We start from the raw sequence: 72,089 nt of genomic DNA, 5'->3' as shown, positions 1-72,089 counted from the left end.
AAAATAAGGCTTATTTTTTAGAAATAGATTGTGCCTCTACCTAAACAGCAGGAAGCAGATTGTATAGTCAACTTTCTTTCCAGTTCTTGACTATGGTGACACATTTTAATTTGTTGTATTGTTGTCCTCAGGCCACCATTGTTTTTTTTTTGTTTAAAAAAAAAAAATGTAACCTTTAAAAGAGGAAAGTCACCGGCCAAACCGGGGCGACGCTGGGCCAATTGGGCGCCGCCCTATGGGACTCCCAATCACAGCTGGTTGTGTTACAGCCTGGATTGTAAATTAGATCCTGGTCTCAATGGGTTCCCCTTAATAAATAACATTTTAATAAATCAAAATTAAGACTGTCTACAACATTCCACTATCCCTCCCTGACTGACATGATCTTTTTTTGATTGTGCTTATAAGTGCTGCACTTCAGCTGTCAACATCCCTCCTTGTCCTTCTTCCAAGGAGAGAGCTCATTCTCATCCACCAAACTGATGCCGTCTAGGTGGTGTGTCAGTCAGACAGCGACACATGCTAGGCAGTCACACAACAAAGCCATCCCCTGTGGTACTCAGACTGTTAAATAGACTAATTCAGTGGGAAGACACCTGAAACAGAAAAGCATGACAGGAAAGAGAGTGACCACCAACCAAGGGTAACAGTATTGGCCAAAGACACCAATGGGCTTCACATGGTTCTGCTTCCACATTCTCAAGTAATGACATCCTGTATTGGTCTGCAGAAGTAGAACACACAGGTTGTCATGAGACGGAAAAGTCCAGACAGATGTCCACCAGCTTACACTTACGCACACACACATGCCTGCACACACGCACACACACACCAGCAGACCAATACCTAAATATATCAACCACTACCTAAATATATGAAGACCACTACCTAAATATATTAAGACCACTAAATTCATATATTAAGACTATAACCTAAATATATCAAGATCACTGCATTCATATATCAAGATCACTGCATTCATATATTAAGACTATTACCTAAATATATCAAGACCACTACCTAAATACATCAAGACCACTACCTAAATATATCAAGACCACTACCTAAATATATCAAGACCACTAAATTCATATATTAAGACTATAACCTAAATATATCAAGATCACTGCATTCATATATCAAGATCACTGCATTCATATATTAAGACTATTACCTAAATATATCAAGACCACTACATAAATACATCATGACCACTACCTAAATATATCAAGACCACTACCTAAATATATCAAGTTCACTACATTCATATATTAAGATCATTACCTAAATTTATCAAGACCACTACTTAAAATAACAATTCATAGAATAGCATGTTCATAGAATAGCAACAATTCATAGAATAGCAATTAATCAAACTAAAGTTTCATCTGATTAATGATTCATGATTCATTTGTGAAAATCTAGTACTTTGAGAAGTTTGACGCATCATGCTCCTGTTGTTCTCTTTTGCTTAGAATGTAATTGAGATTTTTTTGGTACCAATTTCTATGGTTGAAAACCCATCTCAAGACTGTCAAGAGGGCAGATTGCTACAGATGTAGAGACAAGAATACAAACAAATAGAGCCAGTGGGAAGAAACACGGATTACCCCCAGTGACAAATACTAATGTCTTCATCTTCGCTATCACTAAACTACTTTTCTTTCTCCTCCAACTGGATGGCGAGCAGTAAACGGGCATCAACGCTAACAGAAGCACCAGAGCTGTCCCCTGATAAGATGTTTGAGGCTAAACAACATTGAAGTGTCTTATTTTTCTCCAGTTTCTCTCGTAGTCACCTGTTGTCATAAAAGACAGTGTAGAAACAGATCTGAGCGGAAAACAAAAACACTTTCAGGACCTAACTAAAGAACTTTGAAACCAGACACACACACACACACACACCACAATGGAAGTATTGTTTAAAATTAAATCCCATTACGTACAGTACGTACATATCCCAACCAGAAGCCATGGATTACAGGCAACATCCGCACTGAGCTAAAGGCTAGAGCTGCCACTTTCAAGGAGCGGGACACTGATCCGGACGCGTATAAGAAATCCTGCTATAGCCTCAAACGAACCATCAAGCGGGCAAAGTGTCAATACAGGACGAAGATTTAATCCTACTACACCGGCTCTGATGCTTGTCGGATGTGGCGGGGCTTGCAAACTATTACGGACTACAAAGGGAAACCCAGCTGCGAGCTGCCCAGTGATGTCAGCCTACCAGAAGAGCGAAATGTATTTTATGCTCGCATCGAGGCAAACAACAGTGAAGCATGCATGAGAGGACCAGCTGTTCCAGAAAACACTTTCAGGACCAAACTGGAGATTACTGAAACCAGACACACACGCACCACAGGAGGTTGGTGGCACCTTAATTGGGGAGGTCGTGCTTGTGGTCCATGTCTGAAGCGGAATAGGTGGAATGATAACAAATATATCAAACATATGGTTTCCAGGTGTTTAATGCCATTCCATCTGTTCCATTCCAGTTATTATTATGAGCTGTCCTCCTTTCAGCAGCCTCCCATGGCGCACACGACAATGGAAGTGTATTTCAGTGCAAATGGTATTTCACATCAAATCCCATTAACATCCCTGCCCGACAGTCTTATAGCCTTAGAGGAATATACCACCAGCCTAGCAATCAAATGATCATTTAGATGAAAGTGACATCTTGAGGTGTCAGAGTTCAGGCAGAAACAATCATGTACCCTACAGAGTCCAGGGTCCATAGGAGCCTAGACACACAGGAAATATCCTCAGTTTCATTACAGACCAATAATTCAATTACTGACATGTGCCTTTCAACTCTTATCTTGTGGGGAGGAGTCGGGGTGTCTGTGGAAGATCTCCACCAATACGCTCCTGGATTTCCTCTGAGGTTTTGAGATGGAAGCCAGAAGAGAGGGAGCAAGGAATTTTGAGCTCCACATCAGACATCCACTGATTGTATTTATTTCTGGCTTCCATGTGTCGCTGTTGGCTGAAGAGAACAGGGGGGTACAGAGAGCGTGGGTCTGTGTTTCCCTAAGTCTGGGTGGTGTGAGCTCACACGTAGTAGTCTGACACCTTCTTCAGACTAACACACACAGGCATACAAAAAAATCAAATAAATTGTTCTTTGCCACATGCTTCTATCATGACGTTGCCCTCTTTGGGTACAGCAAGTACCATCCCCCTCTCCCTGCTCCTTTAACCATATTGTGTCCTCATGGACACAATATGAGAAGGTATAAAAGATCGGTGAAGAATCCAGCTACGAACTGGTCCGTTTGTAACAACTTGGGGAAGCTCATGGGAGACGGTGCGGCCACATTACCATAACGCTGTTTATATAATAGCCTCAGACATGAGGTTTACATCCAATTGTTGTATAAGATGAATGAGTGAGGATGATACTGTTTGTAAAATTGTGATTTTGGACTGTTTAATGAAGGAAACTCCAATTCCCTCGAGTTGAACTAAATCAGAGGAACGCCCAAGAGCCCAGTTAGGGTCAGGCATCCTGGGGCAGCCATTGTTCTGCAATTCCGAATGTTACCCAACTTTGAGAAATTCTAAGTAGACCATGTTTCTCTCAATCACGGGAGGACAAAGGCTGCAGACCATTGCTGAATCTTTTAACCATACCACGTGGTTAAACTCTTAGACTATCGATACCGACAGAATAAGAACAAGTCTTCGATATTAATTACTAGTCTGCAGCTAGGAGTTCGGTATCATTGAAGGCGAAGAACGACAACTGCCGAAACATCCATTCTACAACAACATGAATGAATGTCACTCTGAACTATCCACTATAACCACGACAGAGAGAGACAGACAATTCTACAAAAGAAACAAACTTTTCAACAGCGATCAAGACTACACACTGAGTGTGAATATATATATTGATTGCAATTGTTCCCGAATGAGTGAGCGTTCATGTGTAAACGATTTGCATTTAAATTGTTATAATTATTAACTCTGTAGTGACTTCTTAGTCGACCCCCACTTCCCTTTTGTCTAACAAGCCGCCATGCCAGTTTAGCCCACTAGGGCAAATTCTCCTATCATATCTTGTAACCATATTTACTTTTTTTTTTTATGCATTTCTGTTCATTACTTAGTTAGTAATAAATAAATGATTTAAGACAATTGATGTATGGATGACTCATAGTGAAGCCTGGGTTCGTGCAGATAACCAACAATTTACGACGTTTGGAATGAGACTAACGTGAGGAAAAGTAAATCATTAATTAGAAGACTATTGATCAGATATGAAAATATCTGAAAGGTTATATTGGGAAATTATAACTTTGTAATCTGAATATTTTCCTTGGTGCCCCGACTTCCTAGTTTAATTACAGTTACATGATTAATCAGTTTGATCGCGTAATACTAATTACAGAGAATCTTTGATAAAAACTAAGTCTTCAATTTACTGATAGTAAAGACACGACACTTCATAAACAGGTGTAGACTAACAGTGGAATGCTTAGTTACGAGCCCTTCCCAACAATGTAGAGAGAGAAAAAAGAAATAATAGAAAAATAATAACACAAGGAATAAATCCACATTGAGTAACGATAACGTGGCTATATATACAGAGTTCCAGTACCGAGTTGATGTGCAGTGGTACGAGGTAGATACTTTACAACAGGATAGATAACAAACAGTACCAGCAGCATATGTGGTGTGTGTGTGTGTGTGTGTGTGTGTGTGTGTGTGTGTGTGTGTATACACATTATTTAGCAGTCTTGTTTAGCAGTCTTATGGCTTGTGGGTGAAAGACTTGGTGTACTGGTACTGCTTGCCATGCGGTAGCAGAGAGAACAGTCTATGGCTTGGGTGTTTGGCAATTTTTTGGGACTTTCTCTGACACCTCCTGGTAAAGAGATCCTGGATGGCAGGGAGCTTGGCCCCAGTGTTGTACTTACGGTCTGCTGCCATGCTGTAACGATCGTCGTAGGTGGAAGAAGAGAGGACCAAGGTGCAGTGTGGTACGTGTTCATGATCTTTTAATTACACTGAACACTAGAACAAAAATAACCAAATGGAACAAACGAAACAGTCCTGTCTGGTACAGAGACAGAAAACAACTACCCACAACTTAAGGGCGAAACCAGGCTGCCTAAGTATGGTTCTCAATCAGAGACTACGATTGACAGCTGCCTCTGTTTGGGAACGATACCAGGCCAAACACATAGAAATATAAACATAGAACAAAACATAGAATACCCACTCACATCACACCGTGACCAAACTAAAAATAGAAACATACAAAGCAATCTACGGTCAAGACGTGACACATGCAGTTGCTGTACCAAGCAGTGATGAAGCCAGACATTGTAAATAAGAATTTGTTCTTAACTGACTAGTTAAATAAAGGCAAAATAAAAAAATGTATAAAAAAGTGAAGATCTTGACCTTCTCCACTACAGCCCCATCGATGTGGATGGGGGGATGCTCACCCCTCCGTTTCCTGTAGTCCAAGATCGGCTCCTTTGACTTGCATAAGCAGATATACACACAACATCTGCCCCTGGGACTCATTGACACTGGATTATCAGCTGTCTCCTGTCCTAGCCTGTTTACAGATATATTTGTTTTTACACCCACAAGCTCTACTCAGCAACTTCATCCTCTCTCTCTCTCGCTCTCTCTCTATTTCTCTCTCCCTTCTCTTGTCCTTCCATACCTGCGAAATCATATTACAGCTCTCTAATGACATCAACCCTCTATTCAACTCCTCTCAACTCTTTTGACGACATGAAACTTAAAAGCCTGTCCAAATGGAAGATGAGAAAGGCAGGCTACCAGGGTATTATATCCTGTCTGTGTCTGTGGTTTCTTCACCATTCAAGGGTCATATTAATATGTTGCAGCTCCTCTGCTGTCTTTCATTGGTGTTCTACAGTACATCTACTCAACTTATTTCACCCACCGGGAGATGGACGTAATAGATTTCATTTTCTGAGTCACAGTAAACACTCTTCATGAACTAGCTTACTTGAGACATGTTCTTCTCCTACTGTATAACAAGAGTGTAAACTGCCAACTCCACGGCGAAATAGACTTCTTTTGACAAATGGATAGTGCATCATCGGTCAGTAGAGTATGCGGTCATCCCAATAAACAAACAAAAATACATCTGTTACTTAGGGTAGAGCAGGTGAACAAAAGTGCAGACTCAGATGAGGAGACAGGGATAAGGTAACCAAGGTATTTACTGAAAAGCAGAGGGAGATGGGGTGCAGGCCAGGGGTAGCTGGGGCGTGTAGCAGGGAACCAGGAACTGAGGCTGGGGCAAGGGGAGTATGGGCAGGGTAAGCAGGTCCGGAGCAGAATCCAAGGAAGCAGTAGAGCAGGGGTCCAGGGCAAACGGCTTGTAATGCAGATGGACTGAGCAGAGGCTACGATCTGGCAGCGTGGAAGTGGCAGGGCTGAGTACTTGTAGAGGTCTTGATTATGGAACAGATTGCAGCTGGTGGGGATCTGCTCTGACTCCAGCACACCTGTCTCCACTCACACAATCAGATACACCCACACAGAGAGCGGGAGAGAGCACTGGGGGAGTGGCGGCACGTTAGGGAGACACAGGAGGAGAAGTAGAGAGCGTGGCAGGGGAAGATGTAACACCCAGTTTAAACCACCCATTTTATACCTCCAGGTTTTGTGGTTTACGGCCAATATACCAAAGCTAAGGGCTGTATCCAGGCACTCTGTGTTGCGTCGTGCGTAAGAACAGCCCTTATCCATGGTATCCTGGCCATATACCACACCCCCTCGGTCCTTATTGCTTAATAAATAAACTTGGTGGTTCGAGCCCTGATTGCTCCATGGCTGAAATCCGTGGTATATCAGACCGGGTATGACAAAACATTTATTTTTACTGTTCTAATTACAGTTTATAATAGCAAAAAGGCACCTTGGGGGATTGTGGCTGTGTCCAGAGACTCTGCATTGCGTCGTGCCTAAGAACATCCCTTAGCAGTGGTATATCGGCCATATACCACACCCCCTTGGGCCTTACTGTTTAAATATACCATGCTTAAGGGCTGTTCCTATGCACGACACAAAGCGGAGCGCCTGGATACAGCCCTTGGAAGTGGTATGTTGGCCATATACTGTACCAAACTCCTTAGTTTAAAACGGTTACCAACATAAATACAGTGCCTTCGGAAAGTAAAGACCCCTTGACTTTTTCCACATTTTGTTACGTTACAGCCTTATTCTAAAATGTATTCAATTGTTTTTTCCCCTTATTAATCTACCAACAATACCCCATAATGAGAAAAACAGGTTTTTAGAAATATCACATTTACGTAAGTATTCAGACACTTAGTACTTTGTTGAAGCAGCTTTGGCAGCGATTACAGCATCAAGTAGTCTTGGTTATGATGCTACAAGCTTGGCACATCTGTATTTGGGGTGTTTCACCCATTATTCTCTGCAGATCCTCTCAAGCTCTGGCAGGTTGTATGGGGAATGTTGCTGCACAGCTATTTTCAGGTCTCGCCAGAGATGTTCAATTGAGTTCAAGTCTGGGCTCTGGCAGGGCCACTCAACGACATTCAAAGACTTGTCCCGAAGCCACTCCTGCGTTGTCTTGGCTGTGTGCTTAGTGTCATTGTCCTGTTGGAGGTGAACCTTCATCCCAGTCTGATGTCCTGAGCGCTCTGGAGCAGAATTTCTTCAAGGATATCTCTGTACTTTGCTCCCCTTTATCTTTCCCTCGATCCTGACTAGTCTCCCAGTCCAAGCCGCTGAAAAACATCCCCACTGCATGATGCTGCTACCACCATGCTTCACCGTAGGGATGGTGCCAGGTTTCCTCCAGACATGACACTTGGCATTTTAGCCAAAGAGTTCAAACTTGAATTCATCAGAGAGTCTTTAGGTGGGCTGTCATGTGCATTTTACTGAGGAGTGGCTTCTGTCTGGCCACTCTACCATAAAGACCTGATTGGTGGAGTGCTGCAGAGATAGTTGTCCATCTGGAAGGTTCTCCCATCTCCACAGAGGAACTCTAGAGACCTGTCAGAGTTACCTCCCTAACCAAGGCCCATCTCCCCTGATTGCTCAGTTTGGCTGGGCGACCAGCTATAGGAAGAGTCTTGATGATTCCAAATTTCTTCCATTTAAGAATGATGGAGGCAAACTGTGTTCTTGGGGACCTTCAATGCTGCAGACATGTTTTGGTACCCTTTCCCAGATCTGTGCCTCGACACAATCCTGTTTTGGAGGTCTACAGACAATTCCTTCGACCTCATGGCTTGTTTTTTTAAATCTGACATGCACTGTCAACTGTGGGACCTTATATAGACAGGTGTGTGCCTTTCCAAATCATATCCAATCAATTCAATTTACCACAGGTGGGCTCCAATCAAGTTGTAGAAACATCTCAAGAATGATCAATGGAAACAGGATGCATGCAACGGCCGTTGGTGGAAGAAGGTGAGGACAAAGGTGCTGCGTGGTACGTGTTCATATTATTTATTCGAAACTGAACACTAAAATGCAAAACAACAAAGAGAACAACCAAAACTGTTCTGTCTGGTGCAGACACAAAAACAGAAAGCAACTACCCAGAAAACTCAGGTGGGAAAAGGCTACCTAAGTATGGTTCTCAATCAGAGACAACGATAGACAGCTGCCTCTGATTGAGAACCACACCTGGCCAAACAACAAAGAAATCCAAAACATAGAAAATTGACATAGAATGCCCACCCTAGTCACACCCTGGCCTAACCAAAATAGAGAATAAAAGCCTCTCTATGGCCAGGGCGTGACAATGCACTTGAGCTCAATTTCAGCCAATCAGCATTAAGGTCCTAAACTATCAGGTTTCTAAATAACAATAATTGTCAAGAGACTGGATGTGGTTGAGGATTGAACAAACTGAGTCAGAGACTCTGATCCCCAGTGACACCTCATGACCAGACTCAAGGAAGTCCAACTTACTTTGATCTCAACTTCACAAAAAGACACACACAAAAAGACAAACAATACAATACAACGCCCAGACAGACACCAATACATCGCCCAGACAGACACCAATACAACGCCCAGACAGATGCCAATACAACGCCCAGACAGATGCCAATACAACACCCAGACAGACACCAATACATCGCCCAGACAGACACCAATACAACGCCCAGACAGATGCCAATACAACGCCCAGACAGACACCACTACATCGCCCAGACAGACACCAATACAACGCCCAGACAGATGCCAATACAACGCCCAGACAGATGCCAATACAACGCCCAGACAGACACCAATACAACGCCCAGACAGATGCCAATACAACGCCCAGACAGACGCCAATACAACGCCGACAGACACCAATACAACGCCCAGACAGACACCAATACATTGCCCAGACAGACACCAATACAACGCCCAGACAGATGCCAATACAACGCCCAGACAGATGCCAATACAACGCCCAGACAGACACCAATACAACGCCCAGACAGATGCCAATACAACGCCCAGACAGACGCCAATACAACGCCCAGACAGACACCAATACAACGCCCAGACAGACACCAATACAACGCCCAGACAGATGCCAATACATCGCCCACACAGATGCCAATACAACGCCCAGACAGACACCAATACAACGCCCAGACAGATGCCAATACAACGCCCAGACAGACGCCAATACAACGCCGACAGACACCAATACAACGCCCAGACAGACACCAATACATTGCCCAGACAGACACCAATACAACGCCCAGACAGATGCCAATACAACGCCCAGACAGATGCCAATACAACGCCCAGACAGACACCAATACAACGCCCAGACAGATGCCAATACAACGCCCAGACAGACGCCAATACAACGCCGACAGACACCAATACAACGCCCAGACAGACACCAATACATTGCCCAGACAGACACCAATACAACGCCCAGACAGATGCCAATACAACGCCCAGACAGATGCCAATACAACGCCCACACAGATGCCAATACAATGCCCAGACAGACACCAATACAACGCCCAGACAGACACCAATACAACGCCCAGACAGACACCAATACAACGCCCAGACAGACACCAATACAACGCCCAGACAGATGCCAATACATCGCCCACACAGATGCCAATACAACGCCCAGACAGACACCAATACATCGCCCAGACAGACACCAATACAACGCCCAGACAGACACCAATACAACGCCCAGACAGATACCAATACAACGCCTAGACAGACGCCAATACAACGCCCAGACAGACACCAATACAACGCCCAGACAGATGCCAATACAACGCCCAGACAGACGCCAATACAACGCCCAGACAGATGCCAATACAACGCCCAGACAGACACCAATACAACGCCCAGACAGATGCCAATACAACGCCCAGACAGACGCCAATACAACGCCCAGACAGACGCCAATACAACGCCCAGACAGACACCAATACAACGCCCAGACAGACACCAATACAACGCCCAGACAGACACCAATACAACGCCCACACAGATGCCAATACAACGCCCAGACAGACGCCAATACAACGCCCAGACAGACACCAATACAACGCCCAGACAGACACCAATACAACGCCCACACAGATGCCAATACAACGCCCAGACAGACACCAATACAACGCCCAGACAGACACCAATACAACGCCCAGACAGACGCCAATACAACGCCCAGACAGACACCAATACAACGCCCAGACAGACGCCAATACAACGCCCAGACAGACACCAATACAACGCCCACACAGATGCCAATACAACGCCCAGACAGACGCCAATACAACGCCCAGACAGACACCAATACAACGCCCAGACAGACACCAATACAACGCCCACACAGATGCCAATACAACGCCCAGACAGACGCCAATACAACAAAAATATATTTTTGTATTTCTGAATTGGCACGTTTTCACAAGTCAATTTAAATGTATTGCCAAGAAGCACTTGCATGAGTTGCTTCCATCAACTTAAATAATAAACTGTGAAACATTGTTCACGATTCAGTATAACTGGACTATAATGACACAGGTTCACGCTCTATAAGATGTGATAACTGGCTGCTGCAGATACATACAGCTTCGGTGCAGTATTATTTCAAGGAGAACAGGCTGGTTTAAAACCATAGAATGAGAATGTTGCTTCATTACAATTCCATGTTCCTAACCCAGGGTAGCAGAACATCAGCAAATCAAATCAATATCTGCCAAGAAAATGGCACACCTGCAGCTAACTGTCATACTTTTACAGAAAAAAACGTCATGCTTCTATAGAAACGCCCACAGCCAGGTCACAGAGAGCAAACGTGCCCAACGCCTGTACATGTTCAAGTGGTCGTCATGGTTGTCACAACATTCAACATGGTTCAACATAAACATTTGTCAACACTGAAATTAGGACAAGTGGTTCTGTACAAATTCCTTTTAAGTTTATGTCAATGTCATAAACATCAGTGTCATAAATGCCAATGTCATGAATCACCTCGTTTTACAGTTGACCCAATGTCATTGAATCACTTGAAAAATGATCATGTATTATGGTAAAGATCCAAGTGATCTGTTGGTAACAGGGAAAGGAGATGATTGTAGACTACAGGAAAAGGAGGTCGCCCCCAATTTCATTGACGGAGATGTAGTGGTGCAGGTTGAGAGTCTCAAGTTCCTTGTTGTCCACATCACCAACAAACTATCATGGTCCAAACACACAAAGACAGTCGTGAAGAGGGCACGACAAAGCCTATTCCCCCTCATGAGACTGAAAATATTTGGCATGGTTAATAATGTCATGTCCTCAGATCCTCAAAAAGTTATACAGCTGCACCATTGAGAGCATCCTGACTGGTTGCATCACTGCCTGGTATGGCAACTGCTCAGCCTTCGACTGCATGGCACCACAGAGGGTAGTGTGAACGGCACAGTACACCACTGGGGCCAAGCTTCCTGCCATCCAGGCCCTCTATACAGGCGGTGTCAGAGGAAAGTCCTAAAAATTGTCACAGACTCCAACCACCCAAGTCATAGACTGTTCTCTCTGCTACAGCACGGCAAGCGGTACCGGAGCGCCAACTCTAGGTCCAAAAGGCTTCTTAACATCTTCTACCACCAAGCCATAATAGGTTATCAAACGGCTTCCCAGACTATTTGCATTTCCCCACCCCCCTTTAATACGGCTGCTAGTCTCTGTTATTTATCTATGCATAGTCACTTTAACTCTACCTACATGTACATATTACCTCAATTACCTCAACTAACCTGTGCCCCTGCACATTGACTCTGTACCGGTACCCCCTGTATAATAGCCTCACTTTTGTTATTTTACTGCTGCTCTTTAATTATTTGTTAGTTTTATTTTTTACTTGCCTATTTTTTTTACTTAACACTTATTCTTCTTAAAACTGTATTGTTGGTTAAGGGCTTGTAACTAAGCATTTCACTGTAGGGTCTACCTGTTGTATTCGGCGCATGTGACAAATACAATTTGATTTGATTTGACTGGGCCTGTCTATATTGTTTTCTGCAAAATGATCACTATTTGACAAACAACGGGGGCTTCAAGGGGAAAAAATGGTCCGGTGTAGGGGCCTCGAGGAAATAAATTGTCTGGTATGATAGCAACTGGGCCGATTTCTGGTCCCTGTCCTCAAGGGAATAAATTGTCTGGTATGATAGCAATAGGGCTGATTTCTGGTCCCTGTCCTCAAGGGAATAAATTGTCTGGTATGATAGCAACTGGGATGATTTCTGGTCCCTGTCCTCAAGGGAATAAATTGTCTGGTATGATAGCAATAGGGCTGATTTCTGGTCCCTGTCCTCAAGGGAATAAATTGTCTGGTATGATAGCAACTGGGATGATTTCTGGTCCCTGTCCTCAAGGGAATAAATTGTCTGGTATGATAGCAACTTGGCCGATTTCTGGTCCAAGTTCATCCCTGGTTGGTAATGAGTTAAAAAATACCTGCAGTGTGACCCTTTGACAACCTTTTTTAGGAATTTACACAGAGCACTGCACCATTTTATTTATTTTATTTTATTTCATCTTTATTTAACCAGGTAGGCAAGTTGAGAACAAGTTCTCATTTACAATTGCGACCTGGCCAAGATAAAACAAAGCAGTTCGACACATACAACACAGCGTTACACATGGAGTAAAACAAACATACAGTCAATAATACAGTAGAAAAATAAGTCTATATACAATGTGAGCAAGTGAGGTGAGATAAGGCAAAACAAGGCCATGGTGGTGAGAAAATATAATATAGCAAGTAAAACACTGGAATGGTTGATTTGCAGTGAAATAATGTGCAAAGTAGAGATAGAAATAATGGGGTGCAAAGGAGCAAAATAAATAAATAAATACAGTAGGGAAAGAGGTAGTTGTTTGGGCTAAATTATAGATGGCCTATGTACAGGTGCAGTAATCTGTGAGCTGCTCTGACAGCTGGTGCTTAAAGCTAGTGAGGGAGATAAGTGTTTCCAGTTTCAGAGATTTTTGTAGTTCGTTCCAGTCATTGGCAGCAGAGAACTGGAAGGAGAGGCGGCCAAAGGAAGAATTGGTTTTGGGGGTGACCAGAGAGATATACCTGCTGGAGCGCGTGCTACAGGTGGGTGCTGCTATGGTGACCAGCGAGCTGAGATAAGGGGGGACTTTACCTAGCAGGGTCTTGTAGATGACCTGGAGCCAGTGGGTTTGGCGACGAGTATGAAGCGAGGGCCAGCCAACAAGAATGTGCAGGTCGCAGTGGTGGGTAGTATATGGGGCTTTGGTGACAAAACTGATAGCACTGTGATAGACTGCATCCAATTTATTGAGTAGGGTATTGGAGGCTATTTTATAAATGACATCGCCAAAGTCGAGGATTGGTAGGATGGTCAGTTTTACAAGGGTATGTTTGGCAGTATGAGTGAAGGATGCTTTGTTTCGAAATAGGAAGCCAATTCTAGATTTAACTTTGGATTGGAGATGTTTGATGTGAGTCTGGAAGGAGAGTTTACAGTCTAACCAGACACCTAGGTATTTGTTGATGTCAACATATTCTAAGTCAGAGCCGTCCAGAGTAGTAATGTTGGACAGGCGGGCAGGTGCAGGCAGCGGTCAGTTGAAGAGCATGCATTTAGTTTTACTTGTATTTAAGAGCAATTGGAGGCCATGGAAGGAGAGTTGTATGGCATTGAAGCTCGCCTGGAGGGTTGTTAACACAGTGTCCATGTCACGTTCTGACCTTAGTTCCTTTGTTTTTGTCTTTGTTTTAGTATGGTCAGGGTGTGAGTTGGGGTGGGCAGTCTATGTTTGTTTTTCTATGTTGGTTTTTGAATTCGGCCTAGTATGGTTCTCAATCAGAGGCAGCTGTCAATTGTTGTCCCTGATTGAGAATCATACTTAGGTAGCCTGGGTTTCACTTTTGGTTTGTGGGTGTTTGTTTCCGTGTGAGTGTTTGGGCCACACGGTACTGTTTCGGATTTCTAAATTCTCGTTGTCATTTATTGTTTAGTGTTCTGAGTTTTAATTAAACATCATCATGAACACTTACCACGCTGCGCTTTGGTCCTCCTCTCTTTCTCCCAAAGACGATCGTTACAGTCCAAAGAAGGGCCAGAAGTATCCAGAATGGTGTTGTCTGTGTAGAGGTGGATCAGAGACTCACCAGCAGCAAGAGCGACATCATTGATGTATACAGAGAAGAGAGTAGGTCCAAGAATTGAACCCTGTGGCACCCCCATAGAGACTGCCAGAGGCCCGGACAACAGACCCTCCGATTTGACACACTGAACTCTATCAAAGAAGTAGTTGGTGAACCAGGCGAGGCAATCATTTGAGAAACCAAGGCTGTCGAGTCTGCCGATGAGGATGTGGTGATTGACCGAGTCGAAAGCCTTGGCCAGGTCAATGAATACGGCTGCACAGTATTGTTTCTTATCGATGACGGTTAAGATATCATTTAGGACCTTGAGCGTGGCTGAGGTGCACCCATGACCAGCTCTGAAACCAGATTGCATAGCGGAGAAGGTATGGTGGGATTCGAAATGGTCAGTAATCTGTTTGTTGACTTGGCTTTCGAAGACCTTAGAAAGGCAGGGTAGGATAGATATAGGTCTGTAGCAGTTTGGGTCAAGAGTGTGTCCCCCTTTGAAGAGGGGGATGACTGCAGCTGCTTTCCAATCTTTGGGAATCTCAGACGACACGAAAGAGAGGTTGAACAGGCTAGTAATAGGGGTGGCAACAATTTTGGCAGATAATTTTAGAAAGAAAGGGTCAAGATTGTCTAGCCCAGGTGATTTGTAGGGGTCTAGATTTTGCAGCTCTTTCAGAACATCAGCTGACCGGATTTGGGAGAAGGAGAAATGGGGAAGGCTTGGGCGAGTTGCGGTGGGGGGTACAGTGCTGTTGACCGGGGTAGGGGAAGCCAGGTGGAAAGCATGGCCAGCCGTAGAAAAATGCTTATTGAAATTCTCAATTATAGTGAATTTATCGGTGGTGACAGTGTTTCCTATCTTCAGTGCAGTGGGAAGCTGGGAGGAGGTGTTATTATTCTCCATGGACTTTACAGTGTCCCAGAACATTTTTGAGTTTGTGTTGCAGGAACCAAATTTCTGTTTGAAAAAGCTAGCCTTGGCTTTTCTCACTGCCTGTGTATATTGGTTTCTAGCTTCCCTGAAAAGTTGCATGTCACGGGGCTGTTCGATGCTAATGCAGAACGCCATAGGTTGTGTTGGTTAAGGGCAGTCAGGTCTGGAGAGAACCACGGGCTATATCTGTTCCTGGTTCTAAATTTCTTGAATGGGGCATGCTTATTTAAGATGGTGAGGCAGGCGTTTAAAAAAATGCCTGGTTATTTAAAAAAAAAAACAGGCATCCTCTACTGACGGGGTGAGATCAATATCCTTCCAGGATACCCCGGCCAGGTCGATTAGAAAGGCCTGCTCGTTGAAGTGTTTCAGAGAGCGTTTGACAGTGATGAGTGGAGGTTGTTTGACCGCTGATCCATTGCGGATGCAGGCAATGAGGCAGTGATCGCTGAGATCTTGGTTGAAAACAGCAGAGGTGTATTTAGAGGGCAAGTTGGTTAGGATGACATCTATGAGGGTGCCCATGTTTACGGCTTTGGGGTGGTACCTGGTAGGTTCATTGATCATTTGTGTGAGATTGAGGGCATCAAGCTTAGATTGTAGGATGGCTGGGGTGTTAAGCATGTTCCAGTTTAGGTTGCCTAGCAGCACGAGCTCTGAAGATAGATGGGGGCAATCAGTTCACATGTGGTGTCCAGAGCACAGCTGGGGGCAGAGGGTGGTCTATAGCAGGCGGCAATGGTGAGAGACTTGTTTTTAGAGAGGTGGATTTTTAAAAGTAGAAGTTCAAATTGTTTGGGTACAGACCTGGATAGTAGGACAGAACTCTGCAGGCTATCTTTGCAGTAGATTGCAACACCACCCCCTTTGGCCGTTCTATCTTGTCGGAAAATGTTGTAGTTAGGGATGAAAATGTCAGAATTTTTGGTGGTCTTCCTAAGCCAGGATTCAGACACGGCTAGAACATCCGGGTTGGCAGAGTGTGATAAAGCAGTGAATAAAACAAACTTAGGGAGGAGGCTTCTAATGTTAACATGCATGAAACCAAGGCTATTACGGTTACAGAAGTCATCAAAAGAGAGCGCCTGGGGAATAGGAGTGGAGCTAGGCACTGCAGGGCCTGGATTCATCTCTAACTCACCAGAGGAACAGAGGAGGAGTAGGATAAGGGTATGGCTAAAGGCTATGAGAATTGGTCGTCTAGAACGTCTTGGACAGAGAGTAAAAGGAGGTTAATGGGGTCGATAAAATAGCTTCAAGGTATAATGTACAGACAAAGGTATGGTAGGATGTGAATACAGTGGAGGTAAACCTAGGTATTGAGTGATGATGAGAGAGATATTGTCTCTAGAAACATCATTGAAACCAGGTGATGTCATCGCATGTGTGGGTGGTGGGACTGAAAGGTTGGATAAGGTATAATGAGCAGGGCTAGAGGCTCTACAGTGAAATAAGCCAATAAACACTAACCAGAACAGCAATGGACAAGCCATATTGACATTAAGGAGAGGCATGCTTAGTCGAGTGATCCTAAGGGTCCAGTGAGTAGTGAGGTTGGTTGGGGTCACGGCGATTCAGACAGCTAGCCGGGCCATCGGCAGCAAGCTAGCATAGGATGGAGGTCTGTTTTTAGCCACCTCATGCATTTCAGTCGGTAGATTAGTGGGGTTCCGTGTGGTAGAGGGGATCAATCCAATTGGCAAAATAGATATAGTTATAGTGACCCAAGAAAAATTGTCCGATAGACCTATTCAGATAGCAGCCGATAAGACAGCTAACGATTACCACTCCTCCACCCTACCTCACCCCACACCCCCACCCTAACCATACCTCACCCCCAGACCATGAGGAAGAAGGGGATGGGGATGGGAAGAGGAATAGAAGAGAGGAAAGAGGGGAGTGAGATGTGGAAGAGGGAGATGGGAGTGGGTTCAGGGCCATATACCAGCAGGTAAACATCCCATCTGGCACCATACAGCGCCATGCAGCACCATGTAGCCTGCTGCAGCACCATGCAACCCGCTGCAGCCCAATGCTGAACCATGCAACTCTATGCAGAACCATGCATCCCCATGGAGCCCGCTGCAGTCCCTACTTCTGTCAGATCTCTCCACCCCCAACCTTACCCTCCCGCACACCAGCCTGGTCAACACATACACCAATAACCACACACCCTCCATCCCCAACCTCGACCCCTGCCCTCAAAACCCCCACTCTCTGCCTTATTTGTGGATCTACAAAACACAAGAACTAAGAAATATGGCCTGGAGTTCCTTATTAAAACCTGACACTTTTAACCTTTTGTAATATGCAACATTTGAACATTTGGATCCCTACTGGTCCTTTGTTGTTCCATGCATGTATTCCATCGTTTATCTAATCACAGTCCCTAGGGACTGAAGTCGTTGCATCTATTATATCCCCCACGGCCATAGTCCCTAGGCTGCTATGATCTGAAAGTTTATATAAATGAAAAATGCATGGCTCGTACAGATGCGTTATGGTATGATTCATAAACCGTCCATTGAAGTTTAATCTGATTGCCAGAGTAGGATTTAATTGTGACACAAAAATTGTGACACAGCTTACTGCTGATAAAAACTGTTTTGAGTTGCTTTCAAGTTTTGGTTAATTCAATTGTATTTTCATTGTTTGATAATAATGTTTTATTTCAGAATAATAATTCAGTTGCATATGAAGTAAATAATAAACTACCAAAACTCAATGTATTGTATTACCATTGTCCAGAAAACGAATGCTTCAACGCAGTAGCAGATTTAGGTATGGGCAACATATGCAGCCGCCCAGGGCTGCATTTTGCTGGGGGCACAGGCGGCACAGGTGCCCACACAAAAAAATTAGAATGGTGACATTTGCGCGATCGGTTTTCTATCGCTCATTTGCATGTCAAGTCAATGATATCATGTCACCGTGTGGGACTGTGGTTCAATGAACCTTGTCGGAGTGGGCGCCCTGATTCTAGTTTGTGAGCTAGGCAGACTACTGCCTGGGAAGGTCTCCCACTCAGAAGTATGAGATGAGGAGGGGGGCGGGTGTAGGTTGACCTCAGGTCTCCCCACTGGAAGCCCGGGGTAGGGGGAGCGGGGGTAGGTTGACCTCAGGTCTCCCCACTGGAAGCCCATGGTAGGGAAAGCGGTGGAATCTATCAACTAGCACACCTCTAACTTTGTACAGTACTAATGCAATTAGTAAAATCAGTCACACAACGAAATGCTACCAAATAAACCAGAATTCCTTCATAATACTGTGAATATATAGTTTCACAGGCATATGTTGCAATTTTTTCTGGTTTATGCGAAAACCAGTCTGCAAACCACCAAGGTGAATTGGTTTAGTCTTGACTCTTGGTTGACAGTGTTGGGGGATGGGTAATGTATTGATGCTCGAGTGCCAAATCAACACAAATGGATAAGAAAAGGTCTAAGCCATCAGGTGCCCAGTTTAGGAAAAAGAGGAAAGAAGAAGAGGAGAAACGCACCAAAGATCAAGGTATGCAGCTACGTCATCTCTTTACGAGTATGATATTATGCATGTCATGAAATAGGTTAGTATAACACTTACAGTTCCTTGCAAAAGTATTCACCCCCCTTGGCATTTCTCCTATTTTGTTGCATTACAGCCTGTAATTGAAATGGATTTTTATTTGGATTTCATGTAATGGACATACACAAAAGAGTCCAAATTGGTGAAGTGAAATGAAAAAAATAACTTGTTTCAAAAGATTCAAAAAAATAAAAAACGGTAAAGTGGTGAGTGCATATGTATTCACCCCCTTTGTTATGAAGGCCCTAAATAAGGGGCCATCCATATGTATTCACCCCCTTTGTTATGAAGGCCCTAAATAAGGGGCCATCCATATGTATTCACCCCCTTTGTTATGAAGGCCCTAAATAAGGGGCCATCCATATGTATTCACCCCCTTTGTTATGAAGCCCCTAAATAAGGGGCCATCCATATGTATTCACCCCCTTTGTTATGAAGCCCCTAAATAAGGGGCCATCCATATGTATTCACCCCCTTTGTTATGAAGGCCCTAAATAAGGGGCGATCCATATGTATTCACCCCCTTTGTTATGAAGCCCCTAAATAAGGGGCCATCCATATGTATTCACCCCCTTTGTTATGAAGCCCCTAAATAAGGGGCCATCCATATGTATTCACCCCCTTTGTTATGAAGCCCCTAAATAAGGGGCCATCCATATGTATTCACTCCCTTTGTTATGAAGCCCCTAAATAAGGGGCCATCCATATGTATTCACCCCCTTTGTTATGAAGCCCCTAAATAAGGGGCCATCCATATGTATTCACCCCCTTTGTTATGAAGCCCCTAAATAAGGGGCCATCCATATGTATTCACCCCCTTTGTTATGAAGCCCCTAAATAAGGGGCCATCCATATGTATTCACCCCCTTTGTTATGAAGCCCCTAAATAAGGGGCCATCCATATGTATTCACCCCCTTTGTTATGAAGCCCCTAAATAAGGGGCCATACATATGTATTCACCCCCTTTGTTATGAAGGCCCTAAATAAGGGGCCATCCATATGTATTCACCCCCTTTGTTATGAAGCCCCTAAATAAGGGGCCATCCATATGTATTCACCCCCTTTGTTATGAAGCCCCTAAATAAGGGGCCATCCATATGTATTCACCCCCTTTGTTATGAAGGCCCTAAATAAGGGGCCATCCATATGTATTCACCCCTTTACTATGAAGCCCCTAAATAAGATCTGGTGCAACCTATTACCTTCAGAAGTCACATAATTAGTTAAATAAAGTCCACCTGTGTGCAATCTAAGTGTCACATGATCTCAGTATATATACACCTGTTCTGAAAGGCCCCAGAGTCTGCAACACCACTAAGCAAGGGGCACCACCAAGCAAGCGGCACCATGAAGATCAAGGAGCTCTCCAAACAGGTCAGGGACAAAGTTGTGGAGAAGTACAGATCAGGGTTGGGTTATAAAAAAATATCAGAAACTTTGAACATCCCACGGAGCACCATTAAAGAATATGGCACCACAACAAACCTGCCAAGAGAGGGCCGCCCACCAAAACTCACGGACCAGGCGAGGAGGGCATTAATCAGAGAGTCAACAAAGTGACCAAAGAGAACACTGAAGGAGCTGCAAAGCTCCACAGCGGAGATTGGAGTATCTGTCCATAGGACCACTTTAAGCCGTAGACTCCACAGAGCTGGGCTTTACGGAAGAGTGGCCAGAAAAAAGCCATTGCTGAAAGAAAAAATAAGCAAACAAGTTTGGTGTTCACCAAAAGGCATGTGAGAGACCCCCAAACATATGGAAGAAGGTACTCTGGTCAGATGAGACTAAAATGTAGCTTTTGGCCATCAAGGAAAATGCTATGTCTGGCACAAACCCAACACCTCTCATCACCCCAAGAATACCATCCCCACAATGAAGCATGGTGGTGGAAGCATCATGCTGTGGGGATGTTTTTCATCGGCAGGGACTGGGAAACTGGTCAGAATTGAAGGAATTATGGATGGTGCTAAATACAGGGAAATGATTTCTTCTTTCTTTCAATCTTCCAGAGATTTGAGACTGGGACGGAGGTTCACCTTCCAGCAGGACAATGACCCTACGCGTACTGCTAAAGCAACACTCAAGTGGTTTAATAGGAAACATTTAAATGTCTTGGAATGGCCTAGTCAAAGCCCAGACCTCAATCCAATTGAGAATCTGTGGTATGACTTAAAGATTGCTGTACACCAGCGGAACCCATCCAACTTGAAGGAGCTGGAGAAGTTTTGCCTTGAAGAATGGCTAAAAATCCTAGTGGCTAGAGGTGCCAAGCTTATAGAGACATATCCCAAGAGAATTGCAGCTGTAATTGCTGCAGAAGGTGGCTCTACAGAGTATTGGCTTTGGGGAGGTGAATAGTTAGACACGCTCAAGTTTTCAGTTTTTTTGTCTTATTTCTTGTTTGTTTCACAAGAAAAAATATTTTGCATCTTCAAAGTGGTAGGCATGTTGTGTAAATCAAATGATACAAACCCCCCAAAAATCTACTTTAATTCCAGGTTGTAAGGCAACAAAATAGGAAAAATACCAAGGGGGGTGAATACTTTCGCAAGGACTGTATGTTTGTTAGCCTATGTTGCTTGCTATGCTATTACACATAGGGCGACAATATTCAGTTTTCTGTCCAACTAGCTTACATGACATTGGATACAATTTCACAGTTTCATCATGATAGTTTGTGTAGCCTGTAGCAAAGCGATTACAACCTAACTAGTGCATTATTGATTTTGTTAACTTTCATTGAGGTGACATCATAAACGTTTTCTGTGATTGTACTGACTAGGTCCTGAGCTCAGTAAGGGGAATTTCCAATGCTGTAGGCTAACTTAAAAGATGCCTGTCTATATTATGCTGATATTTTGTATCGTTTGTGATATATTGAGTCTTTTGGTGTCTTATGCCTAGAATTACCCAAGGCGGTTGTATGGTTCATTTGGTTCCTATTCTGAAAGTTTGATAAATTGTGCATAATGACATGTATATTTAATTGTGCAACACATGTATTTAGGGTGTCAGACTCATATATTGTATTTCAATGTAGATTCAGGGGCACCTCTGAAATATTTTGGAGCATCCTCTGGCACTGGCCAGGATCAGGAGCCATCTACCTCCTCAGCCACACAGGCCTCTTCAGAAATTATCTTGGCGCCTTGGGATGAGGGGCCTTCCACCTCCTCAGCCACACAGGTGTCTTCACAAATGTTGTCTGAGCCTGAGGACCCATTTGCTTCCACTTCTCCACAGCAGGATTCTTCAGGTGTGTTTGTGTAGCACGTGGACATACATGTGTGTGTGTGGGTACACTCATGTGTTTATGTGTGCATCACTGCATAACATAAACAAAATAAATAATTTCCATTTTGCAAAGTTTTAAGTTTCCATTTTCGAGGTAACAATGATGATTTTATTATTACTGGGTTTGTATGTGGGATGTTCCACCACTATAAATGCTGTGAGTAAGGAATGCTCATGTGCTCTCCATCTCTCATATGAGTGTGTTATTCTTTTTGTGTATTTGTGTGATTTAGTGCAATTTAGTTTTATTTGTGTGTTTCTTGTTAGCAGTAGGATAATTATGTAACAATTTGATTCTCTTATTTATTTGTATTTATATACTACAATTTGTTTCTATTTGTCTTTGTTACTTCTTTTTTATATTTATGAGTCTTATTTCTGTATATATTTATATAGTTTTAAATGTTATGATTATTTATTTGTGTTTTTCAAAATGTCTGATAAAACGTAGTTAGTGCAAAATTGTGCTTTTTATTGTTGAGGGGGCGCTGAAGGGGGTGTTCGCCCAGGGAGCCATACAAGCTAGGACCGCCACTGCTTCAACGAATGACTGATACTATGCTTCACATTTTTTAAATAAATCCTCTTAAAGATTGGCCCCTTTTTTAAAAATGTAGCCTAAAATGACATACCCAAATATAACTGCCTGTAGCACAGGCCCCGAAGCAAGGATATGCATATTATTGGTAGGTAACATTTGAAAGGAAACACTTTGAAGTTTGTGGAAATGTTAAAGGAATGTAGGAGAATATTAGACATTAGATCTGGTAAAAGATAATACAATGAAAAAACACCTTTTTTGTATTTTTTTTGTACCATCATCTTTGAAATGCAAGAGAAAGGCCATAATGTATTATCCCAGCCCATGTACAATTTAGATTTTGGTCACTAGATGGCAGAAGTGTATGTGCAAAGTTTTAGACTGATTCGAAGAACCATTGCATTTATGTTCAAAATGTATCAAGACTGCCAAAATGTGCCTAATTTGTTTATGAATAACTTTTCATGTTCAAAACTGCACTCTCCTCAAACAATAGCATGGTATTATTTCACTGTAATAGCTCCTGTAAATTGGACAGTGCAGTTAGATTAACAAGAATTTCAGCTTTCTGCCAATATCAGATATGTCTAAGTCCTGAGTAATGTTCTTCTTACTTACAACCTCATGCATTAGCCTACATTAGCTCAACCATCCCGCAGGGGACCCACAAATCCTGAAAAAGCTTTTAATCAATTTTCTTATTCCTTGTGAAGAAAGGAATCGTACTCTTTGGGTCTAATGTCATGCTTGGGGTAAGTTGTAGAATCGATGTTTGTTCGCAACGGCTGTCAAAAGCGTTTAAGTAGGAATTTAGCAGCAGAGGAAGCAATTTAAAAAGACCTTTGGAAACACACACACACACTGACTGACTGACTGACTGCCAATCACTTTGACATCTTTACAGGATCTCTTTCTGCTAATCAACCCGGCAAGCAGGCAGCAGCTCAATTAGCTGTCTCCAAGACGTCCATCCATGTAGTCTCACGGTGCTGTGGCTGCTCCTATCTCTATAGTCTATAATGACTTCCTAGACGGATTGGGCTCTTGTCAATGACCACTACAATTAAGCGATCAAGAGCACAGGCCACCACGATGAGAGCAGCTATTTAGCAGTTAACTAAGGCAGAGCAAAAACCAAAATGAACCTTAATCCACTTATCTTCAGTACCAATTAGATTTGTGTCATGTATCAAAGAATAGGACTATGGAACGTTTGAGGCCATTGAATGGATCGTGGTGTTCGTTTTTCCGATGACAGCTAGGCGCCACGGGCTCCATTTGAACAGCATGGTCATCATCACGAGTAGTATGAATATGAGTGTAGACGAGAATGTGCTATGACGTCGAGAACCCACCTACGTTTCTGCAGCCGATTGGACTCGCGCAGATACCCAGCTATCATTTAATAAACAGAGGTGGATTGGACCTCTCACTTTCGTCGTGGATCTCGTCGCTGCACTGCAGGAGCTATTCACGCCTTTCCTCACTCCAGAACGCACCGGGGCACACGCGCGGTGTAACAGAATATTACCACTTCGATCGGAAAACAGGTAAATAGGTATTTATTTTAGAGAAATATGCCCCGTATTGATGTATTATATATCTAGATGTTTTTAAATGATTGCTATGCTTGTCAAATGGCGTGCATATTTCAGCGACATTTGGAGACGCTGATAACCCAACCTTGAACGCAGCGGGAAAAAAACATAGATATTGGACTGTTGTTGTTGAAACATGATTCATGTCCTTGAAAACATCCGAACAAAGCAAAAATAACTGCCATTGTTTATTAATATAGACTTTAAATTCAAAATGCATGGCAACATTTCAGTGCGCATTATGCGTATTTTCAAACAAGAAGCCATTTCCTTTTGGGTCTTTTTATTTTCATTTTTTTTTAAAGATTGTATTGTAGAGTCATATCTGTCAGCTATATTATATTTATTGAGGGACAATATTAATTCGCGTAAAACCAGGCTCAAATGTGATGCGAGTTTGGTTTCCGCGGAGCTCTTATCCAAACTTTTCAAGTTGTTTGGCTATATTGTTGCTAACCCATCGTCACTCACCTTACAGGTGGTGGTAAAAAGATGAGAAGCGGCATTTTGCTGGTGGCTTTGTTTGTCGCCATGAAACTCCACTCAAGCCAGTCCAGCTGCGAGGAACCTGCGGCTGGGGCACAGAGATCAACCGACTCAGAGGTATGGAAGTTTCTCAGCCTAAAGTTTCAATTTAAATCTCAGGTTAGCGCGTAAATGTTCTGTTTTTCCTTCATACAATAAATATGATTTGTGAATTCAAATTACTGATAAAATACACTATAGCCAATGAATAGGTTGAATCAAAGCCGGACTGTGGATAGATAACATTGTTTCATATGACATGAAAACATTAAATGAGTTAGAATGAACGAATTCCTTCATATTTCACCAGACCTTGCCCACTGGGAACAAACGTTAGTTCAACGTCTAGTTTTGATTTACATTTGGTTGAGTTGTCGACTAATTCAACGTGAAATCAACAAAACTATTTACCATGTAATTGGATGTAGGTTAAAAGTTGGGTGAAAAAGAGACGCAGTGCCATTCATTGATTACTTTTTGAAAATCCAAATCGTTTTCCAAGCTGATTCAACGTCATCACATTGATCTTTGGGGGGTGGAATGACCATGGGTGCTTACGTTTTTTTTTTTTCAATCACTTTGGTGCAATTTTCACAAGCACAGTATGTGTTACATTTTCACAACTCTAAGCACACAAATCTAAAGAGATCATCAATGGCTGGTGTTTCAAAACTCCCAAGTACATTTTCAATTGACTGAGTACAACAAGCTAATTCACAAAGTCTCTTGTCCACTGCACCAAATCACTCTTCCAATTTGGATACATATTCAATCTAAGTATCTGCTTTTCAAAATGCAATATCCTCTTTACTTTTTTAATGTCATTTGTTAACAATACAATTAACTATCACTTAATCAAACTGCTCAACACTAATAACTACTGAAACAAATGTATGTAGTGCCTAGTTAACATTATAGTTTGATTACTGCTGAACACTGTACATTTCTATATATTTACCTCATAAATGTGTCAATTTGACATAAATTTATGCTGGAAGGTAAAACCGAATCATATATGGATGTGGCTGTAAATACTACATCATCATTCTCCATCAGCCATTGTTCTTCAACAGAACAAAGTAGAAATAGTCACTATGTGCTCCCATTTGGAATTCTAGTGTAGTGTACAATGCACTGCTGAAATACCTAAATACATCATATATATATATATATATACACATATTATATTCCACTCGTTATCTGAATTGCATTGATACACTGTAAGCAGAGAAACAGGCAATATGGGTAAAAAGCTCAACAAAAAAAAAGTGATCTTGAAAAATGTTGCATGAGGCACAAATGACATACAACACTGTGCTGCGTTTTTACAGTGGCCAACTGCTTTACAATACCACTATGTTTGATTTGTCCTACGTATGTAATTTATAAGGATAATTCAACTATAAGCTTTACATGTTTCTCAATATGCTCACAATCTGCCACTGGATACAAATATACTGTATGAGAAATTATACTTACAATCTACTATTCTTTCTATTCAACACTATAAAAACTAACGTTGTTTTTTTGCTATTGGATTAAATGGTAGTTAAAATGATTAAATGGTTAGCATATCGTTATCTGATGTATTGGTGACCAAACAAAATGTTCTCATGGTATTTCACAGAAAAGATTTTGGCATGGATGACTCAGGGGTGAAAGATGTGTGAAACCCCAATGTATGCAAGGTTTTGAATGTAAAATAGGGGGCATTACAAGTGTTATCAGTTCAGAGTTTGGTACCCGGGAGTATACCACTTACATCTCAAAACACTGAATACAATCATGTGTCATCATTACAGGAGGGTCCAGGTTTGGGGAACATCCAGCGGACCATTCTGAAGAGATATAACGGTCTGGATTATGACAGCTTCGTCGGGCTGATGGGGAGAAGGAGCGCTGGTAAGTGTCTGCTCTGTCTACTCCACATCCTAGATCAAACTAAAGTTATTTAGAAATACCTTTTTACATCAGCAGACAACAGTTGTCACAAAGTACTTGCCCTGGCCTAAAGAGATGATGTTGTGTTGACTCAGGCCTTTCATGATGGATAGAAGTGTTTATACCAATGATACATCTTTAATTATTTCATAACATGTTCAATGCTGATGCTGGTGTTCACTGCTGGTAAAGGACATTCTTCATAGGACTAATTCACTTTTTATTGGAGATCTATTGCGATTTATGATTTTTTGACATTTGACTTGTTTTTCCCCAGATATAAATGATCTACCACCATCTCCCCATAAAAGTTAGTAATAACCATTCATTTACTGTTTCTTTTACATATCAATAGAAATGTTATTATCTTTCATTGAAAATTATGAGGCATTTCATGTCATATAATACCAATTCATAAAGTGCTTGTTTCATACCCAAGGTCCTAAAAAATGTAAACATACTGTGAACACCTGCATTTGATAATGACCTAAGCCTTTTTTGTAACAGGGGAGATGGACGACGTCTTTGTTGGGCTTATGGGCAGAAGAAACTCTGAACTTGGTGAGTGTAGGTGGATGGGTATATGTTATTAGCCTCAGAATGGAGATCTGAGAGCAGTAAGGTAGAAATATGAAATCCGGTGTAAAAAAAGGAAGCACATGAGAACGTTTCAACTTTATCAAGTGACTCCATTTTAATAATCAATCAAAAGTTAAATAAATGAATATTCATATCAAATAAGTTTACATAAAGATTAAATGATTCTTAGATTGAATTTCAAGAAATAACAAAAATAGAATTGACATTACCCAATGAAACAAAACACCATTCAGTATTTCAGTCTCCTCCATGAACACACTAACATTCAGTCTCCCAGTCTTGTATAGCAAACGGCTCCATTTTATGATGACCACATCAGCAAGAGGCAAACAGTTCAAAAGTCTGATGATAGAACCACGACAGAGTATTACAGCCCAAATACGTTCTGCATCCCCCTGAACCATGAGATGACATTACTCCCCTGTTGAACAAATAAACCATCCAATACATTCACTGTAATACACATTAGAAAATAGTTAGTTGGATATGGACACGCATTCCCCAGGGCACGAGCAGGCACCCTTCACTAGCTTGTTTGCTACATTGAATTTTGTTAAAAAATATAACCCCCATGACCTATAAACATTACAAAGAATGTCAGACCATGTTGCTAAACACCTTGTAACTCATCAACAACAAATAAAGTACAAATAAATGAATTTTACATGAAATGAGGTGGAAAAAAGGAAGCACATGAGAATGTTTCAACTTGATCAAGTAACTCCATTGTAATAATGAGGCCAGCCAAGGTTGCCAGGTCAAGCTAAAATGTATAGGCCAATGACCTCTGAAAACCCGCCCACAAGGCCTGACCACTAGCCCCTAAAAAATGTTGTTGCAAGAGTTGCCACATTTATCCAATAACCCCTTTTCCATAAAGTTATCAACTGAATTAAGAAGGAATATCAATGTCATTTTTAACGACTTAGACTAAGAAGCAAAATTTATTTTTTCATCAAAATAATAATTCTTGCGAGTTTAAGAATAAGTCGCAAGAGAAAAGATAAAACACCCTTATTAAACTCTCCAGATCATTGTCCATCAATGGATGTCGATTGAACTTGTTTTGACTGCTTTGATTATGCAGTAAGGCTGGAGGAGTTGTGGTAGGAACAGCCCTTAGCCGTGGTATATTGGCCATTTACCACAAATCCCTAAATTGCCTTATTGCTATTATAAACTGGTTACCAATGTAATTAGAATGGTAAAAAGTATGTTTTTGTCATTCCCTTGGTACACATCTAATATACCATGGCTTTCAACCAATCAGCATTCAGCACTAAATTATAATTATAAACTGGGTGGTTCGAGCCCTGAATGCTGATTGGCTGACATAAGTGGCATATCAGACCTTATACCACAGGTATGACACAACATTTATTTGTACTGCTCTAATTACGTTGGTGACCCGTTTATAATAGCAATAAGGCACCTCTGGTGTTTGTGGTATATGACCAATATACCACGACTAAGGGCTGTGTCCAGGCACTCCGCGATGCATCATGCATAAGAACAGCCCTTAGCCGTAGTGTATTGGCCATATACCACACCCCCTCGTGCTTTATTGCTTAAATGAACCCTGTTTGTGCATGTGCATAACTATAGATACATCAACCTGAGAGTTTGAGGGATGAAAGTTGGACAGAGGGTCTCGAAATCTCTGCAAGAATCACTTGGACAAACTTTAAAAAACGAATGTTAGTCTATTTTCTCGCAATTGTGCCGTCATTATCTGCCAAATGTTAAGACTACAAACATAAATCGCCTATTTGCGAGATTGACTTGTTATTTCAATGGGCAATATAATTCAATATAATTGCAATTCAACTGTGCCAGATGCAGGTGGCCTATAGCCCCTGATAGGCCAACATGCCAACATCTCATTTAGGGGGAAAATCCACAATGGAGAATGACACATTTGTGATAGAGCTGTGAACATGATCACAATTGATAACTTCCAATTTAATTTAACTAAACATGGCCATTAATAATTGCATAATTACACAAGGATACAACAACAAACTGAATTATATTCTATTAAATCCGTTTGCCAGCTCCAGGTAGGCTACACAAGTGGCACAAATTGATTTGCATCGACTCCAGGGATATAATAATTTCAACATACTGTATTTACTGTATCAAATGGCAGGCTACAGTAGCCGAGAATGGCATTTAAATGAATAGCTTACTTGATGGCCATCAGATGCAAATGTCGCCTATCAGTCCCCACATGTAATGTGATTTTCATTGTGGACATTTCCCCATAACACAAGCACGCGAGGGAGTTCCGTAACTTCCATTTCAAATTTCCCTAGAACTGCGCATGAGTGAAACCCTTCGCCTGATACGGTTATCCATAAGAAAATTCACCTTCAAAAATGGAGTTTACTTTAAACCACCTCTGAGCGAATTTATCTCAAGTGCTCTAGTGCGCCTAGTGTCGATTTCAAATGCATTCTCGCCGTTATCAGTTCTAGCTTCTTAATGTTTTATGGAAAAAAGGGTGTCTCCATAATGACCCATCTAAATAGCCTACCTACAACCGGCAAAAAGTTTTCACGATGTGCGCGCGTGCTGCTCTGTCTCCCTGACTCAGTGAAATATATATATATATTAAGGAGAAATACGATTGCGGTGCAATTGAAAGTAGTCCAAAAACCTGCCACCCGCGACCAATGCATTTTCACCCGCGACATCGTTTTCAAAGTAGCCCAATTTCACTAGAAAACTGCGAACATGTCAACACTGAAGCCAGCTCAGTACTTACTCCCTTGATTCCTAGTCCAACACCAAAGTTAGAGCGCCCTCTTGTGTCCTGACTGTAATTGCATCTACTGCTGCATAATAAATACCTGACTGCATAGGAATGGATATACTTAGTCCAGCAAAATAGAAAAGGTATCCCTTGAATCCCATGTACTTTAAGTTCTAACTCAATTATTTGCAACCTGACACGCTCACCCTCTTTAAATAGTCCCTCCTGTTATTACTCAGCAAGTCTGTAACTGAGCAGTATGCCTGGTGTTCTGTATAGGTTTCGGCACTGGTATTCATATTGGTCACACTGCTGACATTGGTAAGTAGACATGCATATTGGTGGAGTGGGTGGTTGAGTTTGCTATAAGGCATGAATGTTAGGTCTCCACACCTGGTATGTTGGCTGTCCAAGTGAGTTAGCTTGCTCCTTGGTTTTAGGCAGTGGTGTAAAGTACTTAAGTAAAAAATACTTTAAAGTACCTCAAGTTGTTTTTTGTGCTATCTGTACTTTACTTTGCTATTTATATTTTTGACAACTTCTAGTTTTACTTCACTACATTCCTGAAGAAAATAATGTACTTTTCACTCTATACATTTCCTGACACCCAAAAGTACTCGTTTTGAATGCTTAGCAAGACAGGAAAATGGTCCACACTTATCAAGAGAACGTCCCTGGTCATCCCTACTGCCTCTGATCTGGCGGACTCACTAAACACAAATGTTTTGTTTGTAAATTAATGTCAGTGTTGTAATGTGCCCCTGGCTATCCGTGAATATATATACAAAAAAAAAATGAAATTATGCTATCGGTTTGCATGATATAAGGAATTTGAAATGATTCATACTTTTCCTTTTGATACTTAAGTACATTTTAGCAATTCCATTTACTTTTGATACTTAAGTACATTTTAGCAATTCCATTTACTTTTGATACTTAAGTATATTTAAAACCAAATACTTTTAGACTTTTACTCAAGTAGTATTTTACTGGATGATTTTCACTTTTACTTGAGTCATATTCTATTAAGGTATCTTTACTTTTACTCAAGTATGACTTTTGAGTACTTTTTCCACCACAGGTTTTTGGATACATTGGGATCTTCTGATATCCATCCCTTCCTCTACGCACTGCTGATCTGAATCCATGACGTCATTCATACATGAACAACCATTGTCTGGATTGGGCCCAACTACAGTTTCGGGAGTGTCATCTCTCCTTTCAACATGGTCCTCTCTCTCTTCGGCATTGTCCCAATCCTCATTGTTTGGTTCTTCTAGGACCTCTGATTCCTGCTTCATGTTCTCATACTAACTACTTTCTGTATCCTGAATACAGGGATGAAACATATAGGCCTCTTCTGTCAGTGATTTTATCTGAGGTCTTGGGTGTTCTGCGCTTGCAACTGGGTTAACTCCACGAGAACAGAAGTCTTCCTCCTCATTAGATTCTTTTGAAGTTTCATCCCCATCTCCTCCATGTTCCATGTTTGATGTTCTTTTACTAGCATGCTGTTTCCTCTCTTCCAAGGTCTCATGTTTCACACAGGTATGTCGTTCACTAACAACAGCATGTTGCTATGGAGCACTCTGATGCCCTTTGGCACCATTCTCCCTTTCCACCTTGTAGACTGGTCCTTCCCCAATCTTTATTACCACCCTGTGTATGGCAGTGTCCCAGTAGGCCTGCAACTTGACAGCTTTACTTTCCTTCCAGATGGCAGTAATTACATCTTGAGTCATGTTGTTGGTGAACTCGCATTCACCCTTATTGGAGGTCAAGTGGGTTTCTGGATAGAGTGTCTGCGTCAATATTGACTTTCCCTGGGCGGTACTTAATGTAAAAATGTAAGTTTGCTAGTTCACGCACCCATCTGTGCCCTACGACGTTAAACCTGACAGTACTCATCACAAATATAAGGGGATTGTTATCTGTATATTGTAAAAGATGAGGCATAGTAGAGATTATCACGGAACTTGTCACAGCCCATTTTAGAGCCAAGAATTCGAGCTTTCCGGAGTGTAGGTGATAGTTATTTTCAGCTGGAGACAAGGTCTTCGACCTATAACCTATCATTCATATCTTTTCCTGCTGCCTTTGGTAGTTTACTGGTAGTTAACTGCATTCACAAATCTATCTACAATGGCCTGGTGGGCTGCTGTCCATTCTACTGGCATCTTTGATGGCAATTGACGTGAACATTTGGTTTTCAGCTTTCCTTTCGATGTTCTTTGGGACATTTTGCTCTCCACTGTATTTTCTCAGTCGGGCTGGAGCAGTTCATTCAACGGTTTTACGAGTCTCAAGAAATCTTCTATAGGAACCTAGAAATCAGAGAATAGGCCTCACCTCTCCCACTGTTCTCACACAACAGGTAATGAGTAGGACCACTTTGACTTTCTTACCCCCCCCCCCTCTTTCAAGCAGTGTGTGCACATGCTCCTTCACTTCCTTCTACAATGGTTTTGGAATGGATTTGTAGGATTTCTGTACAGGTGTGTCATCACGTAGGTTCACACAACCTATATCTCCCAGAATTCTCAGCAAACACATCTGATTCGTCAAACTACATTTGTCTCACTACTTATTCCTGCCTTGAATCTAGATCAGTGGCTCCCAAACATTTTATCGTCCCATACCCCTTCAAATATTCAACCTCCAGCTGTGTACCCTCTTTAGCACCAGAGTCAGCTGTACGTACCCCCTCTAGCACCAGGGTCAGCTGTACGTACCCCCTCTAGCACCAGGGTCAGCTGTACTCCCTCTAGCACCAGGGTCAGCTGTACCCCCCTCTAGCACCAGGGTCAGCGCACTCTCAAATGTTGTTTTATGCCATCATTGTAAACCTGCCACACACACACTATACGATACATTTATTAAATATAAGAATGACTGTGAGTTTGTCACAACCCGGCTCGTGGGAAGTGACAAAGAGCTCTTATAGAACCAGGGCACAAATAATAATAATCAATAATGTTGCTCTTTATTTAGCCATCTTACATATAAAATGTGATTTGTTCATCGAAAATTGTGAATAACTTACCACAGGTTAAGGAGAAGGGTGTGTTTGAAAGGATGCACATAACTCTGCAATGTTGGGTTGTATTGGAGAGACTCTAAGTCTTGAATCATTTCCCACACACAGTCTGTGCCTGTATTTCGTTTTCATGCTAGTGTGGGCGAGGAATCCACTCTCACATAGGTGCGTGGCTGCAAAGGGCATCAGTGTCTTAACAATGAAATTTGCCAAGGCAGGATACTCTGAGCACAGCCAAATCCAGAAATCTGGCAGTGGCTTCTGAATCAATTATATAAGGGCACAGGGCGAGACCCAGATGCAGACACAGGAGGCAGATGGTTTGAGGCTCTGATATTTATTATAATCCAAGGGGCAGGCAAGAGAATGGTCGTGGGCAGGCAAAAGATCAGAGGTCAGAGTCCAGGAGGTACAGGGTGGCAGGCAGGCTCGGGGTCAGGACAGGCAAGGGTCAACCGGGCAGAGCAGCAAACAACAGGTGACACCTAGAGGGGGGTGGAGACAATCACAAAGACAGGTGAAACAGATCAGAGCGTGACAAAAATGTAATTTTCACAGAACCACTTCTTGCAATTTTGATGAGGCTCTCTTGTTCAGATATCAGTAAGTGAACTGGAGGCAGGGCATGAAAGGGATAATGAATCCAGTTGTTTGTGTCATCCGTTTCAGGAAAGTACCTGCGTAATTACGCACCCAACTCACTCAGGTTCTTCTCTATATCATATTTGACATTGTCCATAAGCTTGCGTTAATTTTCACACAAAAAGTCATACAATGATGGAAAGACCTGTGTGTTGTCCTTGTTAATGCAGACAGAGAAGAGCTCCAAGTTCTTAATCATAGCCTCAATTTTGTCCCGCACATTGAATATAGCTGTGGAGAGTCCCTGTAATACTAGATTCAGATCATTCAGGTGAGAAAAAACATCACCCAGATTGGCCAGTCGTGTGAAAAACTCGTCATCATGCAAGCGGTCAGACAAAAGAAATGTATGTTCGGTAAAGAACTTTAAGCTCGTCTATCAATTTTAAAAAAGCGTGTCAATACTTTGCACCTTGATAACCAGCGCACTTCTGTATGTTGTAAAAGCGTTACATGATCGCTGCCCATATCATTGCATAGTGCAGAAAATGCATGAGGGTTCAGGGGCCTTGCTTTAACAAAGTCAACCATTTTCACTCGTGGTGTCCAAAACGTCTTTCAAGCTGTCAGGCATTCCTTAGGAAGCAAGAGCCTCTCGGTGGATGCTGCAGTGTACCCAAGTGGCTGCACGCTCGTTACAACTCCACTATGTCTCCCTGTCATGGCTTTTGCGCCATCAGTACAGATACCAACACATCTTGACCACCAAAGTCCATTTGATGTCACAAAGCTGTCCAGTACCTTAAAAATATCCTCTCCTGTTGTCCTGGTTTCCAGGGGTTTACAGAAAAGGATGTCTTCCGTAATTGACCCCCATTAACATAACGGACATATACCAGGAGATGTGCCAGGCCCACCACGTCTGTTGACTCATCCAGCTGTAACGCATAAAATTCACTGGCATGTATGCAAAGCAGTAATTGTTTCAAAACATCTCCTGCCATGTTACTGATGTGTCATGAAACAGGGTTGTTTGATGAAGACATTGTCTGTATAGTCTTTTTGGCGTTTTCCCCCAGCATTGTCCCAGCCATATGCACGGCAGCAGGAATAATTAAGTCCTCCACAATAGTATGGGACTTGCCTGTCCTAGCCACTCGGTAACTCACCATATAAGACGCTCCTAGCCACTTCTTATTAATGGTATCTGTTGCTTTTATACATGTCTTACTACTCGAAAGTAGTCTTAATTCTTGCTCAAAAAACTCCCCTGGCTTATTTTTCAAATTGGCATGTTTTGTTTCTAAATGTCTGCGCAAGAGTGAAGGTTTCATTTAGTTGTGAGAGAGTACTTTTGCACATATACTCAGCAAAAAAAGAAATGTCCTCTCACTGTCAACTGCGTTTATTTTCAGCAAACTTAACATGTGTAATATTTGTATGAACATAACAAGATTCAACAACTGAGACATGAACTGAACAAGTTCCACAACATGTGACTAACATAAATTGAATAATGTGTCCTTGAACGAAGGGGGGGTCAATATAAAAAAATAACAGTCAGTATCTGGTGTGGCCACCAGCTGCATTAATTATTGCAGTGCATCTCCTCCTCATGGACTGCACCAGATTTACCCGTTCTTGCTGTGAGATGTTACCCCACTCTTCCACCAAGGCACCTGCAAGTTTCCGGACATTTCTGGGGGGAATGGCCCTAGCCCTCACTCTCCGTTCCAACAGGTTCCAGACGTGCTCAATGGGATTGAGGTCCGTGCTCTTTGCTGGCCATGGCAGAACACTGACCTTCCTGTCTTGCTGGAAATCACGCACAGAAGGAGCAGTATGGCTGGTGGCATTGTCATGCTGGAGGGTCATGTCAGGATGAGCCTGCAGGAAGGGTACCACATGAGGGAGGAGGATGTCTTCCTTGTAACGCACAGCGTTGAGATTGCCTGCAATGACAACAAGCTCAGTCCGATGACCGCCCCAGACCATGACGGACCCTGCACCTCCAAACCTCCGTTCCCATTCCAGAGTACAGGCCTCGGTGTAACGCTCATTCGTTCGACGACAAACGCAAATCCGACCATCACCCCTGGTGAGACAAAACCGTGACTCATCAGTGAAGAGCACTTTTTGCAAGCCCTGTCTGATCCAGCAACGGTGGGTTTGTGCCCATAGGTGACGTTGTCTGGGGATGACCTGCCTTACAAAAGGCCTACAAGCCCTCAGTCCGGCCTCTCTCAGCCTATTGCGGACAGTCTGATCATTGATAGAGGGATTGTGCATTCCTGGTGTAACTCGGGCAGTTGTTGTTGCCATCCTGTACCTGTCCCGTAGGTGTGATGTTCGGATGTACCGATCCTGTGCAGGTGTTTTTACACATGGTCTGCCACTGCAAGGACGATCAGCTGTCCGTCCTGTCTCCCTGTAGCGCTATCTCAGGCGTCTCGCAGTACGGACATTGCAATTTATTGCCCTGGCCACATTTGGAGTCCTCACACCTCCTTGCAGCATGCCTAAGGCATGTTCACGCAGATGAGCAGGGACCCTGGGCATCTATCTTTTCGTGTTTTTCAGAGTCAGTAGAAAGGCCTCTTTAGTGTCCTAAGTTTTCATAACTGTGACCTTAATTGTATACCGTCTGTAAGCTGTAAGTGTCTTAACAACAGTTCCATAGGTGCATGCTCATTAATTGTTTATGGTTCATTGAACAAGCATGGGAAACAGTGTTTAAACCCTTTACAATGAAGATTTGTGAAGCTATTTGGATATGCACAAATTATCTTTGGACAGGGTCCTGAAAAAGGGACGTTTCTTTTTTTGCTGAGTTTTTATAATATAATATACACTATCGTTCAAAAGTTTGGGGTCACTTAGAAATGTCCTTGTTTTTGAAAGAAAAGCACATTTCGTGTCCATTAAAATAACATCAAATTGATCAGAAATACAGTTTAGACATTGTTAATGTTGTAAATTACTTTTGTAGCTGGAAACGGCAGATTTTTTTATGGAACATCTACAGGTGTACAGAGGCCCGTTATCAGCAACCATCACTCCTGTGTTCCAATGGCACGTTGTGTTAGCAACAAAACAATAGCAATAAAAGCAATAAAACTGGCCTTCTTTAGACTAGTTGAGTATCTGGAGCATCAGCATTTGTGGGTTCGATTACAGGCTGAAAATGGCCAGAAACAAAGAACTTTCTTCTGAAACTCATCAGTCTATTCTTGTTCTGAGAATTGAAGGCTATTCCATGTGAGAAATTGCCAAGAAACTGAAGATCTCGTACAATGCTGTGTACAGAACAGAGCAAACTGGCACTAACCAGAATAGAAAGAGGAGTGGGAGGCCTCGGTGCACAACTGAGCAAGAAGACAAGTACATTAGAGTGTCTAGTTTGAGAAACAGACGCCTCACAAGTCCTCAACTGGCAGCTTCATTAAATAGTACCCGCAAAACACCAGTCTCAACGTCAACAATGAAGAGGCGACTCCGGGATGCTGGCCTTGAAGCTGTTTCCTGCTACAAAAGCAATTTACAACATTAACAATGTCTACACTGTATTTCTTATCAACTTGATGTTATTTTAATGTCCAGAAAAAGTGCTTTTCTTTCCAAAACAAGGACATTTCTAAGTGACGCCAAACTTTTGAACGGTAGTGTATATTATATTATATAAACTTATATAAGCTGGTGCGCCTTACTTTTTTGAACCATTTATCAATTTTCGAGCAAACGGAATGAGCAGCAGCTACATTTGGCTACATTCTGACCGTTAGTGGAATTCCCGCGAGAGAGTAATGATTAATGTGATTGGATTTCTGGGTTTCAAGACAGGTTTTCTAAACAGCTTCTACCCCCAAGCCATAAGACTCCTGAACATTTTGTCAAATTGTTACCCAGACTATTCACATTGCCCCCCCCCCCACCACTGCCACGCTCTGTTGTCATCTATGCATAGTCACTTTAATTAACTCTACCTACATGTACTTACTACCTCAACTAATGTATATACTACCCACCCTGTATATATTGTTATTTTTTACTGCTGCTATTTTTAAAACTGTACTGTCAGTTAGGGGCTCATAAGTAAGCATTTCACTGTAAGGCCTGTTGTATTCAGCACATGTGACGAATAACATTTGATTTGATTTCAAGTCAAACCCATTTTGTTGTGGCTTAGACCTCCTTCCTTTATGAGCTCCTCAATAACATTAAAGCCCACAAGTGGGAAGTCAACAGAGCTCTGGCTCACTAGCATGGGAACCATTATAGCCATATTTGGTACTTTGGATGTCCACCAGCACCTCAATCCACCCCTCAAAGGGTACTCTGGTTCCATTTGCTGCTTTCATATTGCGGTCTTCTTTATCTCCAAGTAATGTGTCAATGGTGGGCAGTGTCTTGTCACGCCACTTCTTTCCCACTATGCTAACCTGTGCGCCTGTGTCTAATAGTGCCTCACATGACACTCCATTCATGAGACATGAGAGCAGACACTTGCCCCCAATTAACTGCTATGTATTTTGTATTTTGCCCATTACTGTATTGTCCATCTTCTGAATAAAGTGAGAATAATTCTGTCACTAGACCTTGCTGTAGTGTCGGTTTGGTCAGTAAATACCTCAGGAGGGGACTTTCCCATGTTTGAGGTCACTGGTCATCCCCGCCCTGTGACCTCCTCCAGTTTCCCAGTCTCTGTCCTTTCGGCAGACAACCCACTGCTCGGTGGCCAGCCTGTCCACAGAAGAAGAAATAGATACATTTATCTTTAGCTTGTTTCACACTGGTGTTCCATTTCCCCTTATCCTCCTTCTTCTAACACTGCTGTGTTTGCTACCAAAGTGTCAGCACACTGCCCACGCTCACTTTTTGGTCTGATCATTTTTTCCGGGTTCTTTGCGAGGACTGTGACTTGAGTAGTTAACTCTTGGATGGCTACTCTGTTTGCCTGTACATCACCTTGTATGTGACCTTGGTTTTATTCCGTCACACTTTCACCCCCCTCACTTTGCTGTAATACATTAGCAACTACTGAGCACTGTCTGTAAGACCCCATGGGATTTTGGATTTCTGCGTCATCCCTTGCTGACTCAGTAATTAGATCTACAAGGAAATCATCTTTAATCTTAAAATCAGATACATATGCTTTTAAATCACTTCCTATATTTGCATGTTTGACACTGAACCCTTGATGTAAAGTGTAAAGGAAAACATGCTGGACCAATGGTTTGTCATATGTTAGTGTGTCTGCACCCTCGTGGCCAGCACTATGTGCTGTTTCAACCCAATAAGCAAATTCCTGTGGGGTCTCTTTATCTAGTCGTTTTGCTACGGCTCACTACTGGCTTTATCTTTCATGTGTGATTTGAGAAATGACTTTATTTCATCAACTGTAAGTCCTTCATAGTTAACGAACATCTCTAAGAATGTGCCCAATTCTGATAACCTTGAGGACAGCTCTAACTACCTCTGATTCAGAAATGTTTGCTCTGGTTTTCTCAATTTGCTTAAAAAATGCTACTATAACTAATATCAGCACCTGAATCGGCTATTTGACCACCAAAGACCTCCAATTCATGTTGTGGCAGAAGGGCTGCCATGTCTGACACACTCACCAGAACACTAGGTCTCTGCATTTTTGGTGTCAGGAATGGCGACTTCCTCAGGAACCACCACATGGCCGCTGTACGTTGGTGTGTCTGTACGTTGTTGTCTGTTGACTCTTGCTGTCCTTGTTCGTTGTCCTTTGATGGAGTCCAGTTCATCTCTCTGGCTGTTGTGTAGTCGTCGGTGTCCCCCAGCAGTTGGGTGACAAGAGCCTGCAGAAATAGCAGCTGACCGACGCCCTCGTCTTCCAGCTCACTCAGCTGTTTACTGTTCATGTAACACAATGTACTCATGCATTTCTGCATCATTAGCCCCTGTGACAGTGGGAGCCTCTACAAGCATTTCCCCAATCAGGACAGCTGCCAGTTTGTATGACTGCATTTCGTTGAGCTGGATCAATCGTTTTTGAATGTCCTATACTAGCTTTTTACGTGTGTTAACTCATGCCATTCCCCCTACCATCTATTGACTTCTGTGTGTCTACGTCGAACACTTCTGAAATCACCTAGTAATTTGTTCAACTGAATGCATTCAACTGAAATGTGTCTTCCGCATTTAACCCAACCCAGCTTGCTCTGGACTCCAAGCGTTTGTCGCCGTGGTTCTTTCACGATCCACAACTCTGGTCAGTGTTGTAGATCACAGACGAGCCCCCAAAATGTTACTACCCTCAGAATGGAGATCTGAGAGCAGTAAGGTAGAAATATGAAATGCGGTGTAAAAAAGGAAGCACATGAGAATGTTTCAACTTTATCAAGTGACTCCATTTTAATAATCAATCAAAAGTTGAATAAATGAATATTCATATATCAAGTTCATCTAAATAGGAAATTCATCTCAGATTGAATTTCACAAAATAACAAAAATAGAATTGACATTACCCAATGAAACAAAACACCATTCAGTATTTCAGTCTCCTCCATGAACACACTAACATTCAGTCTCCCAGTCTTGTATAGCAAACGGCTCCATTTTATGATGACCACATCAGCAAGAGACAAACAGTTCAAAAGTCTGATGATAGAACCACGACAGAGTATTACTGTAATAACAGCCCAAATACGTTCTGCATCCCCCTGAACCATGAGATGACATTACTCCCCTGTTGAACAAATAAACCATCCAATACATTCACTGTAATACACATTAGAAAATAGTTAGTTGGATATGGACACGCATTCCCCAGGGCACGAGCAGGCACCCTTTGAAGCTAGCTAGCAGCCCCTCTCGATAGCTAGCTAGCCTAGCTCACTAGCTTGTTTGCTACATTGAATTTTGTTAAAAAATATAACCCTGTGACCGATAAACAGACATAAATAGACATAGTCCATCAAATCCGCTACACATACATGAGAATATAGTCTATATTATGATCCTCTGCAACTCAGCTTGTGTGGCTCAGTTGATAAGAGTGAGGTGCTAGTAACACCAAGGACATGGATTCAATTCCTACAGGGATCATACTGTATTTTAAGTCACTTTGGATAAAAGCTTTGGCTAAGTGGCATACATGATCATATGAATTAGTCTACGGTATCTATACCTCTATAGTAATCCAATGTACAATGGAGAAAATGTACAGTTTTTTTCAGCTAAGTCACTCAGTGTGGGCTCTGTCTTACAGGTAACATGCGTCCTTTGAGGAAGGAGGTGTACCCAGAAACAAGAAAAGGAGGTCTATTCTTTAACAAGTGCAGACTGAGGTGAGTGAGTGTGTAAGGCATCTTCTCTCCCATGTCACTCAGTAGACTGCATGCATTATATACTGTTTTCCATTCACGTGTTAATTACAAATGCATGATCTTAATTTGAGCCAGTTTGCTTGGCTTAAAAACAGTCGTTAAGAAGCCAAGTCATTCCAGCCATATCAACCATTTTACAATCATGACATCAAAAGCATCTACAGATGTAGGATCTTAATTTGAGCCAGATTGCTACAGCAAGAAAATAATCCTGCAACAACAAGAAATGTGAATTATGCGGATTAAAACTAATGGACATTTTTGTAGGGGTTGATACATTTTTAGTTAGCAAATCAAATCTGAAATTCCTAGTGTAAATTACAAACTTTTGAAGCCTTTTTGAAAACTCAAATATACTACAAGTTTGCATTTCCTGCTGTGCAGGACAATTCTCTGTAGGCCGCCACTCAAATGAACAGCTTTATTTCAGCTCTCTACGTACCAGAATACATTGAATAAGAACTCAAGTGCTTCATATTTCATGTTGAATTAAATAAACTATAATACTATTTTAAAAACACATTTATGAACCTTTATTGATTATAAATGTATCATACTGTACATCCACTGTTCCGGTTTTGATCCAGGTTTCGTCGTGGGTTATAGACAAGACATTCATCTGGACCCATCTCTACCATCCAGCTAAGGCAACACCCCTTTTCAGAAGATTGGAGATATTATTATACAATACAGAAGAGCAACGATATATTTTACAAAAACAAAGTATTCTGAAAACTTCAATGGAATTTAAACCAAACCAACATATTACTGTAACGTTCCAGATGGGTTGTCATAGTAACTAATAACTATACAGTTTGTATATAACATGTATTGTCACACAAAAAAAACAATCACATCTGATATGATCTATTTCCTTGACATAGTTGGTTCTTTTTCCCCAAAAGTTCAAGACAAAACACTTTTTGGTTGTTGTAAATTAAAATATTAATTTAACCCATCTTTGTACTTCTTGTCATATCACAACTGTAATATCTTATCAAATGGAAAGAGAGACTATGGAAATACAGGATCCCACAGCTGCCACCGATTATACTGGTAGAGTATACAGTACAAAAGGTTATATGATGTATACTAGGGCTGGGATTCAATACAATCACGGTTTATTGGCATTGCAATGTTGCCCCTTTCGCAGAGATCCCATTCACGGTAAACAAAATGGCCTTTAAAAGCCGCAATGCCAATAACCGGCAATCGGATTGAATCCCACCCTAAATTGCTTGTTTCATTCCAGCTGAAAAACATACAGGTCAATGTTTAGTGTAGAAAATTAAGGTAGATATGAAATCTTCTCTTCGACCTCCCAAAAAGACAACGAAACCAGAGAACAAGGTAAATGGCTTAAAAACTACCATTAAGAAAGAAGTCATTCCAACCATATCAACCATTTTACAATCTTCATGACATTCAAAGCCTCTACAGATGTAGGATTTAAAATGAGCCAGTTTGCTACAGCAAGAAAAGAATCCTGTAGTAACAAGAAATGTGAATTATTATGTGGATTATAATTAATGGACTTTTTTGTAGGGGTTGATACATTTTTTCGTAAGGGAAAATCAAGTCTGAACTTTCAAAGTGGAAATTAAAAACTTCAAAACCCTTTTTAAACCTCAAATACAATGCACGTTTTAAACCTTTGAAGTAACAGATGCATTATGCATTCCAAAGGGCATCACAGTCTATTGTACCAAGTTATCAAGCGTAACGAAAGAGGCATGCGTAACACCTAATAAGCTGTCAAGTACTGGATATAGATGAATGGTAAGTAACTGCATACTATTTCAATTCAAACAGAATATCATATTAAATCGCAACAGATATCAAATAAAAACAGTTAAGACTTTCAAGTTAAATGATTTACAGTATATGGACTCACTTAAAAGATATATATATATATATAAAATCCCCATAATCAATTAAACCTGCACTGTTGTGGAACTGGCCATAAGAGCACTATGTGGGTAATCATTTTTTCATTATTCATGTGTCAATTCCACTTCAATTCAGTCAATTCAGGAAGTAAACTTAAATTGACAGAATTTAAGTGGAATTGCCCCATCCTGGTCCATACACTACATAGTCCCGTTCCAAAAACACATGTAAACCCATACAGAGAGAATCACCCTTGTCTCTCCTGTGTGACTGCAGTCCTGTTGTTGTCAATGGGGATTTTACCCAATGTCTCCTTCCCACCTTTGTCTGACAAAGGCTTTGCCCCGGACTCGGCTTTGGACTGGTCTCCATCACCACCAACAGTAATACCAGCTGGGGTGCTCCCTCTCCCAGCTGTACCCACTGTAGGCCTCTCTGTTTGGGCCTGCCGCTCCACCAGGCCCTGGGATAGTGGAGGTCTGTAGCGGTACCTGTAGCCATAGGCACGGAGGTGGTAGGTCCAGTATTCCAGTGTGTACATCAGCTCTGCATCCACATAGTGAAAGGATACTGCCAGGTCTGAGCAGCACTGGGGACCCTGGTGAAGGAAAGCACACACACCACACACAGTATTCTAAAACGTACTACATGGCCTTTCACTGTATCTGTTGACAGAGCGGGATACAGGAACCAAGGCTCCGAATCGCACCCTTAAAAATATCAGGGATTTTTGTATATTCAATTCAACAGCTTGAATTTATACCTGACTATTGTGGTGTTCACTGTCTGTTTCAAATGGCTTTCAGTATCTTGAGTACTATGAACATCTCATTGCCCCTTTTTGACTGTCAGTCTGATAACCATTTGGAAATAGGCTACCTTGGTATCGAACAGCAGAGACACTGGCTGTGTTTCCACCACAAATACCTTTGTTTAACCCTAATTGTATTGCCGTGTGTCTCGATGGTATCTGTCTGACAGACTCATAATAGACTTCTCATTTGCATTGCAAAGCACAAAGAACTAGCGCTATTATCTGTAACAAATTGGCAAATGTTCCTATTGTTGACAGAGTTTTGTCTCTACTGCAATCATCCACCTCAGCATCAATGTAATTGATGTATTTATTTTAAAGCTGTACTAACTAGGGCCAAAGACCCAGTGGGACAGACAATCAGAAGTTACGAATGTAACTGGTTCTACGAATATTTGTAGACCGTCAGTACGGTCATCACGAACATGCCCATCAGTTGTTGAACATTCGTACCTTCACCAACACATTCAACAAGAATTTTTGCAGAAGAAGATGAATGCTGTTCACACACTGAGGTGTTACACATGCCCTCATCGTGTGGAAGTTCAGAACCATGCAAATAAAAGGTGACCTTTTGGCTTGGTGTGCAGTTGCTATTTTCGTTGTTCACGGTAAGACCCAGTACGATGACGAGGGTCAGTGTCAGCGCTGTGCTCTCGGCTGCACACTCGCAAGAGTTATTTATTTTATTTGACCCTGCTTTCCCCAGCTAAGTTGACTGAGAACACATTCTCATTTACAGCAACAACCTGGGGAATAGTTACAAGGGACAGGAGGGAGGGTGAATGAGCCAATTGTAAGCTGGGGATGATTAGGTGACTGTGATAGTATGAGGGCCAGAAAGGGAATTTAGCCAGGACACCAGGGTCACCTACCCCTACTCTTAGTCAGCCACCAATTGTGCAAGTTCTCCCACTTAAAAAGATGAGGCCTGTAATTTTCATCATAGGTACACTCCACTGATAATCTCCCTCGATCTGGGGCTCCACGCAAGATCTCACCCCGTGGGGTCAAAATGATCACAAGAACGGTGAGCAAAAATCCCAGAACCACACGGGGTGACCTAGTGAATGACCTGCAGAGAGCTGGGACCAAAGTAACAAAGCCTACCATCAGTAACACACTACGCCGCCAGGGACTCAAATCCTGCAGTGCCAGACGTGTCCCCCCGCTTAAGCCAGTAGATGTCCGGGCCCGCCTGAAGTTTGCTAGAGAGCATTTGGATGATCCAGAAGAAGATTGAGAGAATGTCATATGGTCAGATGAAACCAAAATATAACTTTTTGGTAAAAACTCAACTCGTCGTGTTTGGAGGACAAAGAATGCTGAGTTGCATCCAAAGAACACCATACCTACTGTGAAGCATGGGGGTGGAAACATCATGCTTTGGGGCTGTTTTTCTGCAAAGGGACCAGGACGACTGATCCGTGTAAAGGAAAGAATGAATGGGACCATGTATCGTGAGATTTTGAGTGAAAACCTCCTTCCATCAGCAAGGGCATTGAAGATGAAACGTGGCTGGGTCTTTCAGCATGACAATGATCCCAAACACACCGCCCGGGCAACGAAGGAGTGGCTTCGTAAGAAGCAGTTCAAGGTCCTGGAGTGGCCTAGCCAGTCTCCAGATCTCAACCCCATAGAAAATCTTTGGAGGGAGTTGAAAGTCCGTGTTGCCCAGCAACAGCCCCAAAACATCACTGCTCTAGAGGAGATCTGCATGGATGAATGGGCCGAAATACCAGCAACAGTGTGTGAAAACCTTGTGAAGCCTTACAGAAAACGTTTGACCTCTGTCATTGCCAACAAAGGGTATATAACAAAGTATTGAGATAAACTTTTGTTATTGACCAAATACTTATTTTCCACCATAATTTGCATATACATTCATTAAAAATCCTACAATGTGATTTTCTGGATTTTTTTTCTCTCATTTTGTCTGTCATAGTTGAAGTATACCTATGATGAAAATTACAGGCCTCTCTCATCTTTTTAAGTGGGAGAATTTGCACAATAGGTGGCTGACTAAATACTTTTTTGCCCCACTGTATATACTGTACTCTATCATCTACTGCATCTTTATGTAATACGTGTATCACTAGCCACTTTAAACTATGCCACTTTGTTTACATACCCTACACTACTCATCTCATATGTATATACTGTACTCGATACCATCTACTGCATCTTGCCTATGCCGTTCTGTACCATCACTCATTCATATCTTTATGTACATATTCTTTATCCCTTTACACTTGTGTGTGTACAAGGTAGTAGTTTTGGAATTGTTAGGTTAGATTACTCGTTGGTTATTACTGCATTGTCGGAACTAGAAGCGCAAGCATTTCGCTACACTCGCATTAACATCTGCTAACCATGTGTATGTGACAAATACATTTGATTTGATTTTTGATTTGATTTGAATGGTGTAGCTGCTGGGGCCTTCTTAAAGAACACGTTAACTGCAGGGGCTGTGGCTTGAGGGTGCTCAAGCTCTAGTCTAGCTAAGAATGTACACAGGACAGGACAGCGCATAGTGAGGCAGAGCTTTCTTCTGACTCAGTGTGATCAGAACCTCGGAATGACTCCTCTGACCCATCTTTAGCGTTGAGGCTGAATGGGTCCACAACTGGTTGGCACCCCCTTCGCCATGTTGGGCTTTTCATCATCCTGGTGAGTAACGTGCCAGTTGGATACCCGAGTGGAAAGCAGGTCATCATCAAGGCTATCTGAGTCCTCTGGAGGGAGTGCTATAGGGCCCTGACTCAGGGGGCTCGGAAGAAGACAAAATCATTTTTAGCTGCTCTATCTCAGAGGATAGGGAATTGACATTCCGAGTGAGGCTCTTATTTTTTTACTTTTTCACGAAGGGGGCACCATCGGTTTTGTGGAATTTCCCTCTTTTGGTGGTCCTGGGTGGGTCCTGGCAAACAACACTGGTAAATTATTTGTGAAAACCAGGCCCTCAACTCTGGCTAGCCACACTTCACTCACCTTCACAGGAAGGATGTTGCAGTTAATGCAGGGGTCAGTAAGGGCCTCACGCAGGTGGCCAAAGCCTAGGCAGGCGGGGCACAGGTCATGACCATCTTCTACTTGTAGTTCAGCTCCACAAGAGGAACAGCCATGCATGCCCAGCATCATCTAATCTGAAAACAAGACTCCCTAAATTTTATCAGCATATCGATTGCGCAACCAGGGGTGGAAAGACCCTGGATCATTGTTACTCTAACTTCCGCGACGCATATAAGGCCCTGCCCCGCCCCCTTTCGGAAAGGCTGACCACGACTCCATTTTGTTGATCCCTGCCTACAGACAGAAACTAAAACAAGAAGCTCCCACGCTGAGGTCTGTCCAACGCTGGTCCGACCAAGCTGACTCCACACTCCAAGACTGCTTCCATCACGTGGACTGGGAGATGTTTCGTATTGCGTCAGATAACAACATTGACGAATACGCTGATTCGGTGTGCGAGTTCATTAGAACGTGCGTTGAAGATGTCGTTCCCACAGCAACGATTAAAACATTCCCTAACCAGAAACCGTGGATTGATGGCAGCATTCGTGTGAAACTGAAGGCACGAACCACTGCTTTTAATCAGGGCAAGGTGTCTGGTAACATGGCTGAATACAAACAGTGCAGCTATTCCCTCCGCAAGGCTATCAAACAAGCTAAGCGCCAGTACAGAGACAAAGTAGAATCTCAATTCAACGGCTCAGACACAAGAGGTATGTGGCAGGGTCTACAGTCAATCACGGACTACAGGAAGAAACCCAGCCCAGTCACGGACCAGGATGTCTTGCTCCCAGGCAGACTAAATAACTTTTTGCCCGCTTTGAGGACAATACAGTGCCACTGACACGGCCTGCAACGGAAACATGCGGTCTCTCCTTCACTGCAGCCGAAGTGAGTAAGACATTTAAACGTGTTAACCCTCGCAAGGCTGCAGGCCCAGACGGCATCCCCAGCCGCACCCTCAGAGCATGCGCAGACCAGCTGGCCGGTGTGTTTACGGACATATTCAATCAATCCCTATACCAGTCTGCTGTTCCCACATGCTTCAAGAGGGCCACCATTGTTCCTGTTCCCAAGAAAGCTAAGGTAACTGAGCTAAACGACTACCGCCCGTAGCACTCACATCCGTCATCATGAAGTGCTTTGAGAGACTAGTCAAGGACCATATCACCTCCACCCTACCTGACACCCTTGACCCACTCCAATTTGCTTACCGCCCAAATAGGTCCACAGACGATGCAATCTCAACCACACTGCACACTGCCCTAACCCATCTGGACAAGAGGAATACCTATGTGAGAATGCTGTTCATCGACTACAGCTCGGCATTCAACACCATAGTACCCTCCAAGCTCGTCATCAAGCTCGAGACCCTGGGTCTCGACCCCGCCCTGTGCAACTGGGTACTGGACTTCCTGACGGGCCGCCCCCAGGTGGTGAGGGTAGGCAACAACATCTCCTCCCCGCTGATCCTCAACACTGGGGCCCCACAAGGGTGCGTTCTGAGCCCTCTCCTGTACTCCCTGTTCACCCACGACTGCGTGGCCATGCACGCCTCCAACTCAATCATCAAGTTTGCGGACGACACAACAGTGGTAGGCTTGATTACCAACAACGACGAGACGGCCTACAGGGAGGAGGTGAGGGCCCTCGGAGTGTGGTGTCAGGAAAATAACCTCACACTCAACGTCAACAAAACTAAGGAGATGATTGTGGACTTCAGGAAACAGCAGAGGGAACACCCCCATCCACATCGATGGAACAGTAGTGGAGAGGGTAGCAAGTTTTAAGTTCCTCGGCATACACATCACAGACAAACTGAATTGGTCCACTCACACAGACAGCATCGTGAGGAAGGCGCAGCAGCGCCTCTTCAACCTCAGGAGGCTGAAGAAATTCGGCTTGTCACCAAAAGCACTCACAAACTTCTACAGATGCACAATCGAGAGCATCCTGGCGGGCTGTATCACCGCCTGGTATGGCAACTGCACCGCCCTCAACCGTAAGGCTCTCCAGAGGGTAGTGAGGTCTGCACAACGCATCACCGGGGGCAAACTACCTGCCCTCCAGGACACCTACACCACCCGATGCTACAGGAAGGCCATAAAGATCATCAAGGACATCACCCACCCGAGCCACTGCCTGTTCACCCCGCTGCCATCCAGAAGGCGAGGTCAGTACAGGTGCATCAAAGCTGGGACCGAGAGACTGAAAAACAGCTTCTATCTCAAGGCCATCAGACTGTTAAACAGCCACCACTAACATTGAGTGGCTACTGCCAACACACTGTCAATGACACTGACTCTACTCCAGCCACTTTAATCATGGGAATCGATGGGAAATGATGTAAATATATCACTAGCCACTTTAAACAATGCTACCTTATATAATGTTACTTACCCTACATTGTTCATCTCATATGCATACGTTGATACTGTACTCTATATCATCGACTGCATCCTTATGTAATACATGTATCACTAGCCACTTTAACTATGCCACTTGGTTTACATACTTATCTCATATGTATATACTGTACTCGATATCATCTACTGTATCTTGCCTATGCTGCTCTGTACCATCACTCATTCATATATCCTTATGTACATATTCTTTATCCCCTTACACTGTGTATGACAGTAGTTTTTTTTTTTTGAATTGTTAGTTAGATTACTTGCTCGTTATTACTGCATTGTCGGAACTAGAAGCACAAGCATTTCGCTACACTCGCATTAACATCTGCTAACCATGTGTATGTGACAAATAAAATTTGATTTGATTTGATTTGATTTGATCATGGTGATGCAGTGTTCTCTCAGCTCAGAATGTGGAGAAAAAACAACTATAAAATATTTCTTATGTAATATACTGATTCATGAAATTAGTGAGGTCAATATCCCTCCAGGATACCTGGGCCAGGGAGATTAGAAAGGCCTGCTCACTGAAGTGTTTTAGGGAGTGTTTGACAGTGATGAGGGGTGGTCGTTTGACCGCAGACCCATTACGGACGCAAGCAATGAGGCAGTAATCGCTGAGATCCTGGTTGAAGACAGCAGAGGTGTATTTGGAGGGCAGGTTTGTTAGGATGATATCTATGAGGGTGCCTAGGTTTACAGATTTGGGGTTGTACCTGGTAGGTTCATTGATCATATTTTGTGAGATTGAGGGCATCAAGCTTAGATTGTAGGATGGCCGGAGTGTTAAGCATGTCCCAGTTTAGGTCACCTGACAGCACGAGCTCTGAAGATAGATGGGGGGCAATCAATTCACATATGGTGTCCAGGGCAGAGCTGGGGGCAGAAGGTGGTCTACAGCAACAGTGGGAGACTTGTTCCTGGAAAGGTCGATTTTTAAGTAGAAGCAAAAAATTGTTTGGGCACAGACCTGAATAGTAAGACAGAACTATAGGCTAACTCCGCCCCTTTGGCAGTTCTCTCTTGTTGGAAAATGTTAAGTTAGGGATGGAAATTTCAGGGTTTTTGGTGGCCTTCCTAAACCAGGATTCAGACAACTAGGACATCCGGGTTTGCAGAGTGTGCTAAAGCAATGAATAAAACAAACTTAGGGAGGAGGCTTCTAATGAAATGAAACGAAGGCTTTTGCAGTTCCAGAAGTCAACAAATGAGAGCACCTGGGGAATGGGAGTGGAGCTAGGCACTGCAGGGCCTGGATTCACCTCTACATCACCAGAGGAGCAGAGGAGGAGTAGGATAAAGGTACGGCTAAAGGCTATAAGAACTGGTCATCTAGTACGTTCAGAACAGAGGAGTAAAAAGAGCAGGTTTCTGGGCGCGGTAGAATAGATTCAAGGCATAATGTACAGACAAAAGTATGGTTGGATGTGAATACAGTGGAGGTAAAATCTAGGCATTGAGTGACGATGAGAGAGTTGTCTCTAGAGACATCAATTAAACCAGTTGAGGTTACTGCATTGTGGGAGGTGGGACAAGAGGGTTAGCTGAGGCATATTGAGCAGGGCTGGAGGCTCTACAGTGAAATAAGGCAATAATCACTAACCAGAACAGCAATGGACAAGGCATATTGACATTAGGGAGAGGCATGAGTAGCCGAGTGATCATAGGGTCCAATGAGTAGCTGGGCCATCTGGCAGTCCGAAGGACAAATCCGGGTTTGGCTGATGCCAGGAAAACGCTACCTGCCCCAATGCACGGTGCCAACTGTACATTTTGGTGGAGGAGGAATAATGGTCTGGGGCTGTTTTTCATGATTTTAGTTCCAGTGAAGGGAAATCTTAACGCTACAGCATACAATGACATTCTAGACAATTCTGTGCTTCCAACTTTTTGGCAACAGTTTAGTGAAGGCCCTTCCCTATTTCAGCATGACAATGCCCCCCCCCACCCACCCACCCACCCCTGAACTCCGCCTAGCAGAGACATCTTTGTATTAGCGACTATTAATTATGAGCTTATATGGTATTAAAGTTAAGGGACATCACCCTGGTCAGGGTGATCCTCAGTAGGGTAAAAAGGGAAAACAAAAGGAAAACACCATATTTTGTGGTCACTTCTGTGCACATAAACAAGGACAGAAGATTCCTGTGGTCACCTGTGCACATCAACCAACATCAGTGCCCGACCTAAGTAATGCTCTTAAGGCTTTCCACATCTAGTGGAAAGCCTTCCCAGAAGAGTGGAGGCTGTTATAGCAGCAAAGGGGGGGATGGACTCCATATTAATGTCCATGATTTTGGAATGAGATATTTGATGACCAGGTGTCCACATACTTTTGGTAATATAGTGTACCAGGTGAGAGGGATGCCTAGGGGAGGCAATCCGAATCTCACGTCTTATAGCTGACTAGGCTAACAACCTTCCTGGACACGGTTATCTCGAGAAGTGACCAGTTGGAATTTTAAATAGTTGTGGCCTCAATAATGAGCACAGCAGTGGAGGATATCTTGACAAGGTTAGCATCGGAGTGCGGTGGCCAACACAGACACACCCTAGCAAGTGGGCTAAATCGGCACAAGACAAGGAAGCCCAATATCCTCAGATAAAAGGGATTGGTAGGGGAGACCTGTCACACAGCCTTGGCGGGCGAATTTCGCGCTCTGACCCACAGGCTGTTGGTGACAGACCGACAGTACACACAACTCACATAGAGTTTAGCTTATCGTACCGCTACCTGGGAAGATGCAATCCCCCAAACAACGGGAGCAGTGGAGCAGTCAACTTGGGTGATATGGCTCAGCTAACTTTGGAAGAAGAAATGTGGTCTGACGTCCGTTTTTTTAATGAAGCGTGGGGGCAGGTCCTCCCACGCTGTCACGTCACCGGCGTGACTTTGTTGTTATTATTACTGGACCTGCACAGAGCACGAGGGATATAATCCATACTTCCAATGATACTGACGATCTGAAAGGTATGAAGTAGAACCAACATTCATTAATGTTGTCATTCACTGTGAGATAGCCTTTACATAATGTCGTTTATATTCAGGCCGTTTGTTCATTGAAAATAAGTGTAAATATACCATAAATATTACACCAAGAGGGTTTGTGTAAGACTGATGCCCTGGTCAAAAGATGCCATACCTTTTAATAGACCAAAAACACTTGGTGTCACAGGAGGTTGGTGGCACCTTAATTGGGGAGGACGGGCTCGTGGTAATGGCTGGGGCGGAATAGGGGGAATAGTATGCTGCCAATATACTGACTCAACTCCAGCCACTTTAATAATGGAAATTGATGTAAAAAATGTATCACTAGCCACTTTAAACAATGCCACTTAATGTTTACATACCCTACATTACTCATCTCATATGTACATACTGTACTCGATACCATCTACTGCATCTTGCCTATGCCGTTTTGTACCATCACTCATTCATATATCTTTATGTACATTTTCTTTATCCCTTTACACTTGTGTGTATAAGGTAGTAGTTGTGGAATTGTTAGGTTAGATTACTCGTTACTGCATTGTCGGATCTAGAAGCACAAGCATTTCGCTACACTTGCATTAACATCTGCTAACCATGTGTATGTGACAAATTAAATTTGATTTGAAATACATCAAACATAGTTTGAAATCTTAAAAAAAAAAAAAACATGTATCGGACAAGCAATCATTTTCACGTTTTCATACATTTTTGGAATGTTTGGGAGTTACGTATACTAAGGAATTTGTGAACATTCTATAGCAATACAGAGTGGGAAAGCGGCAGTGCATTTGGACAATTAATAAACACTGCAGTAAATAAAACATCTGTCTCAACCAGTCTATGCAGACCAGTGCACCATAGCCAAACAGAGCTACAATAGGCCTTTATGCAAACAAGCCATTGCCACACAGGCCTGTCATCATTCACATTCATCATTGCAACTGCGCAACTTTAGATCATTAGAACACATTTGCCAAAAGCCACAAAATACACCTGAATGGATTTCTGCAAATATGTCAATACCACATGAGAGTCCTCTTAACATCTGGGAACTTTTCAGTCCTATTGATCAAACAACCATGAAAAGGTAGACTCTCTCAGTTATGCACATCAACAAGCTCAACAACTAATGCTAGCTAGGTCAAGTTGGGCTAAAATTTAGCAAAGGAACATTTGATAAACCCTCTCAAAATGTTGATGGCCAACTACCAACAGGTAGTTGGCCATCAAAATTGCACTGATAAACAATAGGGAATTGTGGCCTACTCGTCCTTCTGCACCTTGTTTAAATGTTATCTAGAGCGTTCGTGACTATTATTTTGCCTGTTTACTGACAACGGTCATATTCAGCGGGCGTTGCTAAATGTATCAGTTATTCTGCGCCCTGGCGCACTCAGACGAGAGTGCTCTGAAATTGGGGTAAATAGCCAGAGTGAATTTGCGAAAGCAAGAGATATGCGAGCTGGATAACAGTCATTCAAGTTCTTGCTAGCTAACCAAATGACACCTGCATCCCTAGCTGTGTATAGCAACCGAAAAAGTATATGTGGGGAATAAACCAGTCACTCACCCACTCCTCCAATAACATGACATCCTCCTAACAGCTAGCTCACTAATGTTAGGCTCTGTGTTTTTAGCTAGGAATGTTGAGTCAAATAGACCCTATTCTTAAAATCTCTTATAAAGTTGGTTTTGTAGCATGAACTGGGAATTTGATATGTTTGACTGATATTGTTGTTTGACTAAAACACTGTCCGTTTCACTTGAATAATCTGGGAAACTGTAAGCCAACAAGTAACAACAACAAGACAGACCTCTACGATGGGGTAGTAGCAGTAGCTCCAGTACCAGAAGCTCTTGGAGAACTTCCCTGTCAGATGATGCTCGGGAACAAACGGATGAAATGTCTCTCGTTGAAGGGTATCCCTCGAGTCCATAGCCAGAACACCCATCTTCTCCAGACACTGTCCCAGAGCCAAGTCCTCCACAGAGGTGGTATGGGTACACACCTTGGTCTTGAACCCCTCCACAAACCTCCTGAGAGCTTCTTTACTCAACACATATCCTGCTCCGCCACTCATGTACCCCTGCTTTGCGTAGGGCTTGAAGCGCTTGCCAAAGTAGAGGGGCTCCTCGGGCGTGTGATTGGACAGGACCCAGCGGAGGTTGTCCACCACAACGAAGGTGTCGTCGTCCGCCTTGAGGAACCAGTCGGCATCATTCCCATGATGCTCCAGGGCGTAGTGGAAGGCCCGGATGGTCTTCCAGTAAAGCTGGTCGCGGCCCTCCCCCGTGCCGAGCCCCACTGTGGGGAAGTCTGGAGAAGAAGAATGCTTTATTGCCCAATTTCTTACATTTCACCAACACTGGACCGAGAGCAGTTAGGGTTAAGTGCCTTGCTCAAGGGCACAAAAGCAGGAGACAGCATCCAGATTTTTACCGTTAATGGGATTCGAACCGGCCAACCTCGAACCAGCCCGCCTCTCTGCCCTCTAGGCTACCTGGCTGGGTACCTACCTGGGTCGTCGATAGAGCTCATGAAGACCACAACGTTGCAGTGGCGGCTCCAGGTGGCCTTTACGTGGCGGGCCTTGGTCTGCAGGTTACTGGGACCAGTCATCACCCAGCACAGGATGCGTACCTTCCGGTACAGCTCATCTGCCACGCTACTGTCCTCATCTGAAAACCATAGCCAAATTAGAAACAACTTTAATTGATGGAAGAGAGACACTGTATAGTATTCATATTTCTATGGGGAGATGTATGGATGTTTTGGAATGAGCCTATTTCAATAATGAAGTGTCTTTGTGGCAGCAAAGAGATCCATGTTCTATATTAAAATACACAACACACACCTTTCATACTTCCACACAGATTTATGAGAAACTTCAGAGGAAATTAATTTCCTTTAACCTGAAGAGGTCCTGTGTCTTATTGGGCCTGTGTACCTATGTGGTGTGGATGGTTGAGGTTGATGGGGGTTGCTCCTTCCATCCTCCAGTTATTACTGTCACTAGCCTGTCTCTTCTTCGACAACGCTGCTACTGAGCTGTCCTGGCCCTCTCCCAGCACATCGGACTCCATGCTCATCTCGAACCACACCTGTTTTTACAAATACAGATGACGTGATTCAAATTCAACAAAGTTTACTGATAACATCATAATACCATAGCAGGTATACAAAATACAGTAGGTACAGACAACAGTACCAACAATGCAAGGAGAGAGTACCGTAATTACAGGTGTATAGGTAGGGCTACCAGACTAGCAATTACAGGTGTATAGGTAGGGCTACCTGAATGGCAATTACAGGTGTAGAGGTAGGGCTACCAGACTAGTAATTACAGGTGTAGAGGTAGGGCTACCAGACTAGTAATTACAGGTGTATAGGTAGGGCTACCAGACTAGTAATTACATGTGTATAGGTAGGGCTACCTGAATGGCAATTACAGGTGTAGAGGTAGGGCTACCAGACTAGTAATTACAGGTGTAGAGGTAGGGCTACCAGACTAGTAATTACAGGTGTAGAGGTAGGGCTACCAGACTAGTAATTACAGGTGTAGAGGTAGGGCTACCAGACTAGTAATTACAGGTGTAGAGGTAGGGCTACCAGACTAGTAATTACAGGTGTAGAGGTAGGGCTACCAGACTAGTAATTACAGGTGTATAGGTAGGGCTACCAGACTAGTAATTACAGGTGTATAGGTAGGGCTACCAGAATGGTAATTACAGGTGTATAGGTAGGGCTACCAGACTAGTAATTACAGGTGTATAGGTAGGGCTACCAGACTAGTAATTACAGGTGTATAGGTAGGGCTACCTGAATGGCAATTACAGGTGTATAGGTAGGGCTACCAGACTAGTAATTACAGGTGTATAGGTAGGGCTACCAGACTAGTAATTACATGTGTATAGGTAGGGCTACCAGACTAGTAATTACAGGTGTATAGGTATGGCTACCTGAATGGCAATTACAGGTGTATAGGTAGGGCTACCAGACTAGTAATTACAGGTGTATAGGTAGGGCTACCAGACTAGTAATTACAGGTGTATAGGTAGGGCTACCAGACTAGTAATTACAGGTGTATAGGTAGGGCTACCAGACTAGTAATTACAGGTGTATAGGTAGGGCTACCAGACTAGTAATTACATGTGTATAGGTAGGGCTACCAGACTAGTAATTACAGGTGTATAGGTATGGCTACCTGAATGGCAATTACAGGTGTATAGGAAGGGCTACCAGACTAGTAATTACAGGTGTATAGGTATGGCTACCTGAATGGCAATTACAGGTGTATAGGTAGGGCTACCAGACTAGTAATTACAGGTGTATAGGTATGGCTACCTGAATGGCAATTACAGGTGTATAGGTAGGGCTACCAGACTAGTAATTACAGGTGTATAGGTAGGGCTACCAGACCTGTAGTTACAGGTGTATAGGTAGGGCTACCAGACTAGTAATTACAGGTGTATAGGTAGGGCTACCAGACTAGTAATTACAGGTGTATAGGTAGGGCTACCAGACTAGTAGTTACAGGTGTATAGGTAGGGCTACCAGACTAGTAATTACAGGTGTATAGGTAGGGCTACCAGACTAGTAATTACAGGTGTATAGGTAGGGCTACCAGACTAGTAATTACAGGTGTATAGGTAGGGCTACCAGACTAGTAATTACAGGTGTATAGGTAGGGCTACCAGACTAGTAATTACAGGTGTATAGCTAGGGCTACCAGACTAGTAGTTACAGGTGTATAGGTATGGCTACCTGAATGGCAATTACAGGTGTATAGGTAGGGCTACCAGACTAGTAGTTACAGGTGTATAGGTAGGGCTACCAGACTAGTAGTTACAGGTGTATAGGTATGGCTACCTGAATGGCAATTACAGGTGTATAGGTAGGGCTACCAGACTAGTAGTTACAGGTGTATAGGTAGGGCTACCAGACTAGTAATTACAGGTGTATAGGTAGGGCTACCAGACTAGTAATTACAGGTGTATAGGTAGGGCTACCAGACTAGTAATTACAGGTGTAGAGGTAGGGCTACCAGACTAGTAATTACAGGTGTATAGGTATGGCTACCTGAATGGCAATTACAGGTGTATAGGTAGGGCTACCAGACTAGTAGTTACAGGTGTATAGGTAGGGCTACCAGACTAGTAATTACAGGTGTAGAGGTAGGGCTACCAGACTAGTAATTACAGGTGTATAGGTACGGCTACCTGAATGGCAATTACAGGTGTATAGGTAGGGCTACCAGACTAGTAATTACAGGTGTATAGGTAGGGCTACCTGAATGGCAATTACAGGTGTAGAGGTAGGGCTACCAGACTAGTAATTACATGTGTATAGGTAGGGCTACCTGAATGGCAATTACAGGTGTAGAGGTAGGGCTACCAGACTAGTAATTACAGGTGTAGAGGTAGGGCTACCAGACTAGTAGTTACAGGTGTATAGGTAGGGCTACCAGACTAGTAATTACAGGTGTATAGGTAGGGCTACCAGACTAGTAATTACATGTGTATAGGTAGGGCTACCAGACTAGTAATTACAGGTGTATAGGTATGGCTACCTGAATGGCAATTACAGGTGTATAGGAAGGGCTACCAGACTAGTAGTTACAGGTGTATAGGTAGGGCTACCAGACTAGTAATTACATGTGTATAGGTAGGGCTACCAGACTAGTAGTTACAGGTGTATAGGTATGGCTACCTGAATGGCAATTACAGGTGTATAGGTAGGGCTACCAGACTAGTAGTTACAGGTGTATAGGTAGGGCTACCAGACTAGTAATTACAGGTGTATAGGTAGGGCTACCAGACTAGTAGTTACAGGTGTATAGGTAGGGCTACCAGACTAGTAGTTACAGGTGTATAGGTAGGGCTACCAGACTAGTAATTACAGGTGTATAGGTAGGGCTACCAGACTAGTAGTTACAGGTGTATAGGTATGGCTACCTGAATGGCAATTACAGGTGTATAGGTAGGGCTACCAGACTAGTAGTTACAGGTGTATAGGTAGGGCTACCAGACTAGTAATTACAGGTGTATAGGTAGGGCTACCAGACTAGTAGTTACAGGTGTATAGGTATGGCTACCTGAATGGCAATTACAGGTGTATAGGTAGGGCTACCAGACTAGTAGTTACAGGTGTATAGGTAGGGCTACCAGACTAGTAATTACAGGTGTATAGGTAGGGCTACCAGACTAGTAATTACAGGTGTAGAGGTAGGGCTACCAGACTAGTAGTTACAGGTGTATAGGTAGGGCTACCAGACTAGTAGTTACAGGTGTATAGGTAGGGCTACCAGACTAGTAATTACAGGTGTAGAGGTAGGGCTACCAGACTAGTAATTACAGGTGTAGAGGTAGGGCTACCAGACTAGTAATTACAGGTGTATAGGTAGGGCTACCAGACTAGTAATTACAGGTGTATAGGTAGGGCTACCAGACTAGTAATTACAGGTGTATAGGTAGGGCTACCAGACTAGTAATTACAGGTGTATAGGAAGGGCTACCAGACTAGTAATTACAGGTGTATAGGAAGGGCTACCAGACTAGTAATTACAGGTGTATAGGAAGGGCTACCAGACTAGTAATTACATGTGTATAGGTAGGGCTACCAGACTAGTAATTACAGGTGTATAGGTATGGCTCCCTGAATGGCAATTACAGGTGTATAGGTAGGGCTACCAGACTAGTAGTTACAGGTGTATAGGTATGGCTACCAGACTAGTAATTACAGGTGTATAGGTATGGCTCCCTGAATGGCAATTACAGGTGTATAGGTAGGGCTACCAGACTAGTAATTACAGGTGTATAGGTATGGCTACCAGACTAGTAATTACAGGTGTATAGGTCGGGCTACCTGAATGGCAATTACAGGTGTATAGGTAGGGCTACCAGACTAGTAATTACAGGTGTATAGGTATGGCTACCAGACTAGTAATTACAGGTGTATAGGTCGGGCTACCTGAATGGCAATTACAGGTGTATAGGTAGGGCTACCAGACTAGTAGTTACAGGTGTATAGGTAGGGCTACCAGACTAGTAATTACAGGTGTATAGGTATGGCTACCAGACTAGTAATTACAGGTGTATAGGTATGGCTACCAGACTAGTAATTACAGGTGTATAGGTATGGCTACCTGAATGGCAATTACAGGTGTATAGGTAGGGCTACCAGACTAGTAATTACAGGTGTATAGGTAGGGCTACCAGACTAGTAATTACAGGTGTATAGGTATGGCTACCTGAATGGCAATTACAGGTGTATAGGTAGGGCTACCAGACTAGTAATTACAGGTGTATAGGTAGGGCTACCAGACTAGTAATTACAGGTGTATAGGTAGGGCTACCAGACTAGTAATTACAGGTGTATAGGTAGGGCTACCAGACTAGTAATTACAGGTGTATAGGTATGGCTACCTGAATGGCAATTACAGGTGTATAGGTAGGGCTACCAGACTAGTAATTACAGGTGTATAGGTATAGCTACCTGAATGGCAATTACAGGTGTATAGGTAGGGCTACCAGACTAGTAGTTACAGGTGTATAGGTCGGGCTACCAGACTAGTAGTTACAGGTGTATAGGTAGGGCTACCAGACTAGTAGTTACTGGTGTATAGGTATGGCTCCCTGAATATTAATTACATGTGTATATGGCTCCCTGAATATTAATTACATGTGTATATGGCTCCCTGAATATTAATTGCAGGTGTATAGGGCTACCTTAAGAGTAATTACAGGTCTTTATAGTTACCTGAAGAGTAATTACAAGTGTATACAGTTGAAGTCGGAAGTTTACATATGGTTGGAGTCATTAAACTCGTTTTTCAACCACACACAAATTTCTTGTTAGCAAACTATAGTTTTGGCAAGTCGGTTAGGACATCTACTTTTCCAACAATTGCTTACAGACAGATGATTTCACTTATAATTCACTGTATCACAATTCCAGTGGGTCAGAAGTTTACATACACTAAGTTGACTGTGCCTTTAAATAGTTTGTAAAATTCCAGAAAATGGTGTCACGGCTTTAGAAGCTTCTGCTAATTGACATCATTTGAGGTGTACCTGTAGATGTATTTCAAGGCCTACCTTCCAACTCAGTGCCTCTTTGCTTGACATCATGAGAAAATCAAAAGAAATCAGCCAAGAGCTCAGAAAAATAATTGTAGACCACCACAAGTCTGGTTCATCCTTGGGAGCAATTTCCAAAAGGCCTGAAGGTACCACGTTCATCTGTACAAACAATCGTACGCAAGTATAAACACTATGGGACCACGCAGCCGTCATACCGCTCAGGAAGGAGACGTGTGTCTCCTAGAGATGAACGTACTTTGGTGCAAAAATTCAAAGCAATCCCAAAGCAACAGCAAACAACCTTGTGAAGATGCTGGAGGAAACAGGTCCAAAAGTATCTACAGTGGGGCAAAAAAGTATTTAGTCAGCCACCAATTGTGCAAGTTCTCCCACTTAAAAAGATGAGAGAGGCTTGTAATTTTCATCATAGGTACACTTCAACTATGACAGACAAAATGAGAAGAAAAAAAACAGAAAATCACATTGTAGGATTTTTAATTAATTTATTTGCAAATTATGGTGGAAAATAAGTATTTGGTCACCTACAAGCAAGCAAGATTTCTGGCTCTCACAGACCTGTAACTTCTTCTTTAAGAGGCTCCTCTGTCCTCCACTCGTTACCTGTATTAATGGCACCTGTTTGAACTTGTTATCAGTATAAAAGACACCAGTCCACAACCTCAAACTGTCACACTCCAAACTCCACTATGGCCAAGACCAAAGAGCTGTCAAAGGACACCAGAAACAAAATTGTAGACCTGCACCAGGCTGGGAAGACTGAATCTGCAATAGGTAAGCAGCTTGGTTTGAATAAATCAACTGTGGGAGCAATTATTAGGAAATGGAAGACATACAAGACCACTGATAATCTCCTTCGATCTGGGGCTCCACGCAAGATCTCACCCCGTGGGGTCAAAATGATCACAAGAATGGTGAGCAAAAATCCCAGAACCACACCTAGTGAATGACCTGCAGAGAGCTGGGACCAAAGTAACAAAGCCTACCATCAGTAACACACTACGCCGCCAGGGACTCAAATCCTGCAGTGCCAGACGTGTCCCCTGCTTAAGCCAGTACATGTCCAGGCCCGTCTGAAGTTTGCTAGAGAGCATTTGGATGATCCAGAAGAAGATTGGGAGAATGTCATATGGTCAGATGAAACCAAAATATAACTTTTTGGTAAAAACTCAACTCGTCGTGTTTGGAGGACAAAGAATGCTGAGTTGCATCCAAAGAACACCATACCTACTGTGAAGCATGGGAGTGGAAACATCATGCTTTGGGGCTGTTTTTCTGCAAAGGGACCAGGACGACTGATCCGTGTAAAGGAAAGAATGAATGGGACCATGTATCGTGAGATTTTGAGTGAAAACCTCCTTCCATCAGCAAGGGCATTGAAGATGAAACGTGGCTGGATCTTTCAGCATGACAATGATCCCAAACACGGGCAATGAAGGAGTGGCTTCGTAAGAAGCATTTCAAGGTCCTGGAGTGGCCTAGCCAGTCTCCAGATCTCAATCCCATAGAAAATCTTTGGAGGGAGTTGAAAGTCTGTGTTGCCCAGCAACTGCCCCAAAACATCACTGCTCTAGAGGAGATCTGCATGGAGGAATGGGCCAAAATACCAGCAACAGTGTGTGAAAACCTTGTGAAGCCTTACAGAAAACGTTTGACCTCTGTCATTGCCAACAAAGGGTATATAACAAAGTATTGAGATAAACTTTTGTTATTGACCAAATACTTATTTTCCACCATAATTTGCAAATAAATTCCTAAAAAATCCTACAATTGTAATGGCTCTCTTCTATCTCCTCCTCTGACGAAGAGGTAGAACAAGGATCGGACCAAAATGCAGCGATGATGATTCATGATATATTTTAATGAAGGAAAACCTATACATACGGAAACTACAAAACTAACGAAAATTAAATAATGAAAACCGAAACAGCCCTATCTGGTGCAAACACAAAGACAGGAACAATCACCCACAAACACACAGTGAAACCCAGGCTACCTAAATATGGTTCCCAATCAGAGACAACGAGAATCACCTGACTCTGATTGAGAACCTCAGGCAGCCATAGACTATGCTAGACACCCCTACTCAGCCACAATCCCAATACCTACTAAAACCCCCAATACCACAACACAACACAAAATAACCCCATGTCACACCCTGGCCTGACCAAATAAATATATAAACACAAAATACTAAGACCAGGGCGTGACAACAATGTGATTTTCTGGATTTTTTTTTCTCCCCCCAAGGTGCGGACTCCCGGCCGCACACTAAAACCCATAGGGGAGGGTCCGGGTGGGCGTCTGTCCACGGTGGCGGCTCCGGCTCGGGACGTGGACCCCACTCCAACCAAGTCTTAGTCCCCCTGTAAAGCGTCATTTGATTGGCGACCCTCGCCGCCGACCTAGGCCTAATTTTTTATTTTATTTTATTTTTTATTCACCTTTATTTAACTAGGTAGGCTAGTTGAGAACAAGTTCTCATTTGCAACTGCGACCTGGCCAAGATAAAGCATAGCAGTGTGAGCAGACAACACAGAGTTACACATGGAATAAACAATTAACAAGTCAATAACACAGTAGAAAACAAAGGGGGGAGTCTATATACAATGTGTGCAAAAGGCATGAGGAGGTAGGCGAATAATTACAATTTTGCAGATTAACACTGGAGTGATAAATGATCAGATGGTCATGTACAGGTAGAGATATTGGTGTGCAAAAGAGCAAGTAAATAAATAAAAACAGTATGGGGATGAGGTAGGTGAAAATGGGTGGGCTATTTACCAATAGACTATGTACAGCAGCAGCGATCGGTTAGCTGCTCAGATAGCTGATGTTTGAAGTTGGTGAGGGAGATAAAAGTCTCCAACTTCAGCGATTTTTGCAATTCGTTCCAGTAACCCTCATCAAGGACCCCACTGGACTGAGGGGCAGCTCGGGACTGAGGGGAAGCCCGGGACTGAGGGGAAGCCCGGGACTGAGGGGAAGCCCGGCACTGAGGGGAAGCCCGGCACTGAGGGGAAGCCCGGCACTGAGGGGAAGCCCGGCACTGAGAGGAAGCCCGGCACTGAGAGGAAGCTCAGGCAGGTAGTTTGCTCTGGAAGAGTCTGGCTGACTGGCGGATCTGGAAGAGTCTGGCTGACTGGCAGATCTGGAAGAGTCTGGCTGACTGGCAGATCTGGAAGAGTCTGGCTGACTGGCAGATCTGGAAGAGTCTGGCTGACTGGCAGATCTGGAAGAGTCTGGCTGACTGGCAGATCTGGAAGAGTCTGGCTGACTGGCAGATCTGGAAGAGTCTGGCTGACTGGCAGCTCTGGCTGCTCCATGCAGGCTGGCAGCTCTGGCTGCTCCATGCAGGCTGGCAGCTCTGGCTGTTCCATGCAGGCTGGCAGCTCTGGCTGCTCCATGCAGTCTGGCTGCTCCATGCAGGCTGGCTGCTCCATGCAGTGGCTGCTCCATGCAGGCTGGCTGCTCCATGCAGGCTGGCAGCTCCATGCAGGCTGGCAGCTCTGGCTGCTCCATGCAGGCTGGCAGCTCTGGCTGCTCCATGCAGGCTGGCAGCTCCATGCAGGCTGGCTGCTCCATGCAGGCTGGCTGCTCCATGCAGTGGCTGCTCCATGCAGGCTGGCTGCTCCATGCAGGCTGGCAGCCCTGGCTGCTCCATGCAGGCTGGCAGCTCTGGCTGCTCCATGCAGGCTGGCAGCTCTGGCTGCTCCATGCAGGCTGGCAGCTCTGGCTGCTCCATGCAGGCTGGCAGCTCTGGCTGCTCCATGCAGGCTGGCTGCTCCATGCAGGCTGGCTGCTCCATGCAGGCTGGCAGCCCTGGCTGCTCCATGCAGGCTGGCAGCTCTGGCTGCTCCATGCAGGCTGGCAGCTCAGGCTGCTCCATGCAGGCTGGCAGCTCAGGCTGCTCCATGCAGGCTGGCAGCTCAGGCTGCTCCGTGCAGGCTGGCAGCTCTGGCTGCGCTGAACAGGCAGGAGACTCCAGCAGCGCTGTAGAGGAGGAAGGCTCTGGCAGCGCTGAACATGCGGGAGACTCCGGCAGCGCAGGAGAGGAGGAAGGCTCTGGCTGCGCTGAACAGGCTGGAGGCTCCGGCAGCGCTGTAGAGGAGGAAGGCTCTGGCTGCGCTGAACAGGCGGGAGGCTCCGGCAGCGCTAGAGAGGAGAAAGGCTCTGGCTGCACTGAACAGGCGGGAGACTCCAGCAGCGCTGTAGAGGAGAAAGGCTCTGGCAGCGCTGAACAGTCGGGAGACTCCGGCAGCGCAGGAGAGGAGAGAGGCTCCGGCAGCGCTGGAGAGGCGAGGCGCACTGTAGGCCTGATGCGTGGTGCTGGTACTGGTGGTACTGAAACGAGAACACACACAGGAAGCCTGGTGCGGGGAGTTGCTACCGGAGGGCTGGAGTGTGGAGGTGGCACAGGATGGGCTAGACCGTGAAGGTGTACTGGAGAGCCTGAGAGCAGGGCTGGCACAGGACGTGCAAGGCTAGGTAGGTACATGGGAGGCCTAGTGCATGAGGCTGGCACAATTTTCACCAGCCGACTAAAACGCACCTCAGGACGAGTATGGAGCGCTGACCCAGGTGCCATCAAATCCCCGACTCGCTCCGTCGGACGAATATCGTACCTAAAGCACCAAACTAGCAACTCCCTCATTACTCTCTCCTCCAATTTCCCCATTAACTCCTTCACAGTCTCTGCTTCGCTCACCTCTAACACCGGCTCTGGTTCTGGTCTCCTCCTTGGTTCCTCACGATAAACAGGGAGAGTTGGCTCAGGTCTGACTCCTGACTCTGCCACTCTCTCCCTGAGCCCCCCCCAATAGATTTTTGGGGCTGACTTTCGGGTTTCCCTCTGCACCGTCATGCTTTTCTCTTCAACTCCATTCTCCTATAGCCTGCTTCGCACTGCTCCAGCGAATCCCAGGCGGGCTCCGGCACTTTCTCTGGGTCGACAGCCCACCTGTCTATTTCCTCCCAAGTAGTGTAGTCCCGATATTGTTGCTCCTGCTGCCGCTGTTGCTTCTCCTCATACCAGCGCCTCTCTGCTTTCGCCGCCTCCAGTTCTTCCTTGGGGCGGCAATATTCTCCAGGCTGAGCCCAGGGTCCTTTACCATCCAGTTCCTCCTCCCATGTCCATTTCTCCAGGTGGTGCAACCTCTCCCACTGCAGCTGCTGCTGCTCCTGCTGCTGCTGTTGCCTGTTACCACGCCACTTGGTCCGGGTGTGGTGGGTGATTCTGTAACGGCTCTCTTCTATCTCCTCCTCTGACGAAGAGGTAGAACAAGGATCGGACCAAAATGCAGCGATGATGATTCATGATATATTTTAATGATGGAAAACCTATACATACGGAAACTACAAAACTAACGAAAATGAAATAATGAAAACCGAAACAGCCCTATCTGGTGCAAACACAAAGACAGGAACAATTACCCACAAACACACAGTGAAACCCAGGCTACCTAAATATGGTTCCCAATCAGAGACAACGAGAATCACCTGACTCTGATTGAGAACCTCAGGCAGCCATAGACTATGCTAGACACCCCTACTCAGCCACAATCCCAATACCTACTAAAACCCCCAATACCACAACACAACACAAAATAACCCCATGTCACACCCTGGCCTGACCAAATAAATATATAAACACAAAATACTAAGACCAGGGCGTGACAACAATGTGATTTTCTGGATTTTTTTTCTAATTTTGTCTGTCTTATTGAAGTGTACCTATGATGAAAATGACAGGCCTCTCATCTTTTTAAGTGGGAGAACTTGCACATTTGGTGGCTGACTAAATACTTTTTTGCCCCACTGTATATCCACAATAAAACAAGTCCTATATCGACATAATCTGAAAGGTCACTGAGCAAGGAAGAAGCCACTGCTCCAAAACCACCATAAAAAAAACAGACTATAGTTTGCAACTGCACATGGGGACAAAGATCGTACTTTTTGGAGAAATGTCCACTGGTCTGATGAAACAAAAATAGAAATGTTTGGCCGTAATGACCATCGCTATTTTTGGAGGAAAAGGGGGAGGCTTGTAAGCCTAAGAACGCCATCCCAACCGTGAAGCACGGGGGTGTCAGCATCATGTTGTGGGGGTGCTTTGCTGCAGGAGGGACTGGTGCACTTCACAAAATAGATGGCGTCATAAGGAAGGAAAATTATATGGATATATTGAAGCAACACCTCAAGACATCAGTCAGGAAGTTAAAGCTTGGTCGCAAATGGGTCTTCCAAATGGACAATGACCCCAAGCATAAGTCCAAGGTTGTGGCAAAATGGCTTAAGGACAAGTCAAGGTATTGGAGTGGCCATCACAATGCCCTGACCTCAAACCTATAGGAAATTATTGGGCAAAACTGAAAAAGCGTGTGCGAGCAAGGAGGTCTACAAACCTGACTCAGTTACACCAGCTCTGTCAGGAGGAATAGGCCGAAATTCACCCAACTTATTGTGGGAAGCTTGTGGAAGGCTACCTGAATCATTTGACCCAAGTTAAACAATTTAAAGGCAATGCTAGCAAATACTAATTGAGTGTGTGAACTTCTGTCCCACTGAAAATGTGATAAAAGCTGAAATAAATCACTCTCTCTGCTATTATTCTGATGTTTCACACTCTTAAAATAAAGTGGTGATCCTAACTGACCTAAGACAGGGAATTTTTACTAGGATTAAATGTCAGCAATTGTGAAAAACTGAGTTTAAATATATTTGGCTAAGGTGTATGTAAACCTCAGACTTCAACTGTAGCTAGGGCTACTTGAATAGTAATTACAGCTGTATAGGGCTACATGTATACTAATTACAGGGCTATAGGGCTACTAGATATTGGAAACACTTCTGGAAGTAAAGCTAAAGAAAGAGATGTATTCAACCCACTAATACTAAATATGGGCTTGTAACACATAAACATCTTTATTTTTTGTCTTCTGATCTTGGACAATGTTTTTTAGAGGTATGGGTAGTGCTATGTTGAAGTGCCACCAGGAGGCGCCTTGCTTCTCGTGGACCTGAAAGGTTTCTCCTAACTTCGAATGCTCTGTCATTTAGATCAAGACAATTACATTTAAGAAACTGTAAACAATTCGTTTTTATGTTGGTAATTATAATAGTTACATTTCCAATTTAAAGTGTGAAATGAAATGTTGATAACAAGCCGAGTAGACAATCAGATAAAACCAGGCAAGGTAGCTAGCTAGCCTAATTGATTTAGCTTTTCTCTTGTCTTTTTTATGTAAATGTTTTCATTGATAACTGTACAAAATAAAATACTCATACTTGACATTTTGAAGAGCATTTTTCATTAGGTATGAGCTAGACCTAGATAAAAATGAACTGGCTAGTAATTCAGTTAAGATATGAAGCTAGCTTGCTAGCTAGCCAGTCATACAGAAGAGAGGGCTGCTGTAGGATTGCTATTTTACCTGTAAAATGTATCATCCCTATATAGCTAGCTAGCTAACTACATAGCTACATATCTCGATATAGCGGAATTATGTTTTTAGAATGTTTTACTAATTAAAAATTAACACCTGAAATGACTTGAGTCAATTATTTATTCAACCCCTTTATGGCAAGCCTAAATATATTCAGGAGTTAAAATGTGCTTAACATGTCATATAATAAGTTGCATGTACAGTGCAATACTTGTGTAACAAGTCAGTGAAACGACTAACTCATTCACAGTAAAAGCTATCACTCACAGTAAAAGCTAAAAGCTATCACTCACAGTAAAAGCATTCACAGTAAAAGCTATCACTATCATGAATATGTACATATTCTTTATCCCCTTACACTGTGTATGACAGTAGTTTTTTTTTGGAATTGTTAGATTACTTGCTCGTTATTACTGCATTGTCGGAACTAGAAGCACAAGCATTTCGCTACACTCGCATTAACATCTGCTAACCATGTGTATGTGACAAATAAAATTTGATTTGATTTGAAATTATCAATATGCTTTCTTCTTTATATTCATTAGGAAGTTGTGTAAATAGCAGTTGTTTGGGGGAAAAGCATATAAGTTACGCATTTTCACTGATTACCCTTTGATTGATGTGGTGCTACATATGTAGGATCTTAGTTTGATCACTTTTGTTGATGAGAATTTTCCTGCAAACGTGTAGTGTATTCAACGTTTAAAAGGGCTTCTAGCGTGTGTAATTTCCACTTAAAACGTTCAGACTTGATTTGCCCTAATGTAAAATGTGTCAACCCCTACAAAAATGTTTAATTAATTATAATCCACATAATTCAAATTTTCTGCTGTAGCAAACTAGCTCCAATTAAGATCCTACATCTGTATTGCATGTTATATCGTTTGAAAGGGCTGTTTCTCAGCTTTCAAAATATGTATCATGTCTTCATTTATGGTTTGACACCAGAAAATAATGCTCATTAATGTACGCAGAGGTCATGGTCTCAATAAATTCAGGAATTCCAAAACTCTCCTACAGATGATGCAACAATGCCAATATGGCGATTTACAGTTACAGTTAGCTGGTGTTCTGAGGCCTAGTGTTTCCATTTCACTTTAACCCACCTGGCGCAGGAAGTACAGGCTCAGGGTTCCCACTAAGAAACCCATGTAGAAGCAGCATCTGGAGCCACTCAAGCCTTTCATGGTGACCTCCTACCTCTCCTCGTCTCTAGTAGTTCCTCCTTGTCACTATGATCACAGCATCTCTGTCTGAGATTGAAAGAGAACAGTAGGGATGAATAGGCAGACAAGATAGCCACCTAGAAGCAACAATAATTTCAAAAATAGTTTATTTCAAGTAGCCAGAAACCAACTGATCGTTAATCATAAATGTCTGAATGATTTAAAGGACAACTCCACCACTTTTAAACCTAATTTTCAAACTCTCCAGCACAATGCCAGTATGCACATAAAGTATGTGAAAATGGTACATTTCTACATTTTGTAGAAAAAAATTATAATTAAAAAGTTTTACCCGATGACATCATCAAAAGTTTAACATCACTAGGGTCTGTGGGACAGTCCTATCTGGCCAACATCCAGTGAAATTGCAGAGCACCAAATTCAAAAACAGAAATACTCATTATAAACATTCATAAAACATACAAGTGTTATACATTGGTTTAAAGATTAACTTCTTGTTAATCCAACCACGGTGTCAGATTTCAAAAAGGCTTCACGGCGAAAGCATACCATGTGATTATCTGAGAACGGCGCCCAGCAGACAAATCATTACAAACAGTTACCAGCCAAGTAGAGGAGTTACACAAGTCAGAAATAGTGATAAAATGAATAACTTACCTTTCATGATCTTCATATGGTTGCACTCACAAGACTCCCATTTACTCAATAAAATGTTTGTTTTGTTCGATAAAGTCCCTCTTTATATCCAAAAACCTATGAGTGATTTTCAGTGATTTTCTTACTTTTAACCCTGCCCTGTGATGTCTCAGGGAATTATTTTAGGAACTTTCTTCTCATCATTTTAAACACAGATCATAGAAATGCAAAATTTTCACATATGTATAAACTGGTATTGTGCTGAAGATAATGAATTGTTGAAAAGTGGCTGAACTGCCCTTTAAGTAGTAAATTGCTTGTTTTGCATGAACCATGACAGCTCAGCCCAACTACCTGTGAAAGTACACACTGGAGGTGTTTCAGGAACCTCGCTCTTCTGTAGACTGTCTAGAGAAACCAATTGGCCAATAGCAATGCAATCTTATCACCCAGGTATATGTTCTTGTTGGATTCATTTATTTTAGATGAGAGTGAAACTACAAGAGTGAAAGCGCAAACAGGAGTGGCCAGTTTACTAGAATCCGGTCCATTGACTAGAAGTTAAATTTCAAAAGACATTTCAGGCGTGCAATGGAACTAGAGACCCTTGCCACCATAGTTTTCAGATAAACAAACTCACTTTAACACATATGGAGGTTAGAGACCTCTAATCATGGACCAGGAAGTTAATTATTTACAATAAATAGGCCAAGCTTATATAACCCTTTAACAGACAGACTAGGTTACACTGTCTGTATCCCCTCTGCTGCCTGCTGTACTGCACTGAAAACCATGTCTAAACACAATGGTAACATTGTATAGTACAGTTTGCAAGCTACCCCGTATCTTCCCTAGCCTTAATCTGCTGGTGGGTGAGAATTTGGACTAGTCCTAATAACTGGAGAAGATAAATTGATACAATGTTACAGAGACCACCACTACAACATAACAGTGACGAACGCATGTTACCGCGATCATCTTTCCCCGTCAATACATTTTATCATCAGTTATAGTGTCCCAAAACATAATAATTACCTGTGTTTGTTGACCAGAGTTTGTTGACGAGAATATGGAAAGCAACCTAGCCTACAATGAATTGATGAATTTCGAGACTAGAGGACGACGTTACACCATCACACAGTGCGTCAGTCCAGTATTGAAGTTTGTAAAGCTCTCTATGTACACAACCGCTCAGAAAATAAACGACAGCATGACTAACGTCACTGTAAAAATCCACGTTTTTAAGCATTACAGTGTAATCTCCGAAACCGCGGCATTTGACCGATGGAAATATCGCGTTTGACCTAAGAGCCCGCCTCCTTCCCGAAACCACGCTCCTAGATTGAGAAAATCAAAATGTGTGAGACCCTGCGCAGAATTACAGATTTTTTGCAGCCTCGGTACAGATCACGTAAAAAAACTATTTACAGGTTAGTTATTTCGCAGTGGACAATCATTTGCAGATCAGTGAATCTGCGCATCACCTTGTTCGCAATGCATGATAATTTGTAGATCAGTGAATCTGCGTGTCACATTGTTCAAGCCAACAGTACAAAAACAAATACTCTTGAGTATATCGGGTGCAAAGATACGCCTAGGATGCAGGAAGCAACTAAAAAATAAAATCCAATAAAATGTTATTGGTCACATACACATATTTAGCAGATGTTATTGCAGGTGTAGCAAAATGCTTGTGTTCCTAGCTCCAACAGTGCAGTAGTATCTAACAATTCAAAACAGTAAAACGCTTCACACAAGTTTTCTAGTCATTTGAATGAATGAAATACCAACATTTATTTAGAAGAATATTACTTTTAAATACTTTAACGAGATTAGTAGCCTACACTACGCATCTTTATAGGCCTATGTGACTGCAGTTATAACTAGGCCTTTATAGCCTACTCAGAACTTCTGGGTAAATAACTGCTGCCTGGTCGTATTTGCACAATTCTAATCACATTAGTGCACGTTAGTTCAACCTTCCCGGTATAGGGACACCGATCCCGTAGATTCACTTTTTTGGTTACTACATGATTCTATATGTGTTATTTCATAGTTGTGATGTCTTCACTATTCTTCTACAATACAGAAAATTGTAAAAAAATATTTAAAAAAAAAACCTTGAATGAGTCGTTTTTTTATAACTTTTGACTGGTTCTGTAAATTATACCAAAGTCAGTTAGAATTGTGCAAATACGACCAGGCGGCAGTTACACTCCTGGGCC

The 72,089-nt window shown here is 43.0% G+C and overlaps 2 protein-coding genes across 2 annotated transcripts; one reads left to right on the top strand and one right to left on the bottom strand.

Annotated features, from left to right (window-relative positions):
- The first annotated feature begins 24,293 nt into the window (after positions 1-24,293).
- Positions 24,294-42,325, top strand: LOC112216359. The gene is made up of 7 exons (XM_024376298.1): positions 24,294-24,528; positions 25,055-25,179; positions 26,904-27,003; positions 27,320-27,352; positions 27,550-27,603; positions 41,254-41,332; positions 41,959-42,325. Exons 1-7 carry the CDS (start codon positions 24,309-24,311, stop codon positions 41,975-41,977), a joined length of 630 nt encoding a protein of 209 aa, XP_024232066.1. The 5' UTR covers positions 24,294-24,308; the 3' UTR covers positions 41,978-42,325.
- A 152-nt stretch (positions 42,326-42,477) lies between these two features.
- LOC112216358 (glycoprotein-N-acetylgalactosamine 3-beta-galactosyltransferase 1-B) lies at positions 42,478-71,218 on the bottom strand. The gene is made up of 6 exons (XM_024376296.2): positions 70,900-71,218; positions 69,148-69,294; positions 55,442-55,595; positions 55,011-55,172; positions 54,308-54,810; positions 42,478-43,859 (listed from the first exon to the last, which is right to left on the bottom strand). Exons 2-6 carry the CDS (start codon positions 69,226-69,228, stop codon positions 43,509-43,511), a joined length of 1,251 nt encoding a protein of 416 aa, XP_024232064.1. The 5' UTR covers positions 69,229-69,294; positions 70,900-71,218; the 3' UTR covers positions 42,478-43,508.
- Between the last annotated feature and the right edge of the window lie 871 nt (positions 71,219-72,089).

Source organism: Oncorhynchus tshawytscha, linkage group LG16 (genome assembly GCF_018296145.1).
Source record: "Oncorhynchus tshawytscha isolate Ot180627B linkage group LG16, Otsh_v2.0, whole genome shotgun sequence".
NCBI lineage: Eukaryota > Metazoa > Chordata > Actinopteri > Salmoniformes > Salmonidae > Oncorhynchus > Oncorhynchus tshawytscha.
Note: the sequence above shows the minus strand (reverse complement) of the source record. Positions and strands in the feature narration are given on the sequence as shown.

Bases quoted from the DNA above. Each gene is read 5' to 3' on its own strand.
- LOC112216359 (XM_024376298.1), top strand. From the start codon at position 24,309: ATGTGCTATGACGTCGAGAACCCACCTACGTTTCTGCAGCCGATTGGA. The intron at 24,529-25,054 runs GTAAATAGGTAT...CTCACCTTACAG, and splicing joins CCACTTCGATCGGAAAACAG to GTGGTGGTAAAAAGATGAGA. The intron at 27,004-27,319 runs GTAAGTGTCTGC...GTTTTTCCCCAG, and splicing joins GATGGGGAGAAGGAGCGCTG to ATATAAATGATCTACCACCA.
- LOC112216358 (XM_024376296.2), bottom strand. From the start codon at position 69,228: ATGAAAGGCTTGAGTGGCTCCAGATGCTGCTTCTACATGGGTTTCTTA. The intron at 54,811-55,010 runs GTAGGTACCCAG...CTTCTTCTCCAG, and splicing joins GAGCTCTATCGACGACCCAG to ACTTCCCCACAGTGGGGCTC. The intron at 43,860-54,307 runs GTCTGTCTTGTT...TTCCTTCACCAG, and splicing joins GCTACTACCCCATCGTAGAG to GGTCCCCAGTGCTGCTCAGA.